At 37.1% G+C, this 72089-nt stretch overlaps 1 long non-coding RNA gene and 2 other non-coding genes across 3 annotated transcripts; 1 reads left to right on the forward strand and 2 right to left on the reverse strand.

The window, feature by feature from the left end:
* Positions 1–10552: 10552 nt before the first annotated feature.
* On the reverse strand, positions 10553–10768 carry LOC123571544 (small nucleolar RNA U3). The gene has a single exon (XR_006695689.1). It is a non-coding gene; the product is annotated as a small nucleolar RNA U3 (small nucleolar RNA).
* Positions 10769–16024: 5256 nt separating this feature from the next.
* On the forward strand, positions 16025–16189 carry LOC123571536 (U1 spliceosomal RNA). The gene has a single exon (XR_006695684.2). It is a non-coding gene; the product is annotated as a U1 spliceosomal RNA (small nuclear RNA).
* Positions 16190–34281: 18092 nt separating this feature from the next.
* Positions 34282–53590, reverse strand: LOC123571249 (uncharacterized). The gene is made up of 3 exons (XR_006695431.2): positions 53322–53590; positions 48036–48213; positions 34282–34949 (listed from the first exon to the last, which is right to left on the reverse strand). It is a non-coding gene; the product is annotated as an uncharacterized lncRNA (long non-coding RNA).
* Between the last annotated feature and the right edge of the window lie 18499 nt (positions 53591–72089).

Here is a 72089-nt window from a genome sequence, read left to right on the forward strand (position 1 = left end):
GGTGAAACCCCACCTCTACTAAAAATACAAAAATTAGCTATGTGTGGTGGTGCACACCTGTAATCCTAGCTACTGGGGAGGCTGAGGCAGGAGAATTGCTGGAACCCGGGAAGAGGAGGTTGCAATGAGCCAAGATTGAGCCACTGCACTCCAGCCTGGGAGATAGAGTAAGACTCTGTCAAATAAAATAAAATAATAAAATAAAATAAGATTAGGATACATACAGATATCCAATGCTCCCTTAAAATTGTCCAAGTCTGAAACTAAATGTGTACATTTTTGGTTTGTGCTCAGTAAAGGTTCTTGAAGCATTAACTTATGAAATACAATACCCTTGAGAAAATAACATATTATTCATGTGAGTTACTCTCTACTGAGAAGATATGTGGATAGCAGCATAGCCAGAACTTACGACTGTCAATAAATGAGAGGTAGCTGAAAGTCTGGGAAAGACTACAAAACCAGGAATAGTAGACAACAAAGAAAGAACTTGCCAGCTGGCTAGCATCACCAAGCACTGGCCTTCCATGTGGATGGTCAAAGAATCTATTGTTGAATGTTGAAAAGCATCACTTGGACAAATCAACCCAGGAGTCATTGCCATATGTTTTACTGGAATTTGTTATTCTGCAGAGTTTACCCAGGTTTGCATGAAATATATAAATTTGTACTTTGCAAAATCCTACTCGTTGAGTTTTGAAAACCTAAGCCAAAAGGCTTTTTATTTTTACTCTTTGAACTTAAAACTTTACAAAAACATATGCTTCACTTAAAATTTAGTCCTCCTGATTTTGTGAAAGCAAGAATATTTTAGGTGCATATTTTTATTTTTCAACATTTTTCCTCATTTATTATAATAAAAGTATTGAGTTGATGTGAATAATATGGTTTATTAACTACTGACAAACATCTCAAGCAAATTATATGCTTGAAGTAGAGTAATGCAGTTAGGTTTTCTTTTTCATAATATCTGGCACAATTCTCAACTCATAAAAGATCTTAACTGGGCTACCATAAAATGGCCTGCAATGGATTCTAGTGAAATTTAATAAGATACTCAGTTACTAGCTTCATTAAAACACAGTGGGTTCATTATAACCCAATCTGGCAGAAACTCTCATTACTCTGGGTTTGTATTACCTCATGTAATTCTGCTTTTTAAAGTTCTTTTCTTTCCCTTCTCATCCAAACCCCATCATACCCTTGGTGTTACATTATAGCCAATTAACATACTTTAACTGTTTGTAATATATCATGTTTTTATTACTATTCTAAAGGAGTTTGTGTTTTTTCATTTTCTTCATTAGATCATTCAAGTAAGTCTCAAAGACTTTAAATGCTCTACTTGATTGTGTTCAAAGTTTTGAAAAATATGCTGCTCTAAGACTATGAAGTACTACCATTTTGAATCATTATGCCCTCTCTGTGATAAGAATATAATCCAATGTTATGCTATTCTCTGAATTAATCATAAAAATGATGTAAGAAGCTTGTATAAAAAAACATATGTAATAGACCGTAAGCTTCTTGAGAGTACAGTTATGATTATATTTCCATAACAGCTAACATTTATCAGGTGCTTACAACACGTCAGCTATGGTGCTAAGTTGGATTTTTTATCTCACTTAAGATGACAGCTGAATGATATCTCTATTATGCATTCTTCCTCATTTTACAAATGAAAATAAATGAGACCCTGAGGAGCTAACGACTAGCTCAAAGTCACAAACCCAGTAGGTAATGGAAGGAGAAATCTAATCCAGTTATAACTCCAAAGTCACCACTCTCTCCACTTTATTGAACTGTTTTGGGTCTTGGTTTCTAAAGAGCCCATGACAGTGCTTGGCACTGAGTTGGCATTCAAATATTTGTTGACTTTAATGTTGATGGTGCTAGTAAGTCACCAACAAACTGTTGCAATTCAATGTTGTTTTATTTCAATGTTGTTCTTTTTAATAGCCACTTTTGGTTGAATTTAACTATTGTTTTATTTTGTTTATTGTCAAAATGATGTATGAGTAGACATAGCTCAAAGGGGACTGAAAAGTAAACAGTTACCATAGCTACAGGGAAGTCAGTAAGGAAGTGAGGGTGTTAAAATGGAATTTGGCAACTAAAGGAAGCTGACAGAATAAGGAAGCAAATAAGAGAAAACAAAACAAACAAAAAATCAAGAAAGAAATACAAACTCCTGCACCTCCTCTTCTATTCCCTATTGCATTTGCTATCACCATCATGCCCCATTATACAAGCTAGAAACCTAGGAGGTATCTATGATTCCTCCTTTTTCTTTACCTTCTTTATCCTATTTAATCACTCACCTATTCTAAATACTGTGCATACTTTTATAATCTGTCCCCTCTTTTTCTCTCCTGCAATCACAGCTTGTTTTATTTCTTACCCCGTATTAAAACCATTCTAACTAATCTCCCTGCCTTCAGTCTCTTCTCTTAGGTCCTTTGTCCACACAGTTACAAGAATGACATCTAAAATTCAAAACTTACGATGTCACGCACTTACGTCTTTTAAACTCTTTAGTGGCTCTTCACCAACTCAGAATAAAGTAAACCTACTCTACCTTTCTTTTTAAGCCATTTCTATGTGTTGCAGATGAGTGAAAACAATTTGGATAATTCAGCAAATGCCAAGTTGTGTTTTGTTTTTTGTTTGTTTGTTTTTTGTAAATATTGTAGTATCTGATGGTGAAAGATATGTGAAACCTGTATGTTCTCTCTCCCAAATCTTGGCTATTAGATAGTAGCTACACCAAAATAAAGTATCAAGTTAAATTACACACAATGTACAAATGTTCATTAGAAAGGAGGCAAAACAACAACAACAAAAAAATCCCTATATACTCTGTTCTATAGCTCTGGGAGATCCCACTCTCTGACCTAAACCCAAAGACTAGTACTTTGCATGAAAAGCACATTTTCAAGAAGGTGCAATGAAGGAGCATTGGTAGGACTAGGGAGCGCTACAGTCAGACTGGGCAGCAGAAGACTGAGAAATTGAGATACATGAGACCAACATGGCTCCAGACCCCTAGCTTTTGTTGAATTCTAAAACCTCCTCCATGCAGGAGCAAGTGGGTCTTATACATCACTTCTAACAATTGCCTGCCTTAAACACCATTCATTTCAACAATAAAAATTTATTTCTTATGTTCTTGAAGACAAGTAGATCCTGTGGTGTAGCTTTTGTTAAAGATGATCAATGTTTTTCTTTCTTCTTTTTTTTTTTTTTTTTAAGACGGAGTCTTGCTCTATCACCCAGGCTGGAGTGCAGTGGTGCTATCTTGGCTCACTGCAAGCTCCGCCTCCCAGGTTCAAGCGATGCTCCTGCCTCAGCCTCCCGCCACCGCGCTTGGTTAATTTTTTTGTGTTTTTAGTAGAGACGGGATTTCACAATGTTAGCCAGGATGGTCTTGATCTCGTGACCTCGTGATCCACCCACCTTGGCCTCCCAAAGTGCTGGGATTACAGGCGTGAGCCACCGCGCCCGGTCGCTTTTTGTTTTTTATTTTTTTAAGAGACAGGGTCTTACTCTCTCAACCCAGGCTAGATTGCAGTGGCAAGATCATAGCCCAATATAACCTCAAACTCCTGGGCGCAACCAATCGTCCCACCTTTGCTGGAAGTGGCATTTTCAACCTATTCAACCTTACATTTAAATATAAGAAGACATCCTTCTTGTCATGATGTCAGTCAGTGACCCAGACTTTCAAGCTCTGCTTTGTGTAAACTCATTTAGATGGCATCCAAAGGACTAAGAGAGTTTTGTAGTACTTACGTGGTATGCCATAGCTGCTACAATCCTTATTTTGCGTATTTTATAGCTTAAGGTACTGAAAACAAGTATTGAACAGTGTTATTATTATTATTTTATACTGATATTCTCCAGAATATTGTTTTTAATTGCAGAAATGAAAAACACTGCAAATATCCAATAACGGAAATGTTAAGATAAATGCATAAGGTAGAATATTATACACTCATTAAATAATATGCTTTTATTTTTAAGTTATGTTTGTTTATTTATTTATTTTTTAGATACAGTATCTCACTTTGTCACCCAGGCCGGAGTGCAGTCATGCGGTCGTAGATCACTGTAGCCTTGAACTCCTGGGCTTCAAGCAAACCTCCTGCCTCAGCCTCCTGAGCAGCTAAGACACAGGCACACAGGCCACCATTCCCAGCTAATTTTTTTTAAATTTTTTGACAGAGACAGAGTCTCACTATGTTGCCCAGGATGGTCTCGAACTCCCAGCCTCAAGCCATTCTCTCACCTTAGCCTTCTAAAAGCACTGGGATTACAGGCATGAGCCACCTTGCCCAGCCACATGATCAATGTTAAGTAATCAATCCTTAAGGTGATAATTCCTGATTATGGTATTCCACGTGTTATTTGACCATCGCTGAAATGATGGTTGCAATTAAAAGACTTCTAACACTATTTAATTGCCATATAAGATACAACATACCCACTTTCATAATTTTTAGCTATGAAAACATCCAGCTACTTACAGTTTCTTCATTAACTCATCCACAAATGTTTAATTGGTGCCTCTTATATGTCAGTCACTGTTCTACATCCGGCAAATGCAGCAACAGATGTGGCAGACAAAGCCTCTGTTCTCATGGTGTTTACATTCCTAAGGGGACACAGAATATATATATATAGTGATAAGCTGTATACACCAATAGTCAGATTTCTTTTGATTGCAAGTGATAGAATCCTGAGCAAATTAATTTAGGAAAAAAAATTTAATAGAAGGATAAAGAAAAGCAGAAGGTGAGGTGCAAGAACAAGAAGAGTTTAGAGGATTCAGAAACTGGAACTAAAGATGTAGTTGCCCTAAGGACTCATTCTCTCTACATCTTCCCCATCTCTTTTTTCAGTTGTTCTTTACACATGGACTTCATTCTTTCCTAGAGTAAATGGTCTCTCTCCGGTAGGAAGGTAAAATGGCCACAGTGGTTCTCAACCAAAAGCAATTTTGACTCCCAGAAAACATCTGAACATGTCTGGAGACATTTTCAGTTGTCATAATTGGGATGATGCTACTGGCATCTAATGGATAGAGACTAGGAATGCTGCTAAATATCCTACAATGTTTGGGACAACTGCCTGCAACAAAGAATTATGTTGACCTGAATATTAAGAGTTCCAATGTTGAGAAACCTTGCTCTAGGGGTGATTCAAATCTTACATCATTCCAGTGTAAGAATCCCTAATATTCACTAGTGTACAACAAATATGACAGTAGCATATATAATACAACAACAATGCCAACAACATTTAATAAGTATTTACTATGTGACAGGAAATATTTTAAGTCCTTCCATGTATTAACACATTCATCCTCACAACAGAACTATGATGTAGGTATTATTGTGATCTCCCTGTTTTGCAAATAAGAAAGCTAAGATACAGAAAAGTGTAATAGCTTATCTAAGCTTACACAGCTATTAAGTAGTGGAAATTATATTTGAATCCAGGAAGTTTCACTCCAGAGTATATGGTCCTAAACTTTGTGACACTGTTTTTCAATTGCTACTTTAGCATAATAAAACCCTTGGAAAAGAATCTGATTGATCTGACTTGGGTCATATGCCATCCCTTGGATGAACTGCTCCAGCCAGGAGAATGCTATATAATGATTGGCTTAGTCTGGGTCATATACCCACCCCTATAGTTAACTGGGCTGTGTAATATACTTAACAGTTCTACCACATAGTTGGAGTGAGGGAAAAATATACTGCTAAAACGAGAAAGAGGGCTGGGGCGGTGGCTCATGCCTGTAATCTCAGCACTTTGGGAAGCCAAAGTGGCTGGATCACCTGAGCTCAGGAGTTTGAGACTAGCCTGGGCAACATGGCAAAACCCAGTCTCTACAAAACAAATACAAAAATTAGCTGGGTGCAGTGGCCTGCGCCTATAGTTGCAGCTACTCGGGAGGTTGAGGCAGGAGGATTGCTTGAGGCAGGAGGATTGCTTAAGCCCAGGAGGCAGAGGTTGCAGTGAGCCTGGATGATGCGATTGCACTCCAGCCTGGGTGACAGAGTGAGACACTGCCTCAAAAAAACATTTTAAAAGACAAAGAAAACAAAAAAGAAACAAGGGTACAGGACAGACAACAATGATCGAACTACCTTTTCCATAATGCTATTTCTCACTTCTGCTCATCTGCTCATACTGTTCTCATTGTTTGGCATGCTCTGCCTAACATTCTCCCACAAGTACACATCTCAGCTTGAAGAAAAATATAAGGTAAAATCTCTACTTGGAAACCTTCCACTATCACCCCTTTCAAGTTGAGTTATATCCTCTTTTCTCCTATGCCCATAATATCCTGCACATATATCTTTCGTGGTATTGCCCATATAGCATACATCTCTATCTCCCCCACTATACTGTGATTGCCTTTAAAACCGTCAATGTGTTGTATTCATCTTTCCATCCCACACGCCTAACCCTGCGTCCACACATATAATAGGGATCCAATAAATGTTAGTTGACAGAATGGCAGATTTAAAAGTTTCTTGGGAGAAGTCAAAAGCAAGAGTCCTAAGATTAATTGAGTTTCTGTGGTAAGATAGTAAGAAAAAATTCCCAGGTGACATGGTCTGTCTGCTAGTAATTTAGTTCTTTCAATTGAACAGCCTGCCAGAAACAATGCTTATAGAGTGACTGTACTGTGGAGTAAGGAGAAGTGAGAATTCCACATTTTTTTGTAAAATTATGAATCACAGAAGAGTAGAGCTGGAAGGGTGCTTAGAGATTATTTAGTCCAGGGCTTGTCATTTAATATGTAAGAACTCTAAAGCCAAAATATTTTTTAATAAAGTGCACAGAATAATGACAATCAACTAAAAATCGATTGAAGACTTAACTATAAGACCTGAAAGTTGTAAAACCCATAGAAGAAAATATAAGGGAAAAGCTTTATGACATCAGTATATCCAGTGATTTCATGGAAATGACATCAAAAGCTCGGGCAACAAAAGTAAAAATGGACAAGTGGGCTACATCAAACTAAAAAAGTTTCTGCGCAGTGAAGGAAACAGAGTAAAAAGACAACCCACGGAAAGAGAGAAATATTTGCAAACCATACATCTGATAAGGGGCTAATCTCCAAAATATATAAGAAACTCCTATGACTTGATAGCAACAACAGAAAACCCCACAAAACTCTAATAACTTGATTTTAAAATGGGCTAAGGACTTGAATGGACATTTCTTTGAAGAAGACATATGAGGAGTCAACAGGTATGTGAAGAGATATTCAGTGTCACTAATCATCAGGGAAATGCAATCACAACAACAGTAAGGTATCACTCACACTTACTGACTATCTCTTACCAAAATGCTTGAGGCCAGAAGTGTTTCACATTTCAGATTTTGGAACATTTACATATACATAATGATATAGGTTGGATATGCGATGTAAGTCTAAACAGAAAATTCACTTATGTTTCATTTACACCTTATACACTTTATACCATAGCCTGAAGGTAATTTTATACAATATTTTAAATAGTTTTGTGCATAAAATGAAGTTTTGACTGCAACCTACCATGTAAAGTCAGGTGTGGAATTTTCCACTCGTGGTATCATGTCAGTGCTCAAAAAGATTCAGATTTTGGAGCATTTCAGATTTCAGATATTTGGATTAGGGATACTCAATCTGTATGTTTTTTAAAGGCAGTAAGTGTTGGCTGGCTGTGGAGAAATTGGAACCCTTATGTACCATTGGCAGGAATGCAAAATGGTGCAGCCATTGTGAAAATCAACATGGAGTTTCCATAAAAAATTAGAAATAGAAGTACCATATGATACAGCAACCCCACTTCTGGGTATTTATCCAAAAAATTTGAATCTGAATCTTAAAGAGATATTAGCACTCCAATATTCATTGTAGCACTATTTGCAAAAGCCAAAATAAATGAAGACCTAAATGCCCATTTACAAATGAATGGAATTTTATATGTATATATACAATGGAATATTATTCAGCCTTTAAAAAGAAAGAAATTCTACTATATGTGACAATATGAATGAACCTGGAAGACACTATGCTAAGCAAAATAAACCAGTCACAGAAGGGAAAATACTGCATGATTTCATTTACATGAGATATCAAAAGTAGTCAAATTAATGGGAACGAAGAATAGAATTGTGGTTTCCAGGGGTTAGGAAGAGAGGGAAAAAGGGAGTTGCTGATGGGTATAAAATTTGTTATGCAAAATGAGTAAGTTCTGAAGAGCCACTGTAAAACACTGACTACACATGACCATACTAAATCTCATGCTAAGTGTACTTAAAATTTTTTAATTTGAAAATTGAAAATTGAAAGAACGATCAAAGAGGTCAAATTTTTAAAGTTAATTCATTAGAGACATCTATGTTATTTGAATATTCTCTTTTATGAAATATCTATTAAACATTCTAATCATTAATTGGATTGCCTTTTAGTGTTTTGTGAAAATGATGTATATATTCTGTATGAGTCATTTGAAAATATATGAATTAAAAAATTAAAAACACACTAGATGTATTTACATTGAGTTGTATGCACAATTCTTATTCCCTTCCATAAAAATATTTTTTTAAATTTGTTTTAATGAGATTTCATAATTTTGGTTCTAATCTATTAATTTAATTTTTTAATTCTAAACTTACTTGGATAAATATTTATTGCTTGGGAATATATCACTGCTTTCAGTGCTAACATAGAAATGAATGTTGCTGACGAGTGAGAAGTAATCTATAGGTATCTGAAGAAGATTATTTATTTATTTATTTATTTATTTTTTTTTTTTTTATTTTTTGAGATGGAATTTTGCTCTTGTTGCCCAGGCTGAAGTGCAATGATGCAATCTCGGCTCACTGCAGCCTCCACCTCCCGTGTTCAAGCGATTCTCCTGCCTCAGCCTCTCAAGTAGCTGGGATTGCAGGCATGCGCCACCATGCCTGGTTGCTTTTTTTGTATTTAGTAGAGAGAGGGTTTCTCCATGTTGGTCAGGCTGGTCTCAAACTCCTGACCTCAGATGATCCGCCCGCCTTGGCCTCCCAAAGTGCTGGGATTACAGGCATGAGCCACTGCACCCAGCCTGATGAAGATTATTTTATGTAGCAAATATTTGGTCACTGTATATAAAGTCATATTAACCTTGCATAATGGAAACACACCTGATTTTGTTATTTTGTATCTAGTAATAAGGCAAAAAGTTATCCATTGAGATGAAATTTCAGATATGATTCTAAAAATGGTCAGTGGACACTGCTTCCTAATCAGATAAATCAGAAATAGCCCCAGTTGCATGTTTTTGAGGCCTCTGTTTATTTCCCATCTAAACCATTTTCATTTATACTGCCAAAAGATTGCAAATACTCATGGATGATCAATGCAGTTGAGCAATAGAAGCATCAGCACAAGGGCACGTGATATTTCCCTTTGCCATTTTACCCCTTGTGCTTTTGCAATTCTCATTCTCACAAGGGAGCTCCCCAATCTGGGTCTTCCATCCCATGAGTCACTTCATACTCTTAATATTGTTGTTTTCTCATGTTTCTGTAAAGATTTACCTATCCCATGCCTCCGTGTTCCAGGAAAATCATCTAAGTTGATGAAGAATCTCAGGGACCATGCTAGGGACAGAGAGGGGTTTTAAATGGGATCTATAGGAATGCCAATCTATTAAATTGTTCTGAGAAAAATAAAATCTGCGGTTAAATAAAATTGGGAAATGTGTACTCTATCACTCTCTTGGAAACTCAAAATGTACATTAGTATACTTAAAGGTGCTAAGAAGTCCAACAGTTAAGAATCTGGTTTCCCTTTGTTTAACACCACATTTCCCACACTTATTTGAACCTTATTTTCAAGGCACTTAGAGCACTAATCTTACAGAGAACACCTTTTCAATTTGTTTGTTTGAGACAGAGTTTCATTCTTGTTGCCCAGGCTGGAGTGCACTGGCAGGATCTTGGCTCACTGCAACCTCTGCCTCCTCAGTTCAAGTGATTCTCCTGCCTCAGCCTCCTGAGTAGCTGGGTTTACAGGTGCCCACCACCATGCCCAGCTAATTTTTTGTATTTTTAGTAGAGATGGGTTTTGCCAAGTTGCTGGGTTTACAGGTGCCCACCACCATGCCCAGCTAATTTTTTGTATTTTTAGTAGAGATGGGTTTTGCCAAGTTGGCCAGGTTGGTCTCAAACTCCCGACCTCAGGTGATCCACCTGTCTCAGCCTCCCAACGTGCTGGGATTACAGGCATGAGTCACTGCGCCCAGCCAAGAACACATTTTCTACATTAGAACACACACTGTATCAGAAAATGTTAACGACGTCATATGTCACCCCTTTTTTATAGCAAGTTTGCATTTTACAGAGACTTTAGAGATAACGTTTTAACTCAGCATCACATTTTCACAAAGTATTCCTCTTTCTTTGTTATGCCTTTGTTTTTCTTTTCTTTTTCCTTTCTATCTTTTTCTCTCTCTCTCTCTCTCTCTCTTTCTTTCTTTCTTCTTTCTTTTTAACGGGAACCACACAGACTGCATCCTCTCCCTCTTACTCTCTGGGAAGAAGAGGAAAATAATCATCAATGGCAAATAGCAGTTACAGCAAATCAACACCAACAGCTGGCTTCACATTTAGGAGAGAATGCTGTGCTTCTTCCTCATGTTTCCTGGTGCTCCACATGTTCAGAGAAACTTCTCCAGTAGTGAACTATAGAAATGAACCTTGAAAATATAGTCTTCACAATTTCTTATATGATTATTATTGTACCTGGATCACTTTCCTTTAGCCTAAACTCCATCTTTTAGAATTTCCTTTAGTGAGGGTCTACTGGTTATCTGAAAATGTCACTATTTCAAACTAATCATCAGAAAATGGGCATATGTCAATAGGTATGGAATTCTAGGTTGGCAGTTATTTCCATTCAGCTCTTTGAAAACTATGATCCTACTGTCTTCGACTTCCATTGTAGCTCTTGAGGAGTCAACTATTATTTTAACTGTGACTGTTTATAAAATCTCTTTGCCTCTGATGTTCTGCAGTTTCACTGTGATTTGTCCTAGTGTAGATTTATTTTTATATATAATTTGTGTACCATACTTAGGTGTCACTGCATTCAAGAATCTGTAGATTAGTATTTTTTAGTCATTTCTGGAGAGGACAGAGCCATGTAAAAGGCATTCTTTATTTCCCTGATTCTTAGAAATCACCTGAGAATCTTGTATATCTAAAAGTGTGTGTTTGGGGGAGGGAAGGGGGGTGGTTACTAGTGACTAAAGAGAATCAGTCCTTTGATTCTCCCAGAAAGTTATGGAGTAGAGCTTCTCCAATAATAAGTAGAGCTTAATAATAAGTAGAGCTTCTAAATAAATAGCCTACCACAGAAGACGATAGGCAGTTAATGCCATCCCTGAATTATTCAGTTCAGGATTTACATGTTAAAGCCAAAAGTACTCTCCTGGTAAGAATTATCCTGCTGTAGATGTAAAGGAGTTTAGTACTTGTTTGTAAGGGGAGTGTTCTGACACTCACAAAATTCTTGATAGGCAGTTGCCAATTCTACTTATGTTGAGAGCGTATCAGGCAGCTGGATTTGAGTAGTAATTAGCTTTTAGATTCTCTCAGAAACTTTCATCGAGCTCTACTGCAATTCATCCAGTTTCTGAATTTCTTAATCTCTCAGAAACTTTCATCGAGCTCTACTGCAATTCATCCAGTTTCTGAATTTCTTAAACCTTATTTGGTGGTACTAAGCTTTTTTAGGTTAAAGCAAAAGAAACCTGAAAAATAAGCTAACTTTTTGGGGATTATAGCTGCTCTCACCTTCATGCCCTGCTTAGATATGGATCACCTTTCCTGGGCAGATAGCTCTAGGTGACAGAGTAATCAGTTATAGTGCTATTCAAACTCAGCTTTTAAGACTGTTTTCAGAGGCACTAATTGAATGCCTTCCAGAAAGTTATGGCCCTCTAGAGATCATCATTGAATATAGTAGTACCTAAAAGCCAAAGGAGTGAAAAAGTAACCCCTGAAAATCTAAATGTTAGAAAGAATTTCCAGTAAATAGCTGTAGGGTGGAATGGGACTTCGTGAGGGGAGAATAAAATAACATTATTAGAGTATGCCAGTCACATCTCCTTCGAAACGGATGGTTCCATGGTAAAAAGAAAAATCATATGAAGAAAACATTAACTATAAGCAAAGATTGCACTTTAATACTTTCTGTTAGGTAATCAGAATTGCCATTTATTCAACACACTTTGATATACTTTTTAAATACGTGTCAGGCACTGTTCACTCTCTGAAATTATTTGTAATAGGCCCCTGAAAGATATTTGCACTGAGGGTGAGGTATATTTCACTACTGCAATGTCTCAATTTAACTAATAAAGATAATAGATTAGAATAAATATTAGGAAATCATCAAATAAAAATCTAAAAGTATTTCCTAGAATAGAAGGCTGTCAATCCATTGATTGAAAGGACCTATTAATTGTCTAGTACAACAACAAAAGAAAGCTAAAAAAAGCCCCACACCCAGGCAAATGATTATAAAATTTAGGACTCTGGAGACAAAGAGAAGTTTCCGAAGAGAAAAATAAATAGGTTACATGCACGTGCAAAGACTAAAGAATTAGAATAGCTTCTGACTTCTCAATAATAGCACTGGAAGCTAGAAGGCAATGCTCAAGATATTGAGACTAATGATTTCAATCTAAAATGCCATATGCAATCCAATTATCAATTGAGATATATTTTTACACACTAAAAGCTTTAAGTATTTTATCTCTCATATAGCCTTTCCTAGGAAGCTATTGGAGAACATACTCTACCTAAACTAGAAAAAAACAATAAAGTAGTATATAAAAAGCAATTGATTCAATGTGAGAAAGAAAGAGAAAGAGAGATAAAAAGGGAATTCCATTAATGATGACGAACTGAAGTTCCAGGATGTCTGTGTTAGTCTATTTTTGCATTGCTAAAAAGAAATACCTGAGACTGGGTAATTCATAAAGAAGTTTAATTGGCTCGTGGTTCTGCAGGCTGTATAGGAAGCATAGCAGCATCTGCTTCTTGGGAGGCCTCAGGAAGCTTTCAATCATGGCAGAAGGCGAAAGGGTAGCAGGCGTTCCACATGGCAGGAGCCAAAGCAAGAGAGAGGGAGAGTTGTTTGGAGGAGGTGCTACACACTTTTAAACAACCATGTCTCATGAGAACTCACTCACTATGACGAGAGCAGCACCAGTACATGAAAGATCTGCCCTCATGACCCAAACACCTCCCACCAGGTCTTGCCTTCAACATTGGGAATTACAATTCAACATGAGATTTGGGCAGGGACAAATATCCAAACTATATCAGCAGTTATTCAGCAGAGCTAAAGTGCAACAAGTTCAGGATAGACTACAAGATGAAAGGCTCCAGAAAAACATGTAATCTGCGATTACTAAACTGGTTTAAGAATGTTGGAGACCATGAAAAAACTTAGGCATAGATTTTTTTTTTTTGAATTGATAAAAAATAACAATTATTAAGTCAGAGGGAAAAAATGCTATATGTGAAAGAAAGTATAACCAGGAGTGCTGCTATGGTCTGAATGTGTGTGTCTCCCCCAAAATTCATGTGTTGTGTGGTGCCCTTATGAATGAGATTAGTGCTCTAATAGGGGCTGAAGAGACCATAGCCCTGGTTTTCCATCCATGTGAGGACAGAGCTAGAAAATGTCATCTAGGAGCCAGAAAGCAGGCCTTCTCCATACACCCAATCTGCCATATCCTTGATATTGGGCTTCCCAGCCTTCAGAACAGTGAGAAATAAATTTCTTTTATTTATAAGCCATCAAATCTGTAGTATTTTTTTATAGCAGCCCAAATGGATTAAGAAAATTGTTATGGTTTTTCTTTCAGTTACCATTTTAGCAAAAATAAGAACTCATTCATCCAGAGTTGGCAATGCCCTTTGACCATGAAGTTAATAGAGTGACCATAAAATTAATTGTCCAAACTTGGAAGCTTTTGAGAGTGAAAGTAGGTGCTATTACTAGTTAAGGTGGAACAACAGGCATAATTTAGATCTACTGTAGGCAAGCTGAGACATATGGCTATCCTAGCTGTTGTGAAACTACCACTGTCCACCTGGTGGCAGTTTACCTTTCATTGAAGTCAAAGAATTCAGGAGAAAATAAACTTCTGATCTTGGAAGCTCCCTCCTAAAACATGATTTTTAAAATCACAATCTACTTCAGAAGTGGGAGTCGGGTGCTTTATTTTTAGGTATTTGGGGATACATAGCTTACTATGTAAAAACAAGTAAAGAAAATAAATCTGATTTATGAAAAACAATTTGAAAATTACATTCTAGGAATAGACTTTTTAAAAATGTATAATCTTTATTTGATAAATTACTGATGTTAGCAAACATGGGTTCTAAGAGGGTTTCCCAATAAGACTTGAAATGTGTAAATACTGTTAAGGCTCATCTTAGAGCTCTAACAACTTGATTTCATTAACCAATGTGTAACTATTATCTTCCTGCATTTTTGTCAGTCCTTTTCCAGTCTTTAGTTAGGCTTATTCATTAATTACATTAATTATATAGAGGACCTCCTCCAGCCCCAATATATTCTCAAACTCCCTATCATGTATGTGCTATATTTTTAAAATATATAACTGAACCATTATCAGAGGGGCCAAAATCCAAACATTCTCTACCTTAAAAGCCTGACCAAAACTCTGTGACAAGTCTTCAATATTGACTGCTAGGTGTTTTTCTTTTTCTTTTTCCAAGCACCATTGTGAATATATTCGTAAGGATTTGAATTGTGATTTCTTGATAAGGAATCAAGACATTGCTGTTGTTCTGGCCTTTTGAAGATTTTCCCAAGTGTAACATGAACAGAGAATGGACTATTACCCTAATCTTCACATTTCCACCTGATAAGTTCACATGTGACCATTTTGATGTGTTTTATAGTATGCCATCAAGAAGATACAGTAAAGAAGGTTCACAGCTTAGAAAGTTTTCAAGGTTTTTTTTAATGTCTGTTACTTATAAGTGAATTTGCCCAAATGAATAAACATAACCATTAAAACTACATACATAGCACCACTAATAAAAAAGACTTGTCCAACTTAAGTAGATAGTCACATTATTAGAAAATTATTAACCTCACAAGAAGCTTTTTTAAGTTTAAAACCTATTAGTCTTCTATTTCTTACTTTAAAAACAACTATTTTTTAATTTTACTTTTCATTATTTTTCTGAAATGAATGTTAACCTGTTTTTGAACTCTTACTTTTTAGAAGAGTATGTTATGACTTGAGCTTTTGGGTAATATTGTCATCTATGGAAATCTATGAACATTGCTTTAGCTGGTGGTTATAAAATTAATGCAATTTCTAACATTTCTCCATACTTCTGAGTAATTCTGGGAATTGTCCTTCCAAAGAAATCTTTGTATTTCTAGATTGAGATGAGAGAAAAAGTATATGGGTAATTCTACAAATTTCTCCTAGGCATGTACATATCTAGCCAAGCATACCAACCTAAATCATTAGGCCATCAGCACCTTGGAGAAGGATGGACAAGCTTGAAGGGAAGCTATTCAGCAGTAGAGCGTAACAATAAAATAAGTTGTTTCAATCAAAATTCAAATAGATATGGAGGTTATATTTTGAAATGAGTTGGTTTTCACAGTTGAAGTGTGAATTTGTGTTTGTGTGTGTGCTGTGACTCTTTGATGTGTGGTGAAAGATTTCCGGGAACTAATTTTGGTTCCTGAGTTCTAATTCTAGTTGGGTCTGAGATCACCACAGGCAGTGTCACTATTTTGAGCAATTGTACAATTTATTTACATTATCCCCAAAAGGCCTATGCCCACATAGGTACACAGGAGTGCTAATCAATGTAGTGAGTGGGTAAAACCCCTGTTTTTGTCTTTTGTAAGTTTGAATTGTTTTCTGTCCCCTAAAGAGAAACCCTTAAATAAAAATGATGAATTCTTATATGTCGGGGTAGTGCCGTGATCATGAAGGTGGTTCTCCCAGCACCAAGGCTCATCTATTGCACTCCAGATGTGCTGACCCCCTGAGATTTCACCAAATGTGGGAAACTTGATTGCATAATTTATGGTGGTGGTGAACTGTGTTTGCTCTTTCTCCAGTTCAACAAAACAAAACAAATGGCCTTTTATTTCCTAGTGACTGAAATCTGTTAACGTTTGATTAATGTCCATTTCAAAAATGGCCATATTCAACCTCAACTCAACATTATAAAACTGGGATTATACAGACAAAGCCTAAATCATATAAAGAGAAAATCAGCTAGAGATGTCTATCCATTTGGGTACTTGAACATGTCAAAAGCAGCCTGAAATTTTAGCTAACTTTTGTAAACCTTTCAGACTTACACACCAATTAGCATCCAAGGAGACATAAAACTGTGAAGGTTTACAAGGTGCTCTTTCCAAAAAGAAAAGCCCTTTCAAGGACACTTGAAGGGAATTCCTTCCCTGAACAATGGCCATTCTGCCTTGGCAAGGGAATTTGTCAGGTGCCTGAGTTGTAGTAAAGGCATAGGATCAAGAGGTTCTTCTAAAGGCTCTGCAGACCAGCCCCCTGAAGCAATCAATCAGCAATCAACCAGCTGGCCTTCCTAGGGCTCCTATCCTGTTTCAGGATCTAATAGTTTAAAAATGAGTGGGAATTTGGAAGTTAGAAATTTAATAGTTTTTATAATAACTCAAAGATCAGCCTTGGCAAGGTTACTCAGAACTAGCCCATCCATTTTCTCACTGGCACATTTCATAAAAACAAATAAATAAATATGAATGGTACCTCCCCATTAAAGGTAACTTTGCTTCAAGACCCTTTTCCAGAACACACATCATTCAGTGATTAGTCACTCAGTAGTGTTACCAATTTTTAAAAAATTGGAGGCAAGATTTGATTATGGTCCTAAATCTCGAATGATTACAGTGACCTATAACACTGCTACATAATTTTTTTAATTAATTTTCTGAAACAGTAAAAACTTGAGTATGTGTTACAATTAATATGGTATCTCTCTGGTGTTTTTAAATAACAAATCTGGATAGGTTAATCAAAGCTGAACTTTGCTGGATCTCTAAACATGAGTTTATTTTGATTTTTAGGTAGCTCAGCATTGGATTTTAGATAAGATTTCCAGAATCAATCAGTAACATCCTGCTGGGTCATTCTTCCAAATTAGGTTTACTAAAGTGCACACCATGGTCAGATTTCAGAAAACTGACTCAACAATCACAAAACTCCTGAAATCTTTTGGGAGCCTCTGCAAATTTTTTGTCTATAATAGGGGCTTAATAATCATTTCGTGTATTTCTTTTTTACTCTTGAAAATGTAGTATTTGTTGGTCAGAGGTTGGATGCCAAGAAATTATGTTCAGCCAAAGTGGCCAATGGAATAGAGGTTTAGAATTTAAAAGTTTTTCTACTCTGCATACATGTTTTTAATCTGCTAACCAAACCTTAATTTTGGTGCACATATTTATCTCTCAGAGGTGAACACTAATCTTATAGTGCCTTTTAACAGCGTTAGTTTAGTCTATATGCAAATTTAAAACTACCAGCCCCTTGAGGAATTTTGTTACTAAAATGCCAAGGGTTCTGTCTAGGTCCTGCTGCTTGCTGCAAAGAAAACCAATCACTTAAACAATGAGTATTGCCAAGGAAGAAGCCCTTAATTGGGTGGGGCAGCTGAGGTGATGGGAGATCAGTCTCAAATCCATCTCCCTGACTAAAATCACGAATTTATATAGCAGCGAAGAAATGTAACTACATGCAGGAAAGCAGGAAGTAGGGAGGGGTGAGGAAGAGGAGTTGGTCAACAGGAAACAGGTGGTCAGCTGGCAATTATGATGGATTAGGGGTCTGGCATCTCATTGTCCAGATGTGGTGATTTGGTGAATTTTGGTTCCTTGATACTATCTGGGAGGCCTGATGGTTGGTTTCCTGAGAAAGGAACTCAGATAAGACAAATGTAACTTTCTCAAGTTCTGAGAATGTGAGGACAATTTCTATGTTTATTCAAAAGAAACCATAAACATCAGTTCTATGGGACAATTGGGCCGGTTTCAATGTTAGTCCAAATTCAAGTTAGTCAAGGTAAAACAAATAATTTGGCAAATAAATAGCTGCTTTGAGAATCAATCATTTGGTTGACTGTTTTTTCTTTTTGCCTTGCCACCTACCTACACAGATACTTTTAGATGGTGTGGCATAAATGCAGCTTTTGGGGGGACAAGAGGCATAGGTAAAACAGTGTTAAAAATACAAGCCTGTGAAAATCTTAAAGTTCAGAAAAAGAATTATGATGAGGCAGTATTCAAATTGTCATTAATAAAGAGGGAAAATTAGCATTCATTAACAATTAGTTTCCAGGTACCTTGCTATGCTTTATTAATTTTTGAAAAATTCCCTCTTTACATTAATCCTATTAAGTTGATATTGTTATGACAATATTACAGATGTAGAAACTGAGGCTTAGAGATCTTAAATAACTTGACTATGGCTAGTAAGGGGTGAATCCAAGACTGAAGTCCAGATAGTCAGACTCTAGAAACTCCTCCCTTTTTTAGGCAGCATCCATAATGGTTAAGAGCTGTAGCTCTAGAGCCAGACTGCCTGGGTTGGAATCCCCTAATTTTAGCTGTTTCATTTACTAGTTGTGTGATCATAAGGGTGTTAATTCTCTGTGCCTCGATTTCCATACCTGTAAAATGAAATAATAATAATGCTTACCACATAGGGTTGTTAAGAATTAATGAATTAAATAAGTAAATATATAAAGTGTTTAAAATAATCCTTGACACAAAGAAAGTACTGAATAAATGGTAGCTATTGTTAGTATTTTTACTATGTCATACAGTTGTTTGTCATCAATAATGAGAGGCTGTTTGTATTTTAAACAGAGTAACTCATTAAAAAAAATACTGCCTACAAGGGTTTACAAATGAATGGCACCAAAAAAGTAAAACTAAAATCTTGCCAATTTCATATAACAGAACTTTCCCCTGAGTATTTTTAAATATTGGAATTTATTGGAATATCTAGCATATTATTTCCCTACCTTTTATAAGCCATGCCCCTTTGATAGATATTTAAACATTTTAAATTACCTTTAATGTTATTGGTAATTTCAAGATAAATTAAACATAAAGACGGAAAACAAATGAATATTGAAAAAAATGGCTTTATTTTCAAACTGCAAACACTTTCCACGTATTCTTCCAACATTTCAGAAACACCAATTTGGCAAACAGGACAATGTGTGCTGAATGAACTTAGGCAAGTTATATAGTCTCAGTCACCTGCTATAAAACAGGGATAAAGACACAGGTTTTACCTCCTCACCAGATGTGCTGGGAATCAAATGAAACAGTAGATCTCAAGACCCTTTCTGTTCCAGAAAGCCTGATCCAAAAAAGAGATGATTATTGTGGCTGGCAGCAAACTTGTCATCTTGTTGTTAGCAGCTCATTCATCTTTTGATAAAATAATCTGGATGTATTTCATTGTTCTCAAAGTCAAAGAAATACAAACCTTTTCTAGTCATTGCTAGTAAATAATATTTCAATTTTAGAAAGGACAACTCTATGAAGAAAAACAACCATCAATCATTAATGAATACTAATGTTAATTTTCTGAATGCTTTCTGATCCAGGTCCACTCAAGCAATTTATAATTTCATGATATGACTGTTTTTAAGCATATCCAGTGCAGATACAGTGCTTAAAATTCATGATATTATGAGAAAAATATACTGTGAAGTGCTGCATTTAATCTAAAGTGATATACACATCTTAGTGCACTTTTATGGTAATAACTAGAATGAATTAGAGACTCATTCAGAATGAATATATTCCTGGTCACTCATTGCGAAAAGATTGTTTAATATACCACGTTCGTTACTTGTGCAATCTTCTCTTGTTGCTATATTTACATGCAAATGACTTAGTTTTTCCTTCAATTTAAATGAATTCTCTAATACAAATAAAGATCCAAATGTAAAACCATAAAATAAAGTTGTGGGCTGCTTTTATTAAAAGTGGTCCTAAAAAATTAGGAGAAAGCCACTGGCAGTTTAGTCTCATTTTTGTATTCTCATTGAAATTTTAGCAAGTTTTAGGCAAAATAGGCATTTTTTGGTCTCATCTAGACTTGTTTTTTCTCAATAGTGGTAATTGCTAGAAATAGAAATCATAAGGTCAGACTTAATTTTAGGGGAATTTTTATCATCTCAAGATAGTTCATACAGTCCGTACCATGGATATAAAGAAAAAGGAAATTTAGCTAAGAAAAATGATATGTAGGCCGGGCGCAGTGGCTCACGCCTGTAATCCCAGCACTTTGGGAGGCCGAGGTGGGCAGATAATCTGAGGTCAGGAGTTCGAGACCAGCCTGACCAACATGGAGAAAACCCGTCTCTACTAAAAATACAGAATTAGTTGGGCATGGTGGCGCATGCCTGTAATCCCAGTTACTCAGGAAGGCTGAGGCAGGAGAATCGCTTGAACCTGGGAAGAGGAGGTTGCGGTGAGCCGAGATTGTGCCATTGCACTCCAGCCTGGGCAACAAGAGCGAAACTCCGTCTCAAAAAAAAAAAGAAAGAAAAGAAAAATTATTTGCTGAAAAGTGTACTTCAAGACTTTGTAGATTGTGAAGTCATTTTATACCCATTATCTGATTTATGGCACATGATTTTTAAAAAATTAGCCACCCTCCAAAGCACATTCATTCCTGTGCAATTCAAAATGTCAAAATACATGCACGTGTAGAAAATCTTATTTACAAAAATGGAAAACTTCCCTGAATATTTGTTGGAGTCTTCTGTTTTTTTAAAAAAAGATAAGCTTGGGATTACTTATATTCTAGTCAATGCATATGCTGGTCATCTCAGTCCTCATTTCAGTATCTCATGACATAGACATACAATGTCCTCATGCCTGTTTTTCACTGTCTGACATGGAACATGCCATTGTTCTTCTCCTTTTCCCATCAAAGTGAATCATGTATGTGTTCCATTCTTTAGACATCTATTAGATGATTAACTGGCAGATCTGTAAATTGGTTTTTTGCATATACTGTATTTCATCTATTTTAAGATACATATTATTTTTCTACATGTTAATGTCTCTGAAATAAGGCTGCATCCTAAAATTCTATGGCATCTTTTCATCAATTAAGTGTGACTTGTTTGTCATTTTCTACACAGTGAAATTTGATCATTGTTGTTTATATGATCATCACAGCAATGTGTTATAGGCTTTTTAGGTACTGTATTATATGCATTGAGTTTAAAATGTCTCCAGAGAAACTATAATGTGATCCCTCATTGAAGCAAAAGTTGTTATACATACAGGGTGGTGCAGAACAAGAGCAGGGACATGAATTTGATGTTAGTGATTGTGGTAAACAGCATAATATCCCTCTTCCCCCAAAGATGTCCACATAGCCATCCTGGGAACCTGTGAATATGTTACCTTACCTGGGGAAAGAGAATTAAAATTGCTAATCAGATGGCTTTAAAATAGGGAGATTTTCCTGGATTGTTTGGGTGGGCCCAATGCAATCATGTCACCAGAGTCCTTAAATGTGGGAGAGGGAAGCAGGGGAGGAGTCAGAGTCTTGGGAGATGTGACTACAAAAGAGAGAATCAGAGAGATGGCAGTGTGAATACATGGCCTGACATTGCTGGTTTTGAATGGAGCCATGAGCCATGGAATGTGGACAGCCTCTAAAAGTCGGAAAAGGCAGGGAAACGGATTCTCTCGTAGAGCCTCGCGAAGGAATGCGACTCTGCTGACAACTTTATTTTAGCCCTTTGGGACGCATATAGGACTTCTGACTTCCATAACTATAAGACAGTAAGTTTGTGTTGTTTCTGACCACTAGTATGGCAGTAATTTGTTACAGCAGCAGTAGAACGGTAATAGTTATATTAGTGATTAGTGGAGAAAAGACTCTAACTCCTCATTTTCTTGCAAAGAATAAACCAAATATTTTATAAAAACTAAAAAGTAAAAATTACCTACATGTACATGAACCTGCATTATATACCATTAAATTCTTACAGATATATGTGGAAAATGATGATTTACCATACAACTAGTAGTGCAACTAAAGGCAAAAGAAGAAATCACCAAGTCTTTGGGATCTGATAAAAGAAATCTCAAAGCAAGAAGAGACGGGTGTGACCAATTCAAATAACACACAGAACTATCATTAAGGCATTGAGTCACAGTATAATTTAAAATATTTGTTCTTTCTTAGGGATACATAAAATAATGGTGCATCTTACAATTGATGTCACCTTTCATTCAATGAAATATGTTAATATTAATTAGTTTTTATATCATAAGAGTAATTAAAGCTCATTGTGTAAATTTTGGATGGAAATATATAAATAAGAAAAGTGAAATCTTCCATAATTCCCCAGTATCAGTCAGGATAGTCCAACTTGTGTTATTATAATAAGCAACCCCCAAATCCCAATTGCTGAAGCAACAAAGATTTATGACTTGCTCATGCTACCTGTCCACTGTGGCAAGGAGAGCCTCTACTCATAATACCATTCAGATACTGAGCAGTTGATGGGGCACCCACTGAGTTGAACATTATTGTTAGTCCTGTAAAAGGGCAGATGTATTTTAGGAGTCTAACAATACGAACTAAATGCTACATCCCAGAAGTAACATATTATTTCTGCTAACAACTCATTGGCCAGAAATAGTTCGATGGTTCCACCCAGAGGTAGGCCAGGAAATGCAGTTCTATCATGTGCTGGGGAAACTAAAAAATTTAACAAACAGCAATTAATGACTATAGCATTGAACACTCAAAGGTAGTCACAATTAGTATTGAGAAACTAATGCATTTTCTTCCAATTTTAAAGTGCGTATTTATGTATTTATGAAATTGGCATTCAACTGCATATATAATTTTATCTTACTTAGCGTTGCACAGTAATATTTTTCAATGTAATTGAATATTAAAAAAAAAAAAAAAGCATGTTTATCCGGGCACGGTGGCTCATGCCTGTAATCCCAGTGCTTTAGGAGGCTGAGGCAGGACAATCACTTGAGGTCAGGAGTTCAAGACCAGCCTGGGAAACATAACGAGACCTCATCTCTACTAAAAAATTTAAAAAATTAGCCAGGCATGGTGGTACTTGCCTGTAGTCCTAGCTACTTGAAGGTGAAGTGAGAGTATCAGTTGAGCCCAGGAGTACAAGGCTGCAGTGAACTATGATCACGCCACTGCACTCCAGCCTGGGTGACAAAACAACAGCCCACATCTAATAAATAAATATTAAATGTAAATAAATAACATGTTTAGTGGGTGCATAATATTCTAACTTACGTATTTATCTTAAGATTTGTATTATTGGTTATTTGCAATAGTTTTTATTTCTACAATTGTAAACAATACTCAGAAGAATATGAATATAAATTAATAATAATGCCAGGGACGGTGGCTCACACCTGCAGTCCCAGCACTTTGGGAGGCCGAGGTGGGCGGATCACGAGGTCAGGAGTTCAAGACCAGCCTGACCAACATGGTGAAACCCCGTCTCTACTAAAAATACAAAAATTAGCCAGGTGTGGTGGCACATGCCTATAATCCCAGCTACTCAGGAGGCTGAGGCAGAATTGCTTGAACTCAGGAGGTGGAGGTTACAGTGAGCCAAGATCACACCACTGCACTCCAGCCTGGTGACAGAGTGAGACTCCATCTCAAAAAAAAAAAAAATTAATAATAATAATAATAATATCAAATACTAGCTTTCAGTACCTTAAGCTATAAAATAAGCAAAATGAGGATTTTAGTAACTACAGAATAGTTACTAAAGTAAGTACTAAAGTATTCTCTTAGTCCTTTGGGTGTCATCTAAATGAATTCACACGAAGTAGAACTAGAATGTCTGGATCACTGATAGAAAACTTGACAAGGATGTTTTCTTATATTTAAATGTAAGGTTGAATAGGTTGAGAATGCCACTGCTGGCAAAGGTGGAGTCATAGGAACCAGATTTACCCTCCTCTCTGAAAAAAAACTTATAAACGAATTGAAAAAAAATGAAATAAGGGTTTCGACACTGGATATCAGGCAATCAAGGGCAGTAATCCCTGAAAAACAGTAAGTAAACAAAATTAGCAATTATTTCCCCAGGTGACTGTCTCGAGAGAGTTTGTTGGCTGTGTTGCAGGTAGGGGGAACCCCAGCTCTGAGTTCCCTATGTCAAGGAGCTGAGAGTCTGAAGGACCCAAGATAGCCAAAATACACAGGGCAAAGTACTGGAGAAGAGAGAATATCTGTGGTGTTCTAATAAATGCCAGGAACATGAGAAGTTTGAAATCACATGCAAACACATGACTACTATAGATACTCATGAGTACCCAAAGAAGCCAAGCCTGTATAAGCCAACCCTCAAGGCTGCCTTCTTCACACGAAGAGAGAACTCCAGAGTATTCAGAGTACTGATCGGATGACAGGATCATATGTGTAAGGAAACTACCAGAGACAGAGAAAAGAATCATCAGAGAAGAGTATAGGGAACAGTACCTAGCACTCACACGGGACCAGAAACAATGCCTTTTTCCACAAGTTACACTGGAAAACCTCATAGTTCATGGGGCATTGGATAGAGTACTCAGAGGGGTCTTGACTCATTAGTTGTGAATAAGCAGTGCGAAACTTATCACAGTTTTGATTCTGCCTAATGTTTCTTAAAAGCAAAGCCTGAAAGGATCAAACCATTTCTAAGCAAATTTACTGTGGCCCACAACAAAACTCAAAAATATTTATAGGAATATATATAAATCAATCAATCTCTCTATCTATCCAGCATCTATCTATCTATTGCATCAACGAGGTAAAATTCACAAATTTCTATTCATAAAAAGAGACAAGAAAGTGCAACTAATAATGAGAAAAATTAAACAATTGAAATTAACCTAGATGATAGCAGATAAGGACATTAAATGAGTTATTATAATTGGATTAAACATGTGCATAAAGGTAAGCAGAGACATAAAAGATAGTTAAACAGATTCAAATAAAATATCTCCAAATGAAAACCACAATTTATGTGATAAAAAAAATTCCCTGCTAGGAGTTAATGGCAAACTATGTATTGAAGATAAAAAGATTAATGAACTTGAAGATGTAGCAATAAAAACTTCCCAAAATGCAGCAAAGCAATAAAAAAGAATCCAGAGAAAGAGAAGGACAGATCATTAGTGAGCTCTGAAATAACTTCAAGGAACCTAATATATATGCAATTCATGTCCCTAGAGGAAAGGATGGAAAAGATATTTGAAGAAATAATGGCCAAAAAAAAAATTCCAAATTTGATGAAAACTGTAAACCCAGAGATCTAAGAAGTTCAATGAACCTCAAGCATGACAACACGAGAAAAGTACAACAAAGCACATCAAAATCAAATTGCTTAAAACCAGCAATGAAGAGAAAAATCTTAAAAGCAGCCAGGAGTTAATGAACAGACTTGGAGAGCTAATGCTATCTTATTTTGAGATTCATTATATACTCATAGAGCAATGTAATTGTAGCCTAAAAATAGGCAAATAAATCAACAGAACAGAGTAGCAAGTTCAGAAAGAGATCCACAAGTGCATGGACAACTGATTTTTGACAAAGGTACGCAGGCAAGTCAATGGAAAAAGGACAGTCTTTTCAACAAATGTTACTGCACAATTTGATATCAATATGCAAGAAAATAAACTGTGATCCATACCTTGCACCATATATAAAATTTAACTCAAAATGGGTCACTGGACTCAAATATACAATCTAAAATAGCACTTGTAAAGAAAGGGGCAACAGTCTATGGCAGTAGGCTGACTTTCTGTTTTTGTAAATAAAGGTTTTTTTGAAAAACAACTCAACTCGTTTGTTTGCATATTGTCTGTAAGCGTTTCCATGCTACGACAGGGTTGAGTAGTTGTATTTCTAGGACAATTGAAAGAGAACAAGAGAGAGAAACAGATTATGCTTTATAGTAACTGGCATTGCCATAACCTTTACAGAGGGTCTTAAATTACTGCCTTTGGAAGAAAGTGGCATAGTTAAAGTATTTAGCTTGCTGATTATTCTCAAAGAAATACTTCTAGTCTAAACCATTACCATGTGTAGTCTTTGTGTCCCCATTCTTTTAAGTTACATGATTAGTAATTAATCAGTCTTTGATTTTATTTTATCACTGTGGTTTTCCTGTACAGGGGTTTTAAGACTTACAAGTCTGGAAATCATATAATTTGGTGGTACTTTAGAGGGTGTGTAAGGGGCTCAGAAGTCCTCTCTCCTCACAAATTTGTCACCTATGACAGGTACATAAAATTCTACCATCACTTCTGTCCCACAGTTACTTAAAATTTTGGCCCTTTTTATATGTTATTACAAATGGCTTATTTATAAGAGCATGCTGCGAATGGAGGATATATAAAACATGAAGTCAACTTTCACCTGGTAGGGACAAGAGGGTAGTGCATCCCTGAAGATGCAAAAGAACATCAAAGATGAGTCTAACTTTTACAATTTTGCTGAGGCTGCCCCTGGTGACACCCCACTGAAATATATTAAAGCAAACAATTCCAGTTGCAAGTGCATTTCAGCACAAAACAGATATAGTAGGACCACTACCATTGAGTTTCTCTCCTTCAGTTTATAGGGTGCTGATATCACCACAAATTAAAAATAACCAAATAGAAATCACTTTTCTTGCTTTCTATTTTGCCAGAACACCCAGATGCAAAATCAAATATTCAGTCTCCCATCTGGGTATTTTGTCTCTGTGATGTAAAATATACAAATGCTTCCAAAGTGTTGAACTATTGATGACATTTTTCATCTTTCCTTTACAATGTTTTGATACTGGCAATGCAAGTGCTGTATCCAATTAGAAGTTTTACTCCTCGATAAACTGCTCAGTGGCATCAATAGCCACCTCCACTTCATTGAGTTCTGTTCATCTATTGACAACTTACTTTAATGGCGAAAAGTGTGGACAATGTGGGTACACTGCTAGAGTCCAAATCCCTTTTCAGCTGCTTACTAGCTGTGTCACCTTAAGGGAGTTATAAAGCTTTTCCTTGCCTATTTCTGCATCTGCAAAATGAAGATAATAAGCATAACTAACAGAATGGTTGCCAAAATTAACTCAGATAAATGTAAAGTGCCAGGCATATAATGAATGTTCAATAAATATTGTCTTTTTGTTATTCCTCTCAGTAAAGCGTTCATTGATGTCATAGAGCTACCTTGGAACCGGGGAGGGAATAACCCTGGGGGCTCCTAGGCCCTCAGTCTTTTCTTCCATTTGTTAAAACAGATCTAGAGTGACTTGAATGGTGCAAATGCCAAGCCAAATCAGTGGTGGGTATGCAGGATCTTGCAATACCCTTCAAGCACACGCAGACCTGCCTGGGCATGTGATCCCATTCTTTCCCATGTGTTTACAATGTGAGCAAGGCAGGGGGTCTTCTTTCATTTTGTTATAAGTAGCTACATGATTATAAAAAGGGATAATAGCCATTGCTAATCTTCCCTATTCAATGCCAGAGGAATTTCCTCTTATTAAGGACCTTTGTCTTGGAATTTAGATTTAGGATTTTATAACCTCAATGGAAAAAGAGGAAGGAAAAATAAGCTATTTAGTGTTGTACATTCCAGTCTGAAATAATTGTCCTTTAGATGTGCACTCTATGGACGCAGCTGTTGATTAGGGAGGTTACTTTTGTTCAGAGGTCATTCGGCCCTTAGCCAAACTACCAAGGATGCAATGTTGATCCTTCGAGTTCCCCTGCCTCCCTTTTGAGTGTTCTTTGGCCCCTGTGTAATGCCTTAGCCCCAGGTGTCCAGCGCATTCTTGATGGTTGGGATCTTCCTTCCCAACAACGAAGGAAAGAGATCTGATAAATTATTTCACAATAATGTGTCAGATACCTAATCTGTTACTTCTCTGAGAGAAACTTTCAAAGACACTGCTTATAAAGGAGAAATCCTTATTAGTGGGCATTGCGCCATAAGGAGTCTCAGGGAAGGAAGGGATGCAGACAGAGATTAGGATATTCTGATCTTTATATCCCAACTAGCTATTATATTGGGGTCTAAGGCCAACCCTACCTTAAGCACTTATCAAGAGTTAGTGGTCACAAAGTTAAACTGTTCAAAAATCAATAATTAAAACTACCATTCCCCCAAGTGTTAGTGAATCTCTGGGGCTGAGATAACCTTGGAAGAGAAATGATGTAAGGTCAAAAGAAAAACATTGTTGATCTACAAACCTGTCAATCAATTTGAGTACTATGTAGAAAATTCTCAGTGTGGTTAAGACACCCAAAGCTTGTTGGGATCAAGAGAAATATTCACTTTCAGTTCAAATATCTGTACCCTATTGGAATACATAGCTTTAGGAACTCACTCACTGAATGTTTGTAAATCAGAATTCAAAATTATCTATCTTGACAATATCATTGTTCTTTTTTTCTAAATAAATGAAATGTAGCATCTTTTTGTGAGAATTTTGATATAACTAAACTTGATAGGAAGTTCAGCATCTTTATAATTTTATTGCATATTTTACTGATTATATAAGGATCTTATAAAATAATTGCTTATAACATAATTTATTGCAAATAGCAACCATTGTAACTTAGGAATCCATTATTTTTATTTTTCCCCTACTTATAGAATTTTGAACACATGTCCAAAACCACTTTACTATAGTCTGTATACCTGTCAAAATAGCCATGATGTAATTCAAAATTTCCATTATTTGAACTGAATCAACATAAATTGGAATGAAAGCACTATATGATTTTACAAGCGGCAGAACTGAAAGCTTTACATTTTAAAAGCTTGATACTATTAATAGATGAATGGACCCTGGATTGCTTGAATAGCCTAATTTATTGCAGTAGGAATAAATTAAGTCATTTTAAAAAGTCCCATCAGATATAGACATGCCTTTTTTTTAAATACTTAAAATGTGGCAACAGACTTCTTTGTTAATATGTGTTGTACATCTCTTCCTACTTGTAGATTTAAAAACTCACATTTTACAAGGAGAGTGGAATACAGGCCTCCCTTCTATGGCCCATCTTTTGAGGCAAAATTGTATTTAAAATAAGACTTCTGTAAATTCTACCCCTACGGTGTTTTTCCCTTTCCTGACACGTAGTCACCAAGGAGTTTGTTGATCTGTCTCCATTTTTATGGCTAATGTTGCTCGGAGAAAAGAATTACATGTCAGTCATTTTCACATTACGATGAATTCAATTCAGTGTGCATGGGGGAAAATATCTAGCATTTTAAAAGAGTATTTATACAATTGTTTGTATACAATTATACACTGTGCCAAAATAAGTCTGTTTGTATAAAAGAGATAACTTGCTAAGTTATTTACCTACCCTCACCTTAAGGGAGATGATTTAAATTTGCCAAGGCAGAAATGTTACCACATGCTTTCATTAGCAGCTAAGAAGGGAAGCATGTTTGAATGAAGCCCACATCTGAGCATGAACCATAGAACAGAGGTTTTGCTTAAAGAGAAAAATTGCTTCTGACCCTTCTGAAAAGAGGAAGTTCCTTCATTCTTAAAAGAAGTCAGTTTCTTTTATATTGTGGGTTTTCGCATAAATAATTACAGAAAAAGCCATGTAAAAATCTTTTTGCTACAAAACCACAAATAGGCTGGGAGAGAAAAATGGAGAGTGAATAAAAATAAATTCATCCATCAAATTAAAAAAGGAAGTAACTGATAGTTATCATTCACTTTCTTCTTTTTTTTGGTTTGAGGAACTGAATTAATTGCTTTACAGCTTTACTTTGTGCTTGTATGTGGGTAATTCATTTTGATACAATAACATTAGAATGATATTTTCTAAGACTTTCTTAGTTTTCCAATCAAGAACCACAAACAATGCAGATCACTAGGCAGCAATAATGCAAAATAATATAGGATTATTAATAAATTGATTAAGCCTTTTGTAATATTAAAGGAACTTCAGGCATCAGACAGGAGTGAACAGGAGAGCTAATATTTGAAGAGATAGGGAGCTTATCACAGTAGGCAGGTCATGTACCTAAATGTAACATCACCCTGCCAAGCAAGGATACCAGGTTACATGTATGTACTTTTCATAATAGATTCATGTTTTATGGTAAATTTTCTGCTATGAAGAGGACGTAATCAATCTCATTTTACTAAAAGGGTCATTCGAAAGGCAGTTCATATATTTGCAAAGTGAAGGTATCTAATTATCATTATCTGTGAAATTGTTTTCTCTAAAAATTCTTTGAGATGCTCAGACATAAGATTCAGCAAAATTTCTAACATATAGCCTTGGAAAATTATATAGACATTTTTTCTAAAATGTCAGTGGTCAAATAATACCCATTGACTGTAAGTATAACTGAATTTAGTACCCTGCGTAATACTACCGTCAAAGCATGTATATGATACATCAAAATCCTACTCATACAGGAGCTATAAAACATATCCCTTATAAATCCTTCTTCCCCGACTGTAGATCTTTACTTACCATGGCAATTCCCATAACTCAGTATTATTTGAAATTCCGAAGACACCGTCTGAGAGCAGAAAATTTTGTCTGTTTACCAAGTATACATGTTACTTATTTGGGGAATTGCAGAATATGGTTACTTTAATATCTTCTACCTCTTTTGACTCTGAAGTGTTTATATCTTGCACTAAGAATGTACTTTCATAGTAGATATTGGGATAATATAACAAATACATTATTTAAAAAATTGTAAGATGTGTTAGGTTGTTTGTTCAGCCAAATTTTATAAATTATAAATACGGGACTATGAATGTTGTTGATAAGCTAAACGATCATTATAGTCAGTAACTGTCACCATTTTTCATCATATTGTCTGATAATATCATTGCAAAAATTAACACATGCCTGATTTATATGGAATTTATAAATACTCATGTATACTTATATATCAGAAACTGTCACAGAATTAGCACCATATCAACATTAGCTTTTAACTTGGGAATGCAGTAGACCATTGGTCTATGCACCCAATTCATCAAACTCAGTATTTTATTCATATTTGAAAGATGTATTTATACAATTTTAACGCATTTTGTTTGGGGATTTGGAAATAACTAAGGACAGATGTGGTGGCTCATGCCTATAATCCCAACACTTTTGGGAGACTGAAGAGGAAGGATTGCTTGAGCCCAGGGATTCAAGACCAGCCTGCACAACACGGCAAGATCCAGTCTCTACCAAAAATTAAAAAAATAAATATTAGTCAGGCATGGTTGCCTGCACCTGTGGTCCTAGCTACTCGGAAGACTGAAGAGGCAGGATCACTTGAACCCAGGAGGTCAAGGCTGCAGTAAGCCATGTTCATGCCTGGGCAACAGGGAGAGATCCTGTCTCCAAAAAAGGAGACAGGACAAGGAGATCAGTTAAATCTGATCCCCTTGGAAAACTGAGATTGAAAGATGATTGCAGTTGTTAAATTTCTGGGTTTTTTTTTTAAAAAAAAAGAATAAATATGAAATTTTATGCCATATCTGTCTTTGTTCAGTTCAAGAGCCAGAAAAAGTAGGTATTTTATTTTACTTTACTTTTCTACTCTAATAAAGAAATACTTGCTTTATAAACTAGTCACCAAAAACCAAGTTTAAAAGGATTGGAATGTGTCAGATGTGGAAAATTTCAGATAATCCTAGTTCTGCCACTTGCTAATCGAAGTGACGTTAGCCTTACCTAAGTAGCATGAGGCCACTTTAAATTTCAGTTTCCACATCTGTAAAATGATGATATTTGTTCTTTATTTGATGTTATATAGTAAGCATTCAACAAATGTCACCTATTATTTTTGTTGTTATTATTATATGACTATATCAAAATTTGAATAAAAGAAACTAGGCCTGACAGTTGGCTTATACAGGCTTGACTTCTTTTAGCATTCGTAAGTATATTTACTACTCACGTGTTTTCTTGTGATTTCAACCTTTTCATGTTCCTGAAATTCTTTAGAATCCCATGACAGCTTTGTTTCTCAGATAGGTGTTCCAATATTTCACTGGAATACTGTATCTGATTAGCATGAGGAAGAAAAGAAATTTTTCTCTGAGGAATGTGAGCCCCTTTTACTTATCAGACCCAGAGAGCCACTGAAATGTCACAGCAATAATGTCTTACATCACCCCCTGCCTTAGCTCCCCCACCACTTAAGCTAAGTAATCATTTCAAAGCCACCTGCTATAAGTACTCTAGAGTGAGTGTTGCTGCAAATGCCTTATAAATTAACCTAACTATGACCCAGGCTGGACACCCTAGCTCATACCCTATGGTTCAACAGTGCATAGGCAATCACAAATAAATGTTATTTCTGTAAACCAATGAGAATTCTAGAAAAACAACTTTTGCAATTGCCCCCTCTTCTGATTCACCCTTTTATCTTTAAAAACTGGAACCTTTCCTTTGTTCTCTGGACCACTTCCCAGTGTTTCCCGGGCTACCATCCTCAACTTGAGGCCAAATAAAATCTCTATATTAATTTGCCATGGTGTCTTCCTTCCTTCCTTCTTTCCTTCCTTCCTTCCCCCTCCCCTCCCCTGCCCTCCCCTCCCCTCCCCTCCCCTCCCCTCTCCTCTCCTTCTTTTCTTTCTTTCTTTCTGAGACAGGGTCTCACTCTGTCACCCAGGCTGAAGTGCAGCGGTACAATCTCAGCTCACTGCAGCCTCTGCCTCCCGGGTTCAAGCGAACCTTTCACCTCAGCCTCCTGAGTAGCTGGGACCAGAGGCATGTGCCACCATGCCTATTTTTTTTTTTATTTTAACTTTTGTAGAGATGGAGTCTCACTATATTTTCCAGGCTAGTTTCAAACTCCTGGGCTCAAGTGACTCTCCTTCCTCAGCCTCCCAAAGTGCTGGGATTACAGACATGAGCTACTACTCGTAGCCCTCGTTTCTTCTTGACTAAGTTCTAGATGTTATTTGGTCTGCTTATTTCAACTCTCCCTTTCTAGAACAGAGGTTCCATATTTGCTTCCAGACAAGAGATTCACATTTTGGGGAGATTAAAAAAAAAAAAAAGAAAAGACAGAAAAGAAAAGAGAAGAGAAGAGAAAAGAAAAAGAAATCTGCCTGCTCTACCCCTGCTTCACAGCTAGTGGACCAGGTCATAGTATTAGCAGTCCAATGACAGCAGAGGTTTTACTTTTTTGGCCTAAATTACATAGAATCCTTTTAAAATTACTGTTGCTTTGTATTGCTTGTAATTCAGATTTGTTTTTGTTTTATTTGTGACCAATGCTTCTTAGTTTTAAACTAAAATGTGCATGAAAGAGAGTTCTTTTGCCCCAAAGTTAAAAGATTTCAAAGTCTTTTTGTTTTGTTTGTTTTTGTGTTTTTTTTTTAAATACAGAGCCTTCTTGGTCCCTTGGAGATGTAAATCTTACCATGTCCATGAAATGTTAACATCCAGGGAATTAGCTAAGCAACATTCCAGCTGAGATCAGATTTGAAACAGAGTTAAAGTCCTTTAGACCAACACAAAATTCCTTTCCTCAGTGGGTAACTTTAGCTTAGGAGATAAATATTTATAAAAAATTAATTTGAGTTACTTGTTTTAAATTATTTGTGTGACTCTTGATCTTTGAGGGCATGCATTTGTAATCCTTTCTACTGAAGAAAGCCAAAATATCCCTCTCTAAAATACTGGAGATTGTTGAGCTGAAGACAGGTAAAATCCAGGGGGACTCTCTCTGCTTTTCCTCTACTTGTCTGATGGCAGGACAGCAATTTACAAAGACAAAGATTTTCCTGCCTGCCTTTTCCCACTGCATTAGACGACTGCATTGCTATAAAGGAATACCTGAGACTGGATAATTTACAAAGAAAAGAGATTTATTTGGCTCATGTTTCTTCAGGCTGTACAAGAAGCATGATGCAACCATCTGTTTCTGCTGAGGGCTTTAGGAAGCTTCCGATCACGACAGAAGGTGAAGGGGAGCAGACGTGTCACATGGTGAGAGAAGAGGAGGCAAGAGAGAGAGGAGAGGGGTGCCATATTTTTAAACAACCAGTTCTTGTGGGAACTATTAGAGCAGAAATTCATTCCTTCATTACTCCAAGGACAGCACCAAGCCATTTATGAGGGATCTGCCCCCATGACCCAAACACTTCTTGTACGTCCGACTTCAAACATGAGATTTGGAAGGAACAAATACCCAAACTATATCACCCACCTAATAATAGCCTTCTTTACAACACTTGCTTATCAGCTCAGAGACAGCAGCACCAAAGGATCTAGAAGTCGACTTTACTCTTCCCATCAATTTACCCCCCCAATTTTTCCAACTTTTGGCACTATTCCCATGGCAGCTTTTGTTTTCCTTTTTTACTATCTCTTTTAATCTTCCATCTGGGCTTCAAACATAGACAGTTAGCTGAGAAACTGAGACCTTAGAAAATATAGGCCTGACACATGTGAGCTGCACTCCATTTGCAGCTAGCAAAACTTTGACCATTTGTAAATCAGGTCATCTGCTTTTCTGTCGTTGATTTGTAAGAGTTTACTGTATATTCTGTATACAGATCCCTTATCAAATACATAACTGACAGACATTTTCTCCCATTCTGTGGGTGGTCTTTTCACATTTTTGATGGGGTTCTTTGAAGCACAAAAGTGTTTGATTCTGATAAACTCCAACTTACCATTTCTTTTTCTTTTGTTACTTACACTTTTGGTTTCATTTCTAAGAATCCATTGCCAAATCCCAGGAAGAATTTCACTCACATTTTCTTTTAAAACCGGAACAATACAAGGACGCCCTCTCTCACCACTCCTGTTCAATATAGTGTTGGAAGTTCTGGCCAGGGCAATCAGGCAAGAGAAAGAAATAAAGGGTATTCAATTAGGAAAAGAGGAAGTCAAATTGTCCCTGTTTGCAGATGACATAATTGTATATCTAGAAAACCCCATCGTCTCAGCCCAAAATCTCCTTAAGCTGACAATCAAATTCAGCAAAGTCTCAGGATACAAAATCAATGTGCAAAAATCACAAGCATTCCTATACACCAATAACAGACAAACAGAGAGCCAAATCATGAGTGAACTCCCATTCACAATTGCTACAAAGAGAATAAAATACCTAGGAATCCAGCTTACAAGGGATGTGAAGGACCTTTCCAAGAACTACAAACCACTGCTCAATGAAATAAAAGAGAACACAAACAAATGGAAGAACATTCCATGCTCATGAATAGGAAGAATCAATATCGTGAAAATGGCCATACTGCCCAAGGTAATTTATAGATTCAATGCCATCCCCATCAAGCTACCAATGACCTTCTTCACAGAATTGGAAAAAACTACTTTAAAGTTCACATAGAACCAAAAAAGAGCCCGCATTGCCAAGACAATCCTAAGCAAAACAACAAAGCTGGAGGCATCATGCTACCTGACTTCAAACTATACTACAATGCTACAGTAACCAAAACAGCATGGTACTGGTACCAAAACAGAGATATAGACTAATGGAACAGAACAGAGGCCTCAGAAATAACACAACACATCTACAACCATCTGGTCCTTGACAAGCCTCACAAAAACGAGCAATGGGGAAAGGATTCCCTATTTAATAAATGGTACTGGGAAAACCGGTTATCCATATGTAGAAAACTGAAACTGGATCCCTTCCTTACACCTTATACAAAAATTAACTCAAGATGGATTAGAGATTTAAATGTTAGACCTAAAACCATAAAAACCCTAGAAGAAAACCTAGGCAATACCATTCAGGACATAGGCATGGGTGAGGACTTTATGACTAAAACACCAAAAGCAATGGCAACAAAAGCCAAAATAGACAAATGGGATCTAATAAAACTAAAGAGCTTCTGCACAGCAAGAGAAACTACCATCAGAGTGAACAGGCAACCTACAGAATGGGAGAAAATTTTTGCAGTCTACCCATCTGACAAAGGGCTAATATCCAGAATCTACAAAGAACTTAAACAAAATTACAAGAAAAACCAAACAACCCCATCAAAAAGTGGGCAAAGGATATGAACAGACAATTCTCAAAAGAAGACATGTATGCAACCAACAGACACATGAAAAAATGCTCATCATCACTGGTCATGAGAGAAACGCAAATCAAAACCACAATGAGATGCCATCTCATGCCAGTTAGAATGGCGATCATTAAAAAGTCAGGAAACAACAGATGCTGGAGAGAATGTGGAGAAATAGGAACACTTTTACACTGTTTGTGGGAGAGTAAATTAGTTCAACCATTGTGGAAAGCAGTGTGGCGATTCCTCAAGGATCTAGAACTAGAAATACCATTTGACCCAGTGATCCCATTACTGGGTATATACCCAAAAGATTATAAATCATGCTACTACAAAGGCACATGCACATGTATGTTTATTGCAGCATTATTCACAATGTCAAAGACTTACCTAGTTGCTAGTGAGAACAACATCTTTATTTCTTTTTAATCATTCACAATTTAATGATAGGTTATTTGTAGATAGCCTTTATAAGGTTAAGGAGGTTTCCTTTTATGACTAATTTGTTCAGTGTTTTTATTTTGAAATGTCATTAAATTTTTCACAGGCCTTTTTGGTGTCTTTTGAAAAACAGTATGTAGTTTTTGTCCTTTATTGTATCAATGTGGTTGTACAACACTGTTTGATTTTAGTCAATCCCAAATTCCTGGAATAAATCTCACTGGGTCATGGTATATAATCCTTTTTGTATGTTGCCTGATTCGGTTCCTAGTATTGTTGACTATATTTGCATTTATAGGCCTAAGGTATATTAGCCTGTACTTTTCTTGTGATATATTTTCTGGTTTTGGCATCAGAGTAATATTGGCCATATAGAATGAGTTAGAAAGGGTTCTTTTTCCTCTATTACTTATAAAAATATGTGAAGATTTCTGTTCATTCTTTCTTTAATGTTTGCTCAAATTCATCAGTGAAGCCAGCTGGACCTGGATTTTCTTCGTGAGAAGTGTTTTTGTTACTAATTCCATCTCTTTATTTCTTATAAGCCTATTCATATCTTTTATTTCTTTATGAATCAGTTTCAGAGGTTTGCATCTTTCTGAAAATGTGTCCATTTTATCCAGGGCATCTAAATTTTTGGTGTATAATTGTTCCTAGTATTCTTTTATTACAATTTTTTTCTGTCATGTTGGTAATGACATCTTCTCTTACATTCCTCATTTTAGTAATTTGAATTGCCTTTTACATGATCAATTTGCTAGAGTTTTTAATTTCCTTTATCTTTTCAAAGAATCAACTTTCAGTTTCATTGATTTCTTTTTTCTACTCTCAACTTTATTTATGTTCTAATCTTTTCATTTATTTCCTTTTGCTTATTTTGTATTTAGCATGTTCTTCTTTTCTTAATTTTTTAAGGTGAAGTGTTAATTGATAGGAGAGCTCTCTTCTTTTTTTAATATAGGCATTTAATAGCTACAGATTTCACTCTAAGCACTGCTTTAGCTGTGTGCATAGTATGTTTTCATTTCCTTCTACTCAAAGTTTTTCCTAATTTCCTCTGTGATTTCTTGCTTTTCTATTGGTTATTTAGGAGTGTGTTTAATTTTCACATACTTGTGAATTTTCCAAATGTCCTTCTGTTATTGATTTCTAAATTTCATTCTATTTTGGCTGGAGAACATACTTTGCATTATTTCAATACTTTTAAATTTGCTAAGACTTGTTTTATGGCCTAGCATAAGTGTTATTCAGGATGAAGTTATACAAGGGCTTGAGAATCATATGTATTTTGCTGTTTTGAGTATAGTATTCTATATATGTGTTTGGTCTAGTTTATTCATAGTGTTGTTCAAATCTTATTTTTTTCTTGTTAGTCTTGTGTCTAGTTGTTCTTTCCATTATTTAAAGCAGCTGTTGAAGTCTCCAATAATTATTGTTCAATTGCCAACATTTCCCTTCAATTCAGACAGATTTTGCTTCATGTATTTTGGGCTTTGTTGCTATCTGCATGTATATTTGTAATTGTTATGGTTTTCTAATGGACTTATCTCTTTATCACTATAGAATATCTTTCTTTTTCTCTAGAAATATTCTTTGTGCTGCAGTCTATTTAGTTCAATAGTAATATAGCTACTCCAGCTCTGTTTTGGTTACTGTTGCATTATATATATTTTCCATATTTTTGCTTTAAATTCTTATGTGTTTTTAAATCTAAAGCGTGTCTCTAGTAGATAGCCTACAGTATGATACTGATTTATATTTTACGTATTCTGTTAATCTGTACCATTGAAGTATCCATTTTGCTATTTGTTTTCCACAAGTCTTATCTCTTTTTGTTTCCTCTATTTCTGTGTTATTGCCTTAGAATTTTTGGCATTTTTTAAATTTTTATTTTATTATCAATTGACAATTTATTAATTGTATATATTTATGTTTATGGGGTAGCCTTGCTTTGTGTAAAATAAACATTTTTCAAGTGTACCATTTTAATTTCCTTTTTTATTTCTTTTACCATTCTTTTAGTTATTTTCTTAATGGTTCCCCTTGTGATGACAGTTAATAACATACCTTAAAAAGAACTTGTTTAGATTAATACCAGCTTACTTCCATCGGTATCCAAAAGTGTTGCTCTAATCCAACTTTGTTTTTTTCACCCTTCTTTGTATTATTATTTATTGACATAAAAACTATATTGTACCTTGGAAGCCTACTAATAGTTTTATAATTATTGTTTTATGTAGTTGTCTTTTAAGTCAGATAGGAGAAGAAAATAGTTATAAACAGAAATATATTGATCCTGTATTTTATATTCATCTATGCAGTTACCTTTATTAGTGTTCTTTAATTCTTCATGTGGATTTCAGTTTTTGTCTAGTGAAAATTTTTTTTAGAGTGAAGGACTCCTTTTGGTATTTCTTATAGGGAAGGTCTACTCATTATGTCAGTTATTTTGTTTTGTTTTGTTATTTTTTAAATCTTGGCATGTTTTAATATCTCCATTTTTGAAACATAGTTTGCTAGAGATAGAATTCTTGGTTTATGGCTTGCTTTTTTCACTTCAGCATGATACATATATGATCCTACTGCCTTCTGCCCTCCACATTTCTGATAAGAAGTTAGCTGTAATTGCTATTAAAAAATACCTTGTATGTAGAGCTACATTTCTTTTACTGCTTTCAAGATTCTCTTTGTGTTTTGGCACTTTGTCTGTGATGTGTCTAGGTGTAGATTACTTTGAGATTATCCTACTGGAAGACTGTTTTGCTATTTGAATGTGCAAATTCATGTTTTTTCATCAAATTGTGTTAGCCTTTAGAAATTATGTCTTCAAATTTCTTTCTGTTCTTCCTTTCTCTTCTCCCTCAGGAACTTCAGTGTCTCACATATCTTTGAGACTACACTAATTTTCTTTATTATTTCTTCTTTCTGTTCTTTACTATAATCACAATGAACTATATTCAAATTTTCTTATTGTTTCCTTGACAGTTGAAATCTGCTGTAGAACTCTAGTGAACTTCTCATTTCAGTTATTGTGATTTTTAAACTACTGAGTTGCTATCTGGTGCTTTTAAAAAATAATGTCTATCTCTTTGTTGACACTCTCTCTTTAGTGAGAAATCATTGCCATACACTCCTTTATTTTTTTAGACAAGATGTTTTTTAGTTCTTTGAACATATTTATAATTGCCTATTTTAAATCTTTATATAATAAATCTGACATCTTGGCTTCCACCATGACATTTTCTATTGACTTTCTTTTTTTTCTTTATATGGGCCATTCATTCCTGTTTCTTTGTATGTCTACTTTTTCTTTAAAATACTTGACTTTTTAACATAACATTGTAAATCTTGAAATCAGAACTTCTTCTCCCAGGGTTTGTTGGTCTTGCTGTTAGCTATTTTGTTGTTGTTGTTTATATTGTTATTGTTACTCATTTGTTTACTGACTTTCTTGGACTGATACTGTAAAGTCTGTTTTCTTTGACATAGGTAGCCACTAAAGTGTCTCCTTGGTTAGGTTAGTGATTAGCAAGACAGAGGTGTCCTTAAATGTCATGAACCGGTAATTCTCCCAGCCATTGCCAAGGATTTGGTATATTTTTTTAGACATGCCTTAAATATTCCTGCAATTAACAACTCTGTTATCCTTACTTTCAACTTATTCAGAAGCTTAAGATTAGTCAGACTTAAATTAGCTGGGTGTGGTGGCCGGTACCTGTAATCCTAGCTACTCAGGAGGCTAAGGCAGGAGAATTACTTGAACCCAGGAGGCTGAGGTTGCAGTGAGCCACGACTGTGCCACTGTATTCCAGCCTGGGCAACAGTGCAAGACTCTGTCTCAAAAAAAAAAAAAAAAAAAGAAAAAGAAAAAGAAAAAGAAAAAGAAAAGAAAAGAAAGAAAAAAAAAGATTAGTCAGACTTGAGCAAACAGGGCATTCTGAGGACTTTCTTGAGCCTACAGCCTTGCACACCTGTGTGGCCTTCTAGATTCTCAGAAATATGTTGACATTTTCAAAGATTGTTATGAATGTCTCGGTCACCAGTTTTTCCTTTTAAGTTTTTAGTGGGCCTCTTGTTAATTGCTTCAGGTAGCTGCAGTGTTAAACAACTACTACTTTTTGTGAGAAAATTTTTTAGGTATAGGCTTATTTGTACAGAGTGAACTCTGATTCAGGTCCATCAAAGACAACCTTGAGAATAGAGCTATTTGGGGAGTTTCCAGACATGTCAAATAGTCACATTTCTCAGGGAATGGGTTTTGTGAAAGAAGATGCCTGTTTCTGCTTCCTCCAGTGGTTGCTAAAATGCAAGTTTTCATGACTACTGAAGTTGTGAGGCAGTTGCTTTCAAGAGTCTCACAAATCTGGCGAGTGAAGAATAGTAATAGAGCAAGCTAACACATCACAGAGATTGCAGTTCTTACGGAAATTTAGCTGTTTTTCTTGAAGAAATATTCATTGGAATGTTGCAAGTCTTTGATTAATTTCCAGAGTTTTAGAAAGGTTTGTTTTAATGATTTTTTCCAATGTTCTAATTGCTTTTCAGAAGGAGAGGTTTTTGTAAAGCTGCTTTTATTAAGGCCTTTGACAGCTTTGACTTTTTGCTCGTATCTGCAGAACATTATGTCTTCTACAACATAGTAATACATTCTTCTTAGAAATCGTCTTCGCACAATGTGAAGGGAACATTTCAATAGTTGAATATTTGGGGATATAAACAAAACTGTCTGTTATATCAAAAGTGTAGTCTCATTTAATTTTTATTTTTCAGAAAAGGTTTGCTGCCTCCATAGATAGCATGTCTTTGGGAAATACAATTCCATGAGAATTTTGGTAGAGATAGTTCTCATTTCACTCCCTCCCCACAGTACACACTCATATTTATTCTTCCTCTCTGGATATTGGCCAACAAGGCTAATTTTATTGCAAGGCCCTGTGGCATATTAGGTACTTATATTTCAAATGATATAGACAGTTACAGAATGTTTATCATAGTCTACTGAAGTCTGAATGATACATATTACAAATACAGTTGTTACACATTCAGCATTCTTCAGACCAGATGGGTCTGACATGGAGGATCCCAGAAAGTTAGAAAGATCACCATTCTCAGATTTATTTCAGTTTGTGTCTTTTCCAAGGAAATTTCAATTTAGTATCTTTGAAAGTAACCCAAGAGTAACTCTCATGTTTGGTCTCCGAGTGAGGTGTTCCAATCTCACATTTTATAATACTAATTTCCTAAATAATTAGCACTGGGGATGGTCATTACATTTTCAAGTGATGCCTGTAGATTAAAATTAGGGTTTTAAAAATCTGTCTATTCCAGAGTCTGAATACCTTGGCATTTGGAGCAACATGAAAGAAACACTCTCTTGCCTGTAGCAAACAGATTTTTCAGCTTAGGTTCTGCATCTCTTGCCCTTTCGGTAGTTTATTGAGCTGTTCCAAGTTTACCACTGGTTAAATGGAGTACAAGAAAATAGTATTCATTAAAGCTTGCTTAATCCAAGGAAAGTTGGCCTGAGAATGATCTTTAATAGAGCCATTGTTGTACTTCAAATTACATTTAAATTACTCTAAAATGGACATTCAAATGTAAAATGTAAAAAGCACAAGTGTCACAGAAACACTTCTTGGGATCTTTGGGGAGTTACTTAAACCCATAATGCCTCTCTCAACAGCATGAAAGGTACAATGATAAAAAAATCTCAAGCTCTTGGTTACTTATGAAGGGCTTTACTATGTGGCTGGGGGGTTGACAGACTAAATGTACATTGTTTGAAATTGTGTATATTTTTCTATGATTTTTAGTAGTTACCCATGAAAACAATGCCGTTTAAATACCATTACGCTTGGCTATTGATGCAATAATAATTTTCAAAGAAGAGTATTATCCTGCACATCTGGATGATATTTTTCATTGTCCAATGACTGGGATACCATATTAGCAACTAGTGACTGTTAGCCAGAGATACCAAAAAGTCCCATGTAACAAAGACTTGTCACACTCAAAATTTTAATATGGTTCTCTTTAAGAAACAGTGAGAAATGGAATTGCACTCTAGTCATAATAGGCAATATCCTATGATGATGATGCACTTTTTCATAGTTGCATTCCTCAAGATGAAATCCATTGCAGCATGTGCCGCATTATGGCTCACTTCACGCTTAAGAACAAACATGAGGATTTCAGAGCTGAATCAACGTTAGACTCTTAAAAAACAATTGTATCATGTAGGTATCTACTTTGTAGCTCCATCTTAAAAGCTGTGGATGGCCTTTGTATAAATTTACTACTTGCCTATGGAAAGGACTCTATGATTAAGTTAAGAGTTAGGTCTAAGATGGAACAAGTGTGACCATTTAGCATTTAAGTCTAGTTGTATTTCTGCATTGATGCAGGCAGACCTTTCTTTGTCCGGATCTAGGAAAGATTAACTGAGATCCTGACACTTTTAAATGTCTGAAAAAAACATGTAAAATGTATTCTCCGAGGGCTGCTAGCAGTGAGGTTTCATCTACATTATATAACAAGACCACCTTTGCCAGCCAGACCTCTTCTTCTCCCCTTCCCATAACCTGTCTTGCCACTATCACCTGATTTACCAACATAACTGTTCTGAGCCCCTATTTTTTTTCTCTAACCTCAAGATGGTGTTTAAGCTTCTGTATCCCATTGCAGAGTTGGTGTAATTACTTTGTGATTCTTCCATGTACATGTTAATAAATTGGTATGCCTTCCTTCCTATTAATATGCCTTTCTAAAAATTTTATTTATAAAGACAGGGTCTCACTATGTTCCCCAGACTCAATTACAGTGGCTATTCATGGCTACCATCCCACCATTGATTAGCAAGAAACCAAGAAGACCTGCTTCTTGTTGACCAACTCCTCTCACTTTACCCCTCCCTGGTTCCTATTTTCACACATATAGTTACATTTCTTCCTTGCTATATAAACCCTTAATTTTAGTCAGGGAGATTGACTTAAGACTGATCTCCCATCTCCTCAGCTACAGCACCTGATTAAAGCCTTCTTCCTTGGAAATATTCATTGCCTTAGTGAATGGCTTTCTGTGCAGCGAGCAGCAGGATCTAGACCGAACCTCTGGTGTTTCGGTAACAGATTTTCGTTCCCTGATCAAAAACGCATTGCTCGTGGCTCAGCTGTCATAGGCCAAGAGAGTTCCTAAGCAGTTGCCTACCCATTTTTGGCCAGAGGTGGGGTTTGGTCTCTCTCTCTTTGGCCCTGCCACTTCAAACTCCAACCATTTTCCTGATTACATAGGAAAAACAGCCTTTGAAATTCAACATCTGTGTCTAAATGGGTGAGTATCTTTTGTGCCTACCAGACATGGGATGTGCTCCACTCAATTTGAGGACTTCTGAAGGAATTTCCATTTTCAGGTTGAAAAAGCCCAACCGAGAGAGGATAAGGTACCTCGACTGTTTCAGGTTGAATACTCTTGGGGCTTCTTAGTTGCTACTGCAGTAGTTAGATTATATTTGAGTACCTAGATTGTATTTTGATAAGTGTGTGCGTCTCTCTCTCTCTCTCTCTCTGTGTGTGTGTGTGTGTGTGTGTGTGTGTGTGTGTGTGTGTGTGTATTGATAGAGCCATGGGAAATTAAAATTCAATCCCAGAATGCAGCCCACTCTGTTGCATTCTTCAAAATTGGTCTGAATACAGTTATAATCCAGTGGAACAGAATAAAATATTTTTGGTAGTATAGTTTGGCCCCTGTATTCTTTGTAATCTGGAAAGTATGGCTCCTCAATGGGTTTTTATACTTTAATACGATCTTAAAACTAGATTAATTTTGCTATTGAATGGGGAAGAGGGATGAAATTCCTTGTGTCCAGGCTTTTATGTTATAGCAGCCCAGCTCTGCCTCCTGGGTTCACGCCATTCTCCTCTGCCTCAGCCTCCCGAATAGCTGGGACTACAGGCGCGTGACACTACGCCCAGCTAATTTTTTGTATTTGTAGTAGAGACAGGGTTTCACCGTGTTAGCCAGGATGGTCTCGATCTCCTGACCTCGTGATCCGCCCGTCTCGGCCTCCCAAAGTGCTGGGATTACAAGCATGAGCCACCACGCCTGGCCAAGGAGCCCCTTTCTAGGAGTGGGGAATATTAAAAAGTCTTTTTAACCATCAAAGAGAAATTGACGACAGTCCGTGCCCTTAGTCTCCCTGACCTATGCAAACCTTTTGATTATTTTTTGTTCAAGAAAGACAGGGAATTAGACTTGAAGTATTAACTCAAGACCTTGGGACCTTGAAGCATCCTGTGACCTTTTTTCCAAAAAAGTTTGACATGGTAGCTAAGGGCTGGCCTACTTCCCTCAGTGTGGTGGCTGCCCCCTGTGATATATTGCAGGAAGCTGAAACGTTCACCTTGGGGCATCCCATGACAGTGAATACTATGCATTATGTGTTACTGTACTCCAGAAGAAAGTGGGCTATTGGTTGACCGCAGGCCAACTGGGAAGGTACCAAGCCATGCTTCTAGATAACCCAAATGTAACTCTTATGGCTGTTTCTAATCTGAATCCTGCCATCCTGCTCCCAAGGAATCTCCAGCCTCCTGTTCATGACTGCATTCAAATAATAGATTAAGTGTACTCCAGCAGACCAGACCTCACAGATTTACCATGGATGAAATGTGACAAAGAATTCTTCACTGATGGAAGCAGTTTCATGGAACAAGGAGTCAGAAAGGTCAGGTATGCTGTAGTTACTACCCAGCAGGTAATCAAGGCATGTGCCATACCCCCAGGGACATCCACCCAAAAGGCTGAGTTCATTGCTTTGACTAGAGCTGTACATCTGGGTAAGGGAAAGAGAGTAACTGTTTACACTGCCTCTAAATATGCTTCTTAATAGCTTATGCTTATGGGGTAATTTGGAAAGAAAGGGAGTTCTGTACTTCCAATAACAAAGAAACAAAGCATGGTCCTCCAATTCTTGAATTATTAGAAGCCATAAAAATGCCCAAAGAAATAGCAATTGTTCACTGCCAAGGATACCACAAGGCAGGCACCAATGTTGCACAGGGAAATATTAACACTAATATTAGAGGTGAAAAAGGCACTCAGAGGCCCACTACCCAGCTGGTTCTCATTCCTATTCTGTCTGGAGACCTATCACCACAGATATTCACAGGCTGATCTTAAAAGAGCTGAGGAAGGCCAGGCGCGGTGGCTCAAGCCTGTAATCCCAGCACTTTGGGAGGCCGAGACGGGCGGATCACGAGGTCAGGAGATCGAGACCATCCTGGCGAACACGGTGAAACCCCGTCTCTACTAAAAAATACAAAAAACTAGCCGGGCGAGGCGGCGGGCGCCTGTAGTCCCAGCTACTCGGGAGGCTGAGGCAGGAGAATGGCGTAAACCCGGGGGGCGGAGCTTGCAGTGAGCTGAGATCCGGCCACAGCACTCCAGCCCGGGCGACAGAGCCAGACTCCGTCTCAAAAAAAAAAAAAAAAAGTGCTGGGATTACAGGCTTGAGCCACCGCCACTGCACTCTAGCCCGGGCGACAGAGCCAGACTCCGTCTCAAAAAAAAAAAAAAGAGCTGAGGAATGCGGGTTTTCTAAATATGCTGACCATAAATGGCTTAAAAATAATGAAGGGAAAATTCTGCTTTCAGAAACTTTTATTAGACCAATCTCTGAGCAAATCCATCAAAGCACTCATTATGGGTGGTAGACTACTCTATGCTGGATACACTCTTATCTTATTAGGCCTCACTTGCAATGTACAATACAAACTGGAATCCAAAGTTGTCTGACTTGCTTGAAAAATAATTCAAAGCCCCCAGAAGGCATAAAAGCCCCCTTTAAGCAAGGAACTCTGTGGAGAGGAACTTTCCCTGGAGAAGACTCGCAATTGAATTTCACTATAATGGCTCAAGCCTCCGAAAAATTTTGATATTTGTTGGTTTTTGTTGATACTTTTACAAGCTTACTTGAGGCTTACTCCATTAGGACTGAGGAAGCTACCAAAATTGTAAAGGTTCTAATGTAGAAAATAATTCCTCAATATGGACTCCCATAAACTCTCAAAAGTGACAATGGAGCCACTTTATAGCCCAAGTAACCCAGGGAGTATCAATGCTTAGTAAGTGCTGATTGGATTCTGCATTCATCTTAAAGACCCCAATCTTCTGGAAAGACTGAAAAAAATTAATAGGAAATTGCCGGGCGCGGTGGCTCAAGCCTGTAATCCCAGCACTTTGGGAGGCCGAGACGGGCGGATCACAAGGTCAGGAGATCGAGACCATCCTGGCTAACACGGTGAAACCCCGTCTCTACTAAAAAAAATACAAAAAACTAGCCGGGCGAGGGGGCGGGTGCCTGTAGTGCCAGCTACTCGGGAGGCTGAGGCAGGAGAATGGCGGGAACCCGGGAGGCAGAGCTTGCAGTGAGCTGAGATCCGGCCACAGCACTCCAGCCCGGGCGACAGAGCCAGACTCCGTCTCAAAAAAAAAAAAAAAAAAATTAATAGGAAATTAAAGAAGTGTCTTTCTAAAATTTGTTAAGAGTTCAGTCTTACCTGGGAAAAGGCCATGCCCCTTGCCCTGCTGAAGATATGGGTAGCCCTAGAAGTAGGTTGGCTCTTACCTCCTACCTCCTTTGAAATGTTTGAGAGACCATTTCTCTGACCCCCAGGCTCCCTGACACTTGAGAATTTTTTCACCTTTGAAAAATAAACTAGATAATATATAAAACATTTAGGAAATATGTTCACTAGTCTCTCTGAGTTTGCTTCCAGCAGGCTCCAGTTCCCTACAGATGTGCGTTTCCACTCTGAAACCAGGAGATAAGTCCTGATGAAGACCTAGAAATCCCATCAAGCTGAAAACCAACTGCAAGCACAATGCGTCTGCCCTTTTGAGATGCTGTTGACCACCCTACTCATCTGTCAAGTTAGCAGATGTCAAGCCTTGGATTCACCATACTCAAGTAAAACCAGTCCCTCTGGGATCTCTCCAGGGTAAACTGTCATGGTCTTGTGAACCCTCAGAAAAACTTAAGTTAATATTCAAAGCCCAGGTAAAGGCCCTAGATAAGAAATCATAAAGGGAACATGTGGTTTTCAGGATTATTCTCTCATATTCCGCAGGGGATCCACTCCATATTCTTCAGCATTTTAAAATTTGGGTTATCTGTGTTGTCCTCATATTATCCCATGATGCCCCTCCTCACCATAAAGCAGCCAGCAAGATCAATGATCCGATTCTCCATGATTGAAGAATTTATAAATGGAAAGGAGACTGAAACTGATACAGTAGTCCCAAAGACAGTTTTCTGGATAAACACAGAAATTGATTATTCTGGTCTTAAAGCTTGAAACTTAGATTTGTTTTATTTGAGTTCCTTCCTTAGAAAAACAACCCTCAGGCCTCTCAAAAACTATCAAAGAACTGAAACTCACCAGATTATCAATCCAGACAATGGGAAGCCAGACCCGTCATTTGTCATGATTGCTTCCTTAGCCCCCACACTCCAATTCCTGTTTTCCTAACTTCCACATGCTTCTTATTGACCAACTCCTCTTCCTTACCCCTCTGTATTAGTCAGTTTTCACGCTGCTGATAAAGATATACCTGAAACTGGGAACAAAAAGAGGTTTAATTGGACTTACAGTTCCACATGGCTGGGGAGGCCTCAGAATCATAACAGGTGGCAAAAGGCACTTTTTACCTGGTGGTGGCAAGAAAAAAATAAGGAGGAAGCAAAAGTGGTAACCCCTGATAAACACATCAGATCTCGTGGGACTTATTCACTATCATGAGAATAGCACAGGAAAGACCAGCCCCTGTGATTCAATTATGTTCCCTTGGTCCCTCCCACAACATGTAGGAATTCTAGGAGGCACAATTCAAGTTGAGATTTGGGTGGGGACACAGCCAAACCATATCACCTTCCTTAGTTCTTGCTTTTCCACAAATGGTTGCATTTCTTCCCTGCTAGGGGTTTGTGTCGCAACTAGTTTTAGTTGGTCAAAGAGATGGATTTGAGACTGATCTCCCATCTCTTCAGATGCCCTAACTGATTAAAGCCTTCTTCCTTGGCAATATGCATTGTCTCAGTGATTGGCCTTCTGTACAATGAGCAGCAGGACCTAGACTGAACCCCTGGTGTTTTGGTAAGAAAACCTGGTTTTTGTTTGTTTGTGTGTGTGTTTACTTTGGACATACCCTGAGTCAGCATTCTTTCTGTAATTTCAGAATGAATTTGGAAACTAGGTCTTCATTCTGAAGGCTCCCCTGTATGCATGTTAAAGAAATCTGTATACTTTTTCTCCTATTAATCAATCTGCCTCATGTCAGTGATTTTTGAGGGAATCTTTAAAAGGCCAAGAACCTATGGCCCCCAAAGTTTGGTACTGTAAGCAGGATGACCAAAGCTGCTCTTCTGTCTTGGGCGCAAAGTGAAGAGAAACCAGGAACCCAATCGTCCACCAAAGGGGTAAGAATTTCTTGCCAGCCAGGCTTCTGGCCTTTCTTTCTGTATGTTCTAGTGGAGAAGATGGTAAAAATTACTGTTTGTCTCATCTGCAAGGTTTTGATTAATGGGTTTGACTAGTCTTGCTTTGTAGCTACTCTGGTGTATTTCTGGTACTTTGTGTTATGAATTCATTTTTTATTTTTAGTTTTTTTTTGAGACAGACTCTCACTCTGTCACCAGGCTGGAGTGAAATGGCACGATCTCGGCTCACTGTAATCTCCGACTCCCTAGTTCAAGCGATTCTCCTGCCTCAGCCTCCAGAGTAGCTGGGATTACAGGTATGTGCCACCATGCCCAGCTAATTTTTATATTTTTAGTAGAGACGGGGTTTCACCATGTTGACCAGGATGGTCACAAACTCCTGACCTCAGGTGATCCACCCACCTCGGCGTCCCAAAGTGCTGGGATTAAGCCACCGAATCCGGTGAATATTCATATTGTTTGGCCACTTTTCCTCTCAGAAATAACTTTTTTGAGGCAGCCATTTTCTTTTGCCATTGTGTTTCCATGTCATTCTGTCATAAAGAAGAGTACCACAGGATAGAATATGGGCCTAGTGTCCGTAAAGCCTGAAGTTTGAGCCAGCCCTGCACACTGGTGAGCTTGCACTTCTGGCTAGATGGATGTCTGTTAAGATAAACTTTGCTGTTGGTCCCTGAAAGAAAAACTGGGTAAGGTTTCCCTCTTGTCTTGTTTTATGTCCTTGAGAGCTTGATTTTGTGACTAAGTGGCATATTCTCTCATAGTCTGTACCACCCAGAGGGCATGAATTTTTGGGGTCATGTCAAGTGGCCTGTCTGAAAGACTCGGAGTCCAACACACATAGTATTTTAAGCAACACACTCTTTGTACCAAGTGTGTCAAGCTCTTAGAGGAGTTTTATCTTAAAAAAAAGTCTTATCCCTATGAAGCATTTGTTGTCTTTTGCATATGTTAAGTCTATTTCTGAGAGTAAATTTTTGGGGATTAGGGAGCTGCCTCCTCTACATTAAAGAGGCTTTTGAATTGAGTTGCTATTGGAATAAAGCCTACAATTGAGAATTCTAATCATCAATGGCCAAAAGATAGAAAAACAAAAAAGATTTTAGAGATGACTTATTCTAAACAATTGGAAAAGAAGTTTAAATTTTTAAAAAGGTACACAATAGTGTCATGGCTAGCCTTTAAAATTCTCTCAAGCAGTTCAAATCCTATGTAAGTTCAAAACTGCCTGCTCTAGCAGAGCAATGGTGACTGCCCCACAATGTAGTTTAGTAGCTGAGATTCTGCCCTTTCACTGTGGCAATCTGGGTTCAATCCCTGGCTCAGAGAATGAATCCTTTCTGGTTTGATATTTGTGTGACTTGAAATATCAACTGCTCCAGCTAAAATATGGTAGTGAGAGATTGGAAAGAATTTTTTTAGAACTCTGTGGTTAAAAGTCAGCTTAGTTAAAAGCCAATTCCCAAGCTGTGTGTGTGTATGGGGGGGGATAGGTGTATATATGTTTATATATGTGTGTATATACATGTGTGTATATATGTGTGGGTGTGTATATATATAATGACATCTGTGTGTGTATGTGTGTGGTGTGTGTGTTTATATATGTGTGTGTGTGTGTGTGTGTGTATATATATATATAGACCTTTGTGTGTGAGTGTGTGTGTATAAAGACCTGAATGCTTTTTCTTTTAATATGTACCAGGTATAGAGCCAAGGGCAAAGGACAATGCCTGGAGCCAGGCTTTGTCAAATCCTAAAGGCTCAAATCAAAGGATATAAATTTTTAGACAGGCATTTTGTGGTGGTGGTTGTTGTTTTGAGAAAAAGTTTTTTCTTCTCAGTCAACTGACTTCTGTTTTTCCATTTATGTCTGACTGTCCCTCCTCCCTATTGCCACTGTCTATGCCACATGTGAGACCTAACAAAAAAAATAAGGAATTTATGATAACCTGGGATTCCCTGAGAAAAACAAAGGACACTAACAACTCCTCTGAAAGGAATCTGTTTTCCTCAAGGAACCCCACAAGTTTTAGGCAGACAGATTCCACTTAGGTATAAAAATTCTACTCTCTTTTGTGTTGTATTACCTGATACTTTGGCTTTTGGAGGAGTACCAAAAACATTATTTTGCATTATGAGAAAATTTTTTACTTTGGTGTGTGTAATAGCTAAGTAAGAGATATGCTTTCAGAGATGGCTAACAGGAGTTGGTTACAGGAAGTAGTCATTATTATAGGAGCTACTCTTTGCATGTTTAAGGTAAGAAAGGATACAGTTTAAACTCTTTTTTTTTTTTTTTTTTTTTTTTTTTTTGTGAGACGGAGTCTTGCTCTGTTGCCCAAGCTGGAGTGCAGTGGCCGGATCTCAGCTCACTGCAAGGTCCGCCTCCCAGGTTTAAGCCATTCTCCTGCCTCAGCCTCCCGAGTAGCTGGGACTACAGGCGCCCGCCACCTTGCCCGGCTAGTTTTTTGTACTTTTTAGTAGAGACGGGGTTTCACCATGTTAGCCAGGATGGTCTCGATCTCCTGACCTCGTGATCCGCCCGTCTCGGCCTCCCAAAGTGCTGGGATTACAGGCTTGAGCCACCGCACCCAGCCTACAGTTTAAACGCTTAGAAAAATGTCTGTAAAAGCATTACATGGCTTGGTTCCATGTTATTTCTCTCTTTTTGGGTACGCAGGATTCAGTGTAGGCTCCACCCTGAGCTCAGTGGTCCAGTTAAAAGATAGAGACTAAATTTAAAACTACCTATCTAGGCCGGGCGCTGTGGCTCACACCTGTAATCCCAGCACTTTGGGAGGCCAAGGCAGGTAGATCACTTGAAGTCAGGAGTCCAAGACCAGCGGAGCCAACATGGTGAAAGCCCATCTCCACTAAAAATACAAAAGATTAGCCGGGCGTGGTGGTACACACCTCTAATCCAAGCTACTCGGGAGGCTGAGACAGGAGAATCGCTTGAACCCAGGAGGTGGAAGTTGCAGTGTGCCGAAATCATGCCATTGCACTCCAGCCTGGGCGACAGAGCAAGATTTCATCTCAAAAAAAGCAAAAACACAAACACAAACAAAAACAACCTATCTAAATGAATTGATCACCTTATAAAATCTTATGGTAAATTTCTATGATTTTGTGTTGCCCTGTATCTATTCTTAATCTTGCTCTAACACACCAAATTCTCTCTCTCTCTCTCCCTCCCTGTACTTTGAAATGTAAATTTGCTACCCTCTTTTCTCCAAAACTCAGTAAGGGTGTTAATCATGGCCATGTAAAACAGATAAACTTTAACCTTTTCACAATTTAACCCAACTTTCCTTTTAAACTAGTGAGTTTATCCGTTTCATGGTTAAAATTTTAAAATCAAAACGATAAAGTCTTTGTAATGCTTTGTATATTTATGTGTACATGGGTATATGTCTTTCTGTGTACTGTCTACATGGGTATCAAATTGATTTACTCGTAAATTAAATAAATAAGCCCAAATGCCTTTCTAGTTCACATGATTTTAGTAATCTCTGGTAAATATACTTTTTAAATTATTGGTAAAATAACATAGAAATGCATTTAAAATTTAGACATTTGGTCTGAATTAGTCACTGTTTCTGCTAGATGTTTTAAGATATAAATCTTCGTTTCTGACACTTGCCTGTCTAAAAATTTATGTCCTTTGATTTCAGCCTTTAGGATTTGACAAAGCCTGGCTCCAGGCATTGTCCTTTGCCCTTGGCTCTATACCTGGTACATATTAAAATTGTTTACCTCTTGGGTTTTTCACTAAGAATTAGAGTTACTAAGAGTTAACATTATAATTAATGAATGTAATTAAAACTACTAAGTACATGCAAAGTGTATAAGAAAACTAAGATGCGTTTTTGGTAAAAGGTTATTAAAAAATGGCAATGTGGTTTTTATTAAAGGGAAATTTGCCTAGTTTAGACATTTTTAAAGATTGTCTTAAACAAAAAGAAAGGGCACAACTGAAAGTTTAAGCAAGTTGTAAAAATTTTGAGGAAAATCAATCTTGCAAAAACAATTCTGTTTATAAACAAGTTGGCTACACTTTAAAGGGGATTTTTTTTCTATAAATTAAACATTAAAATAAATATCCATACTAATGCAGGGCCAGAATCTAGACCTCAGTGCCAAAATAACAGAGTTTTCTTGCAATGTTGATTTGTTCTTCAATATGTATATATACATATAAAGGGGAATTTATTAAGTATTAACTTACATGATCACAAGGTCCCACAGTAGGCTCTCTGCAAGCTGAGGAGCAAGGAGAGCCAGTCCACGTCCCAAAACCGAAGAACTTAGAGTCCAATGTTCGAGGGCAGGAAGCATCCAACACTGGAGAAAGATGTAGGCTGGGAGGCTAGGCCAGTCTCTGCTTTTCACGTTTTTTTTTCTGCCTGCTTCATATTCACTGGTAGCAGATTAGATCGTGCCCACAAGATTAAGGGTGGATCTGCCTTTCCCAGCCCGCTGACTCAAATGTTAATCTCTTTTGGCCACACCCTCACAGACACACCCAGGATCAGTACTTTGTATCCTTCAATGCAATCAAGTGGACACTTCAGTGAATGACCTGTAATTCCATTTTGTGATATCGAGTGTTTCGAACCTTTGATATTTGACAAACTTTCTAAAAATCAAATTCTAAATTCAGTCTCTTGGCCTAAAACTAACTTTTTAGAAGGCCAAGAGAGACATACTTGGCTTATTTGGCATGTTGAAATTATTCAAGAAGCATTATCAAATATAAAATAGTATTTAGATTTCTTTGGGTTACATTTATATAAATGTGTTATTAATATGTTTTCCAAAATTATATATATATGTACTATTCTGACCCTCTAGAGAACCCTGATTAATATGCTCACTTTGAAATAAAGCATTCATTTATCCCAAGTGATAACTCAAACATGTTTTTTAGAATAAGCAGAAAATTTTAGTCTGATAAAAAGGAGGCTAAGTTTCACAAATAATAAAACCTAATATGAACAGTATGAAGCCAACTGAATCTGTCTCTCTCCCCCCCTCCACCCCCCGGCTTTTTTTTTTTTTTTTTTTTGGTAATTTATTCAAAAAGGCAATTATGTGAAATCTTGCTCAAGAGAGAAAACCAAATTTTACTTTTGCATTCATATGTTATTAATGCTAAAGCTAATTTAATCTTATAAACAAATCTATTTGATTGTAATCAGGCAGAAGCACTGGGTATTTTACCAAGGCTTTGACTGGAATGGCATATTTTCAGAAATGAGAAGACTGCTTTGAGAATTGAGATTGACTTTATAGAGCCAATAACAGCCCTTTGGAAAAACGGGCTTCACACCTTATCTTTGCAGTTCCTTCGCAGGTATGTTCCTGATCTGCAGTAGGTAAAGAATGCCACTTTCTGACAGACTCAGGGGCCCCAAATTATTTTGGGACATTAAAAAGAGAGGAATCCACCCAATTAATGTAAGTATCTGCAGGCACAGTTAAATCCTTGGCTGGGGCTTGAGGCTTTTATTTAGAAGGTTTAATCTGAGATTGTTCATGAAAAAAAAATACTCCAGCAAAGCCAATTTAAAAATGAGCCATACGGCAAATAATTATTCTTGCTGCACTTCATGCAAATAATCAAGTCGAGTATAATAAGAGTAAAACTTCTTTTGCAAATAAATTGATCCTACTATGATTTCATCTTTAGTTAAATTGGGGAGTTGGAAAGAGAAAAATTATTTTTCAAAAGAAGCTATAGTACACCTTTTATTAGATTGTAGCCTTGTCCATTGTGTTTCAGGTTTTATTATTTTCTACAATTTGGTACGGATTCTGAAATTTTTCATGGTTACAAGTCTCCAAACTAATATTTGCCTTTGTTTTCTCCCATTTTTCTGACTTGAAATCACTAGAAATTAAAACTGTGGTTTTCTTAAATCCTTGCAAACTAAAGTTAGACAACTTAAGCTTTGGGAGAAAATAACAGGAAATTATAAATATATTTCGTACTTGCCTGCTGATGTATAGACATCAGGGTTATACGGCCAGCCTAAATCAGTTTTCCAGGATTGCTTTTCCCATTTGTTATTATGACATTTCCTCCCTCCTTTTTGTTCTTTTCCATTTTCTTTCTCTTTCTTCCTCCCCCCCGTTTTTCTCCGCAAGATGTAAGACTTCACAGCCTACTTTCCTAACACTGCGGGACCTATTTGTCTAGGAATAAATCATCCTAGTGATGAGAGATCAGACAAAATATGAGACCAGAGACTCCTTTTCTTCCAATATGTTTTCTGTGAAAGATTTTTTTTTTTTTTTTTTTTGTGAGGGAAATGGGATAGGAAAATAAAATCTTGGGACCCCAAACTCACTAAGCCAAAGGGAACTTGGGAACTGAGTCACACAAAACTGCCTCCCACTTTTGTTCCTACAAAGATAAAAATTCACATAACTCCCTAGGAGCCCTCCCTCATGAGGAATTTGCTCACAAGGAAACTCCTTATAGGCCCCAAGATCTTTACCCTAAAACAGTCTTGTTGAATTTCACCTTGACAATGTAATTAACAGCTTATCTTCACGGGTACAGGACAAAAACAGGACCAGAAGTCATCTCTGACACATGACACACATTCCACCTGACACAGATGCATATAAATGCAGATTCACTGAACATGAAACAAATGCATAATTGACTATTTCTCTACCCCCTCATTTCACATGTACAATATGGATTCAGTGAGCACTGATCGAAACCTCAAAAGAGTAGAACCACTTGCCCCTTTATGGTGCATTTACTATTCAATTAACAGGTACTCACAACTAAGAAACTACAAATTCAAAGAAAGGGATTTGTTTTTTATGCCTCAGATATATATTGGATGATAAACTCTCAGTGGTCTTTTGTCACCAATGAAGATTTATAACTTTTAATTTTTCTTTAATGAATCCTTCTGTCTGAACTTGCTGTGGTCACTGGTGATGTCTCAAACAGGTAGCACACAAATGGCATTACAGAAAGATATTTTTGAGATGTAAATAATAACACATAATAAAATTGAAATCAAATGGAAAATCTTAATGAAAATATTCTGTAAATGACCTTTTTGGTAAGTGATTTGGTAAATGGTTTAACATATAAAATTTCTCCACAAACCCTGTGCTTCAGTTTAGCAACCTAAAACAAACAATAGAAAAGAAAAACATAAATTAAACAAATAATTTATTTAAAAGTATATTTTACAGTGATATTTCCTTTTATCATTTTATTATGAAAGCTATCAATTTGATGCTTTTTGGATAATTACATTTTTTAATCCTATAAAACCATCAAAAAGTAATGTCATTAATTGCCTAGCAGAATTGGAAATACTAAGGACTTTGGAGTAAGATCGACCTGGGTTCAAATCCTACTTTTCTATAGCCTGAAGCAAATCATTTGACCATTTAATCCCTGTGAGTCTTGGTTTGCTAATCTTTAAGATGAGAATATTGTTAGTTCATATTCTCTAGGATTTATTTTTTTAATTAATGAATAACATTTAGCTATTAACTCCTGGCATATACTAGGCAACCAGTAAATGTTAGTGCTAACCAAAATACCTTCCTCTAAATGCCCAACACACACAATAAAATAGAAGTTTTCCACAATAATACTTTCTCCCTCTATTATAGTTATCAATGAATTCTTTGACGATGGACATGATTGTTTGGTCTAATTGAAATAGCCAGATTCCCCAATAATTGGTATCTTCCTTGTGTAAAGCTAATAGGTTAAAAAAATTAACCATCGATTTTGCCCAGAGTCATAGCAGAAATGTAAATTTCACAGTAGAATAATTTGCTCATTCAACAAATACTGTACATCTACCTTGAGCTAGCTACTTTATCATGCGCTATAAAGATGAAAGACCAGTCACTAATTTCAAGGTTTAGTGGGAGAAAATAATTTCAGAAGATTATTATAATACACAGTGACAAGCACTTTGACAGAAGTGAGTGAGGGGTACTTAGTGTAAGAAGAGTAAGTGAAGATGTTGTTGTTGTTTGTGGAAGACCATAGTAAGAGATTTCTGGAAGAGGGACACTTGAGCTGAATCTCAGGATGAATAGGAATTTACAGATTTCCAAGAGCAGGAAGACTTGAAATATTGTAATGACTTATGGTTGAATCTGGCATATGGAACATTGGTGGAATGTCAACAGGTGAAACTGGAGATGTTTACAGAGGCTTGGAAATAATGAGCCTTCTATATCACAGTACAAAGTTTGTATTTTATCCAGCAGCTAAGGAGAAAAAAATACAGAATTTTGAGCAGGAAATAAAATGATCAATCAGCATTTTAGAAAAAGAAAAATACTGGCAGTGGTATACAGAATACCATTTTAAAAGGGTGGGATTAGCATCAGGTACTCTGGGTAAGAGGTTATTGGTCACAATCCAGGAGGAAATGGTATGTGCATGAATTAAGGCATTGACAAGGGAAAAGAAGACAATACAAAAACTAATAAGAAAATAGAATCAGCAGACTTTGAAATCTGTTGATATGAGGAGTTTTAGCAAAACAAAGGAGTTCTCAGTTGAGCTATAGAGAAAATGGTATTTCTATTCATCAAGTTCAGGAATTCAGGGAGACTTGCAACTACAGCATGGTGTGAGTTGGGAGTAGAATAAATGGTTTGAGCTACTTATGAAACATCTCTGTGAGATTGTGCTAAAGCTCAACATAGATATAGATACAGGCACAAATACAGATAGATACAGATACAGATATAGATAGATACAGATATAGATATCTGGAAGTCATCATCATCTTCATATAAGGGGTAGTTTAATCCCATAGGATGAAGTGAAACTCTTCTGGGGCATGCTAAGAGTATTGTTTGTATGTGTTCTTCACACAGCCTACATTAGAAATATCTAGTGAGGAGGCCACAAAGCTCTTGACCCTCTAAAGTTTCACTAAAGATCACCAACACGACCTAGATTGATTAATAGGAGAAAAGGCATACAAATTTATTTAATGTGTATATATGGTAGTCCTTCAGAATGAAGACCCAACTTCCCAATAAATTATAGAAACTTATATGCCATCCTGAGGCCACAGTAAGATATGTAGAGTCAGAGCATGGCCAGAAACAACTACTGTTGGTAAATCAGGATTGGTGGCAAGACAGGTTAAGAGAGAGAGAAAGGAAAACACATGGCTAGCAAAGGTGGCTTTGTTAGGTAGATGAAGCCTTCCTCAAAGAGAATAACTGCTAAACTTTTCTTTTCAGATTTTTAATGATGTCAGACTCTCAATTTCTCTTCACACCAGGGAAAGGCACAGAAAGGGAAGGGGGCATGGTTGCATCAATGGAGATTCTCTACAGACACAAACTCTACAGACAGCTTTGCAAGACGACTTCTGTTTGCTGGCCAAGTGGTGGCCATTTCAAAATATGTCAAAGAAATATATTTTGGGGTAAAATATTTTAATTTCCTTCACTAGAATGCATCATGAAAATGTTCCACTCCTGACATCAAAACTTTTGAGAATTGGCCCTGGCACTCTGTATTTTGCAAAAGGGATTCTTTAGCATAATAAATGTGAAGATAGGGATAGAAACCTGGTATGGTAGCCAGCCTCCAAATTGACTCCTGATAAGCTCCATTTCCTGGTATACACATCTTTGTACAGCCCTCTTCCATGTTTGACCATGTTTGATCTGTGTCACCAGTAAAATATGGCAGAACTGGGCTGGGCACAGTGGCTCACACCTGTAATCCTAGAACTTTGAGAGGCTGAGGCGGGAGTATCCCCTCAGGTCAGGAGTTCGAGACCACCCTGGCCAACAGGGCGAAACCCCATCTCTACTAAAAATACAAAAAAAAAAAAAATAGGTGGGTGTGGTGGCTCATGCCTGTAATCCCAGCTACTTGGGAGGCTGAGGCAGGAGAATCGCTTGAACCCAGGAGGCGGAGGTTGCAGTGAGCCAACATTGTGCCATTGCACTCCAGCACCGGCAACAAAGTGAGACTCTTTCTAAAAAAAAAAAAAAAAAAAAAAAAAAAAAAAATGGCAAAAGTGATGAACATGGTATGTCATTCTTACATTAGTTACAAAAAGACTAAAGCTTCCATCTCGAAGATTCTCTCTGATTTGTTGGCTCTGAAAAAAGCCAGCTGAGAACACTATGGCAGTCTATAGAGGCCCACATGTTGGGTAACCCAGGCTTCCAGCCTACCACCTGTGAAGAATTGAGACCTACCAACAAGCACATGAGTGAGCAAGTAAGCTGAGTATAAGACCCTTTGGACCCAGTCACGACTTCTGATGACAGCAGCCCTAGCTACTACCGAGACAGCAATATCATGAGATGCCCTGTACCAAAACCATGCAGCTAAGTCACTCAGATTCCTGATGCTCAGAAACTGTGACAAATAAGTGTTTGCTGTTTTAATCTGCTAAGTTTGGGGATAATTTTTTATGCAGCAATACATGTGACAGATTCCATATGAAAAATACAAGGCAAGACTCAAGATCATTAATTGAGGTTTTAATGAATATGTAAAAGCTCTTTTCTCTTTAATCAATTAATATTGCTTGATCAATTCGCAGATACTTATTAGATATCTTCTCTGCATGTACACATTTATTGCCTGTTTCCTCTATTAGAATCATGGTCACTTGGACATAAGGTAGGAAACATCACACACCGGGGCCTGTCGTGGGGTGGGGGGAGGGGGAGGGATAGCATTAGGAGATACACCTAATGTAAATGACGAGTTAACGGGCACAGCACACCAACATGGCACATGTATACATATGTAACAAACCTGCACGTTGTGCACATGTACCCTAGAACTTAAAGTATAATAATAATTTTAAAAAAAGAATTACAGTAATCACCTCATCCCAGGTGTTAGCACTGAGATTTTTTGGTTTTAGCACTGAAAGTCCCACATTCCAAGAAACCTCTTATGTTCCATTTAAACCAGGACAGTTGGTCACTCTAATTAAAATGAACCAAGAAGTAAGGGACAATTTATTGTTTATCACTAGACACCAGTATCTAGAACAGAACCTAACATATAGGTGGTGTCTAAAAAATATTTTGAATGAAGGAATTAGTGAAATAGCACTTTACGTGTTTGTTGATCATACCTTCCCTAATGTGGCAGCAAGCTGAGTGTTGGGCTCCATTTGAATGGCACACTGTGCATTTAAGTCACGATTGGAAGGAAAGTTGGTAGAGGGGTACTAACCATGGGATTAAAACCAATGAAAGCTGATTCTTTCATTTTATTCTACCTAGAATGAGAACTCATTGGAAGATATAAAACAAGAGAGTGAAAAAATTGGATTTATAATTTTGGAAGATTACTTTGGATACTCTGTGACAAAGGACTGTCATGGAGTATGAGTACCAATTCGCTAAGCATTGTACTAGACACTGTAGATAATTTGGAAGTACGCAAATACAATGTAGTTGGAAAGCAGAATTAATGAATAGAAAACAGTTATCAATATGAAGTAAGTATGGAACTATGATGCGTTAGTGGTGAAGATTCTAAAGGTTACAGAATTTCAAAGGGAGAAAATATGAGTAATTCATGTAGAACAACTAAATAGAATAGATAAGGGATGGCATTCCTGGCAAAAAAAAAAAAAATGAAGTCACAGATGGCATAATAAAGATGGTATGTTTGTGATAAAGGGGATAGATTGCACTAATTAAGCATGAAGATTCTTTTTAGTGAGAGGTAGGCTATTGGATAGTTAGGCCAGGCCTAATTCACACTTAGATGATGTTATCCAGGCAGTGGTTTGAAGTGCAGAAAGTTGGATGCCACTCTTTCTTTTATTGATGTGATATAGTATGTCTCTAAATGAAAGGTTATGGGGAATTGAAGATACAAAAGAAAGAAGACCTAAATCTTCTTCCCTCATTCTAATTACATTTGAGATACTTAACCGACTCACTGATTTTCTTTAGTAGATCTCCAGGGCAAGATCTACGCAAGAGACAGTTGGTACAAATACTCAATTGTCCTCATGGCAGAAAATAGAGCTCAGAGGAGGGATTTCAGTGAAGAGCAGCCCCACAGGAGAAGACTGGATTTGGATACTCAAGTTCATGGCCAACAGGCCCTGTCATCTCTAGGAAGATATTTGTGGCTTGTTACTCCACTTAAAGTTGACAGTAAAATTTATCCATCACCGAGCTTGCCAACTGCCTATCATTTATTACTTGATAATACGGTTTTTAATGCTAACTTTAATGAAATCAATGACCAATAATAGATTTTAAAAATTCAACAGCAAGGTTACCCTTTTTAGTATGAAAGGGTCAAGATCCTTTAAATAGTGTAACAATTTTATTATGGACAATCATTTTATTTTTATTTAATAACTTACCAGTGGAAGAAATGGCTTGAGATCAAGCATTTTACTGTGTAATACACTGATTCATAGACAAGGTCGGAGCAATTTTTACTCAATGAAATATGACCATTTCACTCTTAATTTCAGAATGAAAATCAGAAACATTTGTTTTATAAAAAAGTGTTCGTCTTTCTCACTCTCTGAAAGAAACCTTGTAAATTGCTTGTGATGCTCCTGGTGGTAGTAAGTTATTCCAGTTCATCTTTTCTTTTATTTTTAAAATTTTAAGTTACATATACATATTTTTCCAACTTAAATTTCTCTCTTCACTAACTTATTATATGGATAAAGCCTTGGGAAGATGGTTGTTTTAATTAGCTACCACAAATTAAATATTATTCTTAAAGAAAAAATTTCAACCACTTCATAATAAATCACATTACATCTGAACATACAAGTGACAAGAATTAGTGAATATTTATTAGGTATAAGTTTTAGACAGTTAGCACTTGGTGACAATGGCAAAGTTGGGACCTGGCCAGATCCATGCTCTCCAGAAGGACTCCATGACCTGGACTATTTTTTCTGACTCTCCAGCTAATCAAATCTGCCTACCATATTTCCTATTATCTAGGGCCTACAAACCCCAACTGTTATATTTGAAAGTGACAAAATGACTAATCCTTTTCAAGGTATAAATGGGTGAGTGTGGCTTAATGTGTTAACTTTCATCTTAATTAGGACCTCCTAGAGACCTTATAACTGATGCAGAGGAATTAATTCTAACGGTACCATCAAGCAGCTTGTAGCAAAAAAAGGAGGATAGATTGATACCATTGGTCATAGCTACCAAGTCTATTTTTATGGAAGGCTGCATCCCTAATGAATATCTTGTGAAAAATAACAGTCTTATAAAAATATCTACATTAATTGGAATTTAAACTAGAAATAAGCAAGTAATGTAACAAGACATAGCAGACAACCTGTGGTTTTATATATTCAGTAACACATGAATTCTCCATCCTGATGAGTCGATATTAGTGCATTACCATTCCTTCATTCAAGAGACACATCATGAACCAGATACAGATTTATAAAGCAGAGGAGCAGAAGATAGTTCATTAGTTATTGTAGGGGATACACTACCCTAACAAAGACATCCACAATTACAGTGGATATCACAATAATATTTACAATATGAGATATACATTTATTTTTCTGTCAAATCCAGAGTGGGTTGGACAAACACAATTTTTTAAAAAAATATTTTCATCTTATTTCTCCATTCTCTTCTGTGCCGATTTTGTCCACAAGGTTCAAACTAACCTTCGGGAAGGATAAACATCAAAATTCAGAGAAATCAATGTGTCTTTCTGGTAGAAATGGCTCAGATCTTACACACTTACTTACACTCATGTTCCATTGGTCTAAATTTGGTCATATGGTTACACCTATACGCAAGGGAGGCTAAGAAATGAACATTTTAGCTAAGTGTGTAACCATTTAAGTGAGAAAGGTAAAATACATTTTGGTGGCATTAATAGTGGTCTCAGAATGGAGTGCTTTTCCATTCCACTCTAAGGTGTTTTGAGTATTCTACAGGTGCTGGGAGTTACTTAAAGGTTTTACACAGAGTAGTGCTTTGAAGAACAGATTGGAGGGGTATAAGATGCTGAGATATCACATAGGATGCTGTTGCAATAGTTCCAGGGAAGAGATGACTAAGTCTTTAACTAACGTAGTAGCCTACTTTTATGGTTTATACTAAGTTTTACACTCAACTGCTCAGCACATTCAAAAGGGGAAAAGATATATGCTAACTGGAAGGAGGGAGTGGCACCTACTAAATATAGTCCCATTCTCCTACCCTCTATTCCAAGGCAGAACACTGTGAACATTCTTCTCTTTGGAACAGATATAGCTAACGACAAATGTGATATTAATGGCTCCTCATCAACTATTGTACAACAATATGGGTTTTCATTTTTTCTAACTGCAGAAAGCTGGTGAGAATAATATAGCAACAATCCCAGCAGATACAGTATTACAGGTAGAACCTTAAAATATATATTTTCACAAATTCCACAGATGATTCTTAAGAACAATCAGAATGAGAAACACTATTAAATTATCAAGATACAAAAATTAGTAGTGATAATAGACATTTATTTACAGTATACTCTTAAAACACATTTTATAGACTTAGGGATCCATAACAGAACAAAATTCTATGATTGGGGCCGGGCATGGTGGCTCAAGCCTGCAATCCCAGCACTTTGGGAAGCCGAGGCAGGTGGATCAGCTGAGGTCAGGAGTTCAAGACCAGCCTGGCCAACATGGTGAAACTCTGTCTCTACAAAAATACAAAAGTTAGCCAGGCATGATGGTGGGTGCATATAATCCCAGCTACTCGGGAGGCTGAGGAGGGCGAATCTCTTGAACCCAGGAGGCGGAGGTTGCAATGAGCCGAGATCATGCCATTGCACTCTAGCCTGGGTGACAGAGCGAGACTCTGTCTCAAAAAAAAAAAAAAATTCTATGATTGGTAACATGGGTATTGATGAGCACTTTGACGTAGGGCCCTTAGAATTTGGGATGATGGGTATTTAGACCTGCTTACTATATGCCACCAATATTGAAAACTCATGTCAATCACAACTATATTCCATATAATTCTTATTAATTAATGGAAACATTCTTAGTATCATCACAGACTCAAGGTTGCCTTACAGACTCAACATATTCATTGCCCTTCGCTGCCTCACCTCATGTTACCCTAGCCATCACTTACTCAGCTTTTTCTGTTGTATATCGCCTCTACAAGAGTGCCCTGCCCTAAATCACTTTACACTTACATTTATAATGGATTCATTCTTCTCTACCCCTTCCAACACTGTACAGATTTTACTTTTCAACTTTCTCGTGACCAGTTCTCTGCCATGCCCCAGCTTCCTTGTCCTAGCACACCCTGACATACCATGTCAGACCATGCCCTGTTTTGCCCGGCCTTGTCTTGTTCAGTTCTTCCTTGCTCTGGGTATCTCTGCCATGCCCTGCCTTATCCTCCTTTACCAAAAGGTACTATTCAATCCCTTCTGGACTTTTTCAAACCCTTCTTACTCTGTTGGGCTTGAACCTACCCCTACATTTTCTAATGTGCCCTACCCTGCCCTGAACAGTCATTTCCTGCCCTGCACAACACTTTCCTTCTCTGCTCTGCAATTTTTATAGCTCTCCTGGTTCCTGACTGATGATACCTTTCTATCAAATAGACCTTGAGTAAAGCTCTGATGTCTGTTATTCATAGTAGTAAGATGATGGCAATGACCTGAGACACCGCTAGTAAGTATCCTGGCACTAGCACAAGATCCCTGAATTCTGAATTTGTATGTGTCAAAATTTAACAAAGTCTCCTCTTTAAATTCAGGTCTAGAAACTGTCATAAGCTCTTTTTTATTTAATTCAAGCTTTATATGAACAGCTACAGATAGCAGGGAGAGATAGCAATTTTAACAACTATTTCAAAAATCGTAAGTTACATTGAACTTTTCTAGAATATGATGCAACAACAAAATATCAATTGAAACTGGAAAAGAAGAAATGAAAAAGAACCAGACTGAAATTATGTATGTAAAATAATGAATAGGCACAATTTATAAACTATTACTATTTTCTACTATTTTACTTCTATTTTATAGCATTTCAAAATTACCTAAAACATCTTTTACTAGTCTTATTTTCATGAAAACATAGGTATTTACATTTTGTATAGATAGACAAAAACTGTAGCAAAACAAGCTTGACAGCAAGAGAGTTATATTGAATGCTAAAGCAGTCAAGAGAAACTTGTTACATAAAATAAAGAACACAGAAAAGATGTGTTCAATTTTATTTTAATTTTTTCTCAATTTCAGTGGTCAGTAAGTGATTTTTAAATGTATATCCTTGTGTTATCAATAATTTGTATCTTTCAGCTTATCAGTGTAGAGACAGGTATTTACAACAGAGTGTGATTATAGATCCAAGAGTTTGCTTTATAATTTATCTTTAAGTAAAGCTGATTCTTTTAGTGTGTAGTGGGATAAATGGTGGTCTCCAAGAAATCAGGCTCCTAATTCCTGAAACATGTAAATGTTATCTTATTTGAAGCATGGGTCTTTGTAGATATGATTAAGAATCTTGAGATGAGTCAATTAAACCAGATTGTTGAGGTGGGACCTGAATGTCAATACAAGTGTCCTTATAATATAGATGTAGAGTAAGACTCTGTTCATGTAAAAGAGAAGGTGATGTAAAGATTGAGGCAGAGATTGTAGTAATATGTCCACAAGCAAAGGAATACTGTGAGCCACCAGAAGCTGGAAGAGACAAGGAATAGATTTTTTCCAGAGAGAGCATGGCTCTGCTGACACCTTGATTTTGGATTTTGGACTTCTGGCTTCCATAACTGTGAGAGGATAAATTTGTGTTTATTCTTAAATGATCCACTGTATTAGTCCGTTCTTGCATTGCTATAAGGCACTACGTGAGACTAGGTAATTTATGAAGAGAAGGGGTTTAATTGACTCACAGTTCTGCAGGCTGTACAGGAACCATGGCTGGGGAGGCCTCAGGGAACTTCCAATCATGGTAGAAAGTGAAGGGGAAGTAGGCACATTTTCACCTGGCGGAAGAGGAGAGAGAAAAAGCGAAGGGAGAAGTGCCACACAGTTTTAACCAGATCTCGTGAGAACTCAGTCACTATCATGAGAACAGCAAGGGGGAAGTCCATCCCATGATCCAATCACCTCCCACTAGACCCCTCCTCCAACATTAAGAATTACAACTCCACGTAAGCTTTGGGTGAGGACACAAATCCAAACCATATCATCCACCCAGTTTATGGTAATCTGTTACAAATGTCATAGGAAATTAATAAGAGATTTTGGTACCAGGAAATGAGATGCTGCTGTAGCAAATGTTAAAAATGTGAAATTGACTCTGGTATTGACTAATGGGCGGAGGCTGGAAAACTGTTAATAACATGATAGAAAAAATGTACATGCCTTGAGCAGACTGTTGATAGAAATGAGGATGTTAAAGATGCTGCCAGTGAGGGCTCAAGAGGAAGTGAGAAAAATAGTAGAGGAAATCTGTATCATATTAGAGAATACATATTCTGCATGTCATCATAAACAGAATGCTGGTAGAAATGTGAACATTAAAGGCACTTACAGTGAGGACACAGAAGGAAATGAGAACCATATTATTGAAACCAGAGGAAGGATGACCTTCATTATATACTGACATAAAACTTAGCTGAATTGTGTCTTATAGTTGTGTGCAAAGCAGAACTTGTAAGTGATGAACTTAGATGTTTAGCTGAGATTTCCAAGCAAAATATTAAAGGTACATCCTGGATTTTTCTTGCTGCTTGTAGTAAAAAGTGAGAGGAAATAGATAAATTGAGGGAAGAACTGTTAACAATAGCAACAAAAACCAGAACTTGATTTGGAAAAATCTTAGCCTATTCAGATTGTAAGACTTGCTAAAATTACAAGATTCACAGTTAATAAAGGATGCTCTGAAGAGAAAGCCAAGGATGTGGCTAGATAACCACTGGTTAATGCCTTGAAGAAATCTTAAGTCTGAAGTATTCTCTCACACAGAGGGCTCTTTGTAGAGCTGAAGCTTATGACACATGAATCTACTCAACAATCTCAGCAGACTAGGGATGAAATTATCTGGGAAAGGTATGAGAGGGATTCTCTTGTTTAATGGTGTGAATATCTGTAACATATACAGAACACCCACAAAGTTTTTAAGAATCAGCAGCAACACACACAGCTTGGCCTGAAAGGTACAGTGACAGAACAGTGAAGAAAGAATGCCTCTGAAGGCAGCTCCTTGGGCCCATAGGCAGGGGTTACAGAATCAGAACAATTCAACTTCTAAGTATTTACCCAAGAAAAATGAAAACACATGTTCACACAAAGAAGTGTGCATGAATGTTCATAGTAAGTTTATTTACAATAGCCAAAAAAATAGAAAGAACCTGAATTTCCATTTGAAGAAAATAACCAAATTGTGACATATTCATGCAATGCAATACTACTGAACAATAAAAAGGGGTTATCTAAAAATATACATAAAATATGTACAAATCTCAAAAACTTTATATTGCACAAAAGAAGTCACACATAAACATTTTATACCATAATGTTCCATTCCCATGAAGTTCTAGAATAGGCAACATTAAATGTGTGGAGGGATTGATTGGGAAAGGGAATGAGAGGACTTACTGGCATGTTGGAAATGGTCTTGGTCTTGATAGGTGTGAGTTATAGAGGTGTCAGCATTTGTCAAAACACATCAAACTATTCACTTACAATTTGGGAAATTTACTCTGTAAATAATAATTCATACTAAAAATTTTCATTCACAGACTCACCAAATTAAGTATTAGTCTTAATACGTTATTGTTATTTATGTAAACTTCAAGGGTTCCCTATTTCATTCAAAATAAAACACAAAGTTCATACAAAGCCTAGAAGAATATCCAAAACTTGACCCCATCAACCTTTCTAATATTTTTTTTCTACTCTTCTTATGAATTCTGTTCCATCCACACTGGCTTTCAAACTATTTCTTGAATATTCTATGCATACTCCCAACTCAGGGCTTTTGATCAGCTCTCCCTTCTAAATGGGTCCCTCCTTACTTTCTTCAATATTTGCTAACATCCCACTTTATCAAAGAGGTTTACTCTGTCCATCCTATTTAATTTTTTAATGAGGTACAAGTCACATAACAAAAAAATGTACCCCTTTATGGTATACTATAAAGTGGATTTTATCATATTTGCAAAGTTAGACAACCACTATTTAATTAAGGAAAACTCCCATCACCTTGAAAAGAAACCCTGTATCCATTAGGAGTCAATCCAGAATCCTCCCTCTCCTCATTTCTAGGAAGTCACTAATCCACTTTCTGTCTCTATTGATTTGTCTATTCTGGACACTTCATATGAAATCATATGATACATAGACTATTGTGTCTGGCTATAATGCTTTCATGTTGCAGCATGTAGCAGAAATGCATCTATTTCTGTAGCTGAATAATATTCTACTAAAAAGATACAACACGTTTTGTTTATTATCCATCACTTGATGGACAATTTGGTTCCTTCAACCTTTTGGTTATTATGAATAATGCCGTTGTGCCCATCTCTATGCATGTTTCTGCATGGACATATGTTTAATTTTTCTTGGAAGTATGCATAGGAGGGGAATTATTGGGTCATAAGTTAAGTCTGTGTTTAAACTTGTTTCAGGAATTGCCAGACACATTACCAAAGCAGCTGCACTATTTTACATCCCCACCATAAGTGTATGAGGGTCCCAATGGCACTACATTCTCTAAGCTACTTTTAATTGTCTGTCTTTTTCATTAAAACTGTCCTAGTGAGTGTGATGCAATGTCTCTTCATGGTTCTGATAAGCATTTCCCTAATGATTAATGATGTTAAACATATTTTCGTGTGTTTACTGGCCATTTGTATATATTCTTCGGATAAATGTCTATCCCATCCTTTTGCTCATCTGTATTATTATTATTTTGCTCCTCTTTAAATTGGTTTTTGTCTATTTTTGTTGAGTTTATGGTGTTCTTTATATATTCTGTATACTACATCTTTTTTTTTTCTTCTTTTTTTTTTCTTTTTTTTTTTTTTTTTTTGAGACGGAGTCTCGCTCTGTCACCCAGGCTGGAGTGCAGTGGCCGGATCTCAGCTCACTGCAAGCTCCACCTCCCAGGTTCACGCCATTCTCCTGCCTCAGCCTCCCGAGTAGCTGGGACTACAGGCGCCTGCCACCTCGCCCGGCTAAGTTTTTGTATTTTTAGTAGAGACGGGGTTTCACTGTGTTAGCCAGGATGGTCTCGATCTCCTGACCTCGTGATCCGCCCGTCTCGGCCTCCCAAGTGCTGGGATTACAGGCTTGAGCCACCGCGCCCGGCCTATACTACACCTTTAAGGGGTATATGATTTGCAAATGTTTTCTCCTTTTCTGTGGGTTATCTTTTTACTTTTTTTGGATTGGATTCTTTGAAAAATAAAAGTTTTAAATTTTTAATTAAATTTATTTCTGTGATTGCTTGTGCTTTTGGTGTCATATCTAATAAGGAACCACGTAGCCTAAGTTCACGTAGTTTATGCCTGTTTTCTTCTAAGAATTTTATCACTTTAGCTCTTTCATTTAGGTCTTTGATTCATTTTGAGTTAAATTTGGTGTATGGTGTGAGGTAGGTGTCCAAGTACTTTTGGCATGTGTGTATCTAGTTGCTCCATCACTATTTGTTGAAGAGACTATTCCCCCAACTGAATGGTCTTGGCAACTTGCTAAAAAATCAGTTGAAAATCAGTTGAAGGCTGGCTGTGGTGGCTCATACCTGTAATCCTAGCACTTTGGGAGGCAGAGGCAGGCAGATCATTTGAAGTCAAGAGTTCGAGACCAGCCTGGCCAACATGGTGAAACCCCATCTCTACAAAAAATACAAAAATAAATAAATAAATAAATAAATAATCAGCTAGGCATGGTGGCGAGCGCCTGTAGTCCCAGCTACTCTGGAGGCTGAGGCATCTGTTTGCAGATGACATGATTGTATATTTAAAAAACCCGGCCGGGCGCCGTGGCTCAAGCCTGTAATCCCAGCACTTTAGGAGGCCGAGACGGGCGGATCACGAGGTCAGGAGATCGAGACCATCCTGGCTAACACGGTGAAACCCCGTCTCTACTAAAAATACAAAAAAACTAGCCAGGCGAGGTGGCGGGCGTCTGTAGTCCCAGCTACTTGGGAGGCTGAGGCAGGAGAATGGCGTGAACCCGGGAGGTGGAGCTTGCAGTGAGCTGAGATCCGGCCACTGCACTCCAGCCTGGGTGACAGAGCAAGACTCCGTCTCAAAAAAAAAAAAACAAAAAACAAAAAAAAATAAAAAACCCCATTGTCTCAGCCCAAAATCTCCTTAAGCTGATAAGAAACTTCAACAAAGTCTCAGGATACAAAATTAATGTGCAAAAATCCAAGCATTCTTATACAGCAGTAACAGACAAACAGAGAGCCAAATCATGAATGAACTTCCATTCACAATAGCTTCAAAGAGAATAAAATACCTAGGAATCCAACTTCCAAGGGATGTAAAGGACCTCTTCAAGGAGAACTACAAACCACTGCTCAGTGAAATAAAAGACGACACAAACAAATGGAAGAACATAACCATGCTCATGGATAGGAAGAATCAATATTGTGAAAATGGCCATACTGCCCATTTATAGATTCAATGCCATCCCCATCAAGCTACCAATGAGTTTCTTCACAGAATTGGAAAAAACTGCTTTAAAGTTCATATGGAACCAAAAAAGAGCCCGCATCGCCAAGACAATCCTAAGTCAAAAGAACAAAGCTGGAGGCATCACAATACCTGACTTCGAACTATACTACAAGGCTACAGTAACCAAAACAGCATGGTACTGGTACCAAAACAGAGATATAGACCAATGGAACAGAACAGAGTCCTCAGAAATAATACCACACATCTACAGCCATCTGATCTTTGACAAACCTGAGAGAGACAAGAAATGGGGAAAGGATTCCCTATTTAATAAATGGTGCTGGGAAAATTGGCTAGCCATAAGTAGAAAGCTGAAACTGCATCCTTTCCTTACTCCTTATACGAAAATTAATTCAAGATGGATTAGAGACTTAAATGTTAGACCTAATACCATAAAAATCCTAGAAGAAAACCTAGGTAGGCCGGGCACGGTGGCTCAAGCCTGTAATCCCAGCACTTTGGGAGGCCGAGATGGGCGGATCATGAGGTCAGGAGATCAAGACCATCCTGGCTAACACAGTGAAACCCCGTCTCTACTAAAAAATATACAAAAAACTAGCCGGGCGAGGTGGCGGGCTCCTGTAGTCCCAGCTACTCGGGAGGCTGAGGCAGGAGAATGGCGTGAACCCAGGAGGCGGAGCTTGCAGTGAGCCGAGATCCGGCCACTGCACTCTAGCCTGGGTGACAGAGCAAGACTCCGCCTCAAAAAAAAAAAAAAAAAAAAAAGAAACCCTAGGTAGTACCATTCAGGACATAGGCATGGGTAAAGACTTCATGTCTAAAACACCAAAAGCAACGGCAGCAAAAGCCAAAATTGACAAATGGGATCTCATTAAACTAAAGAGCTTCTGCACAGCAAAAGAAACTACCATCAGAGTGAACAGACAACCTACAGAATGGGAGAAAATTTTTGCAATCTACTCATCTGACAAAGGGCTAATATCCAGAACCTACAAAGAACTCAAACAAATTTACAAGAAAAAAACAAACAACCCCATCAAAAAGTGGCCAAAGGATATGAACAGACATTTCTCAAAAGAAGACATTCATACAGCCAATAGACACATGAAAAAATGCTCATCATCACTGGCCATCAGAGAAATGCAAATCAAAACCACAATGAGATACCATCTCACACCAGTTAGAATGGCGATCATTAAAAAGTCAGGAAACAACAGGTGCTGGAGAGGATGTGGAGAAATAGGAACACTTTTATACTGTTGGTAGGATTGTAAACTAGTTCAACCATTATGGAAAACAGTATGGCGATTCCTCAAGG

This window comes from Macaca fascicularis, chromosome X (genome assembly GCF_037993035.2).
Source record: "Macaca fascicularis isolate 582-1 chromosome X, T2T-MFA8v1.1".
Taxonomy (NCBI): domain Eukaryota; kingdom Metazoa; phylum Chordata; class Mammalia; order Primates; family Cercopithecidae; genus Macaca; species Macaca fascicularis.